At 34.9% G+C, this 67519-nt stretch overlaps 4 protein-coding genes across 4 annotated transcripts; 2 read left to right on the top strand and 2 right to left on the bottom strand.

Moving 5' to 3' along the window:
• Positions 1 to 14458: 14458 nt before the first annotated feature.
• On the bottom strand, positions 14459 to 17016 carry LOC114397268. The gene is made up of 2 exons (XM_028359355.1): positions 16038 to 17016; positions 14459 to 14559 (listed from the first exon to the last, which is right to left on the bottom strand). The coding sequence occupies exons 1-2, from the start codon at positions 17014 to 17016 to the stop codon at positions 14459 to 14461; spliced, it is 1080 nt and encodes a 359-aa protein (XP_028215156.1).
• A 1614-nt stretch (positions 17017 to 18630) lies between these two features.
• Positions 18631 to 21800, bottom strand: LOC114396009 (laccase-17-like). The gene is made up of 6 exons (XM_028357903.1): positions 21634 to 21800; positions 21330 to 21481; positions 20976 to 21220; positions 20743 to 20871; positions 19621 to 20595; positions 18631 to 18949 (listed from the first exon to the last, which is right to left on the bottom strand). Exons 1-6 carry the CDS (start codon positions 21742 to 21744, stop codon positions 18819 to 18821), a joined length of 1743 nt encoding a protein of 580 aa, XP_028213704.1. The 5' UTR covers positions 21745 to 21800; the 3' UTR covers positions 18631 to 18818.
• Positions 21801 to 26024: 4224 nt separating this feature from the next.
• On the top strand, positions 26025 to 27383 carry LOC114397267. The gene is made up of 2 exons (XM_028359354.1): positions 26025 to 26276; positions 26355 to 27383. Exons 1-2 carry the CDS (start codon positions 26025 to 26027, stop codon positions 27381 to 27383), a joined length of 1281 nt encoding a protein of 426 aa, XP_028215155.1.
• Positions 27384 to 65459: 38076 nt separating this feature from the next.
• On the top strand, positions 65460 to 67394 carry LOC114395933 (embryo-specific protein ATS3A-like). The gene is made up of 2 exons (XM_028357802.1): positions 65460 to 65597; positions 66731 to 67394. The coding sequence occupies exons 1-2, from the start codon at positions 65493 to 65495 to the stop codon at positions 67190 to 67192; spliced, it is 567 nt and encodes a 188-aa protein (XP_028213603.1). The 5' UTR covers positions 65460 to 65492; the 3' UTR covers positions 67193 to 67394.
• Positions 67395 to 67519: the final 125 nt, after the last annotated feature.

Genomic DNA, 67519 nt, shown 5'->3' with positions numbered 1-67519 from the left:
GTCCTTTGAATCTTTTGGCAAGAGGAAGATGGAATGAAGAAAAAGAATAGCACAAGTTTTTGGCCAATGAACTTTTCTTGAATAAAGAAAGTATTGAACAAAAACTCTTAGAAGAATGCTTTGAATGAATGAAAGAAATCTGAAAGTTCTCTCTTCAAAATTCGTGCCATGGTCACATATTTATAGTCATTTGATGACTCTTGAAAAAACAAGTTAAAAGTTGTGACTCTTGGCAATTTCTTCAAAACTAGTCACTTTTTAAAAGTTGTGACTCTTTTGAAAACTAGTCACTTTAAAAGTTGTGACTCTTTTGAAAACTAGTCTCTTAAAGGTTGTGACTTTTGAAAAAATCTTCAGAAACAAGTCACTTTAAGAATTGTGACTTTTGGTAATTTATTTTTCAAAATAAGTCACTGGTAATTGGTTACCATCATAGTGTAATCGATTACACATCAACAGATGTGACTCTTCATGTTTAAATTTGAAAATCAAAATGTTTAGGAACACTGATAATCGATTACAAGTATTGTGTAATCGATTACACAAGTTTGAAATGATTTGAAAATGTTTTATCACAAGTTGTGACTCTTGAAATTTGAAATCTAATGTTTTAAAACATTGGTAATCGATTACATGCTTATGGTAATCGATTATAGCTTTGCAAATCAGTTTGAAAAGAATGTTGGCTACTGGTAATCGATTACTCTCTTTTGGTAATCGATTACCAAAGAGTAAAACTCTTGGTAAAAGATTTTTCTTTGAAAAATTCTCTTGAACAAAATTGTGTTATTCAATATTTTGAAAAACTCTTTTAATATTTATCTTAATTGAGTCTTCTCTTGAATCTTTACTTTAATCTTGATTCTTGATTGAACGATTCTTTGATTTTTGAAATTTGTTTGACTCTTGATTCTTGACTTGAGTCTTTGGCATCATCAAAATAAACTTGGAAAGCTTTGCTTCCACAACTCTAAACATGGACCGGGTAGGACGGTACAGTTGGTTGGTTGCACTCTCTCCAAAACTCTCTTTCTACTATTCGTCTCCTTCTATAAATAACGGCTTCTGAGCTACTACTCATTTGTTCCCTTTTCTTTCACTCCATTTTGCCATTCTCTTCGCGCACCATTTTTGGGTGAAATCGTCGATGAGTCACAGTCGTTTCCGTCGAGAAGTCTCTCTCACCATTGTCGTTGTCATCCTCCTTCAGCTTCTCCCCTCGTTTTACATTTCAGCACTGTTTATTACCCTTTCTTCTTCTCAGATTTGTCTCTTTTTCTGTGCAACGATGAATTACGCTTATTCTTGTGTCGCAGCTGAATTTCACTCTTATGCGTGATTTGTTTATTTTGTCTTATTTGAATCGTCTGATAATGCTGATTTTCCCCCGTGGATCTTGATGTGTTACATCTTAAATGAAGCTTTTCATGCTAGTTTTGCTTAAAAACATGTCAGTGATAAGTTGACCATTGGATTATCTTTAAGTTTATAATATGTCATTGTTGTAACTTATTTCTCTTTTTTTTTAATTTCAGTTTTTTAAATAATAAAAAATATTTAAAAAAATTTGTTTCCTAGTCACACCGGTATTTTGCGATTTCTAGATTTGCCGTTTCTCGTCTTTGTCCCCGTACCCATATATGTCCCCGTCCCCATTTTGGTGCATTCTAGGGTTTTCCCTTGTGGCAACAATGATACAACAATGGTTCTTATAGCCAAAAATGAACATTCAGTGTCCATGAAGGATTATAGACCCATTGCATTATGCAATGTGATCTATAAAATTTTGTCCAAAACTCTTGCTATAATCTCAGAGGAACAATCAGCTTTTATTGCCAGGAGATCCATCATGGATAACGTTTTGATAGCTTTGAAGATCACTCATTATCTGAAATGCAAGCAGAGTGATAGAAGAGGAGAGCTAGCACTAAAGGTGGATATTAATAAAGCCTATGATCGAGTGGATTGGGGTTACTTGGAGGCAGTAATGAGGAAGATGGGCTTCAATGATTCCTAGATTAAATGGATGATGCAATGTATCAATTCTGTTCAATACTCAGTAAAGGTGAATTAGGACCTAGTGGGCCCTATCACTCTAGGGAGAGGATTATGCCAAGGAGATCCATTATCTCCATATCAATATCTTCTCTGCTTTGAAGGTGTAAGTGCCCTCATTAGGCTGGCGCAAATGCTTAAGACACTTCACGGTATTTCTATTCGTCGAGGTGCCCTGCAATTTCCCATCTACTTTTATAAGATGATTGTTATCTTTTTTGTAGGGCCATCATAGATGAGGTGAAGGAGCCTCAAAATGTACTACAGGTTTATGAGATGGCATCGGGTCAATCCATCAATTTTGGTAAATCTGAAACTTTCTATAGTGCCAATACGGATGAACCAAGGAGGAAGATGATGCCAGATATTATAGGTGTGCCCGTGAGGATAGGAGGAGGTAAATATTTGGGCATGTCGTCTTTGATTGGAAGGAGTAGAAAAGCTAAATTTTTTGAGGGAGAGGATTTGGAAGAAAATCAACTCACTATCAGGTAAATTTTTATCCAAAGTTTGATGTAAAATTATGGTTCATTCTATTCTTCAGACCATGCCTACATACGTGATGAGTGCATATCTTTTACCCCAATCCTCAATAGATGAGATTCATTGAAGGCTCAATTCATATTGTTGGGGGTCAAATTGTGAAGGCATGAAGTGGATCAAATGGGAGAAGTTGACAGTACGTAAAGAAGATGGAGGCTTAAATTTTCGCAATCTTCTAGGATTTAATCTAGCTATGCTTGGGAAACAAGGGTGGAAATTTATTTCTCACCCCAATGCTATGGTTTCGAGGTTTTTCAAAGCTAAATACTTTCGGACAATGGTTTTCTTGAACTCCAACACTGGTCATAGTCCAAGCTTTATTTGGCGTAGCATTTATTGTTCTTGGGGGCTGATTAAAGATGGATTGAGGTGGCAAATTGGTGATGGTTCTCGGATTAACATGTGGCAACATCAATGGTTAAAGGGAATAAATAACAACAGTATAGGAGATGCTCCTCACCTCTCAATTTCCCAACTCAATGTCAAAGATCTGGTTGTCCCAAATACTCGAGCTTGGGATATTAATTTCACAACAGCATTGGTGCCACAACAAGCTACTGACAAGATAATGCAAATCCTGTTGTTAGAGGAGATGGAGGATGATTCCAGGATTTGGAGACACACAAAGGATGGATGTTATAGCGTGAAGAGTTGATATCAGCTCATATGGTAACGATGCTCAGTTTAAGGTTGCAAGGGATTGGCTTTCTATATGGAATATAAATATTCCACACAAAATACAATCTTTTCTTTGGCGTGCTTGCAGAGAATGCCTACCCATCAAAATTTAGCTCCAATCAAGAGGTATTCATCGTCCTGCTATATGTCTCTTTTGTGACCAAGCTTTCGAAAATTCGTTTCATTATTTTTTTACATGTCATGGAAGTCAAATGGTATGGGAAAAAGGTGGACTATGGTCTTTGATATCTCCTTTATTACTGTCTGTTGAATATTTTGTGGAGTTGATATTCAAAATATGTGAAACATGGAGTTCTAATAATGTTAAGATGCTAGTGATGCTGATGTGGAGTTTATGGAGGCGTAGAAATGTCAAATTGTGGGATTCTATAGAGGAGACAAGTGAAGCAGTACAGATGCGTGCTAATGTTGTAATCCAGGATTGGAAGCTAGCCGAAAGCTTTCACCAAAGATACTAGATCAAAGTCCTTAACTCGGGCTATGAAACAAGTTGTATGAAACCTGCTACAAGCTAGGTCTGTAAAATGCAATACTGATGTTGCATGTTTTAATGAAGAAAATAAAACGGGCTATAGAGGTTGTATGCGGAATGAAAAGGGAGAGTTTATCTAAGCATTCACTGGCTAGAAGTATCCCACTATGGAGGTTGTATCATTGTGTTTTCGTAATTTGTTGTTTAAGTGATTTAATTAAATTGTAAAAGTAATTAAATTTATATTTGAGTGCCTAAATTAATTAATGGTTGATATGATGGTGCTTTACATATATTTGTACGTGTTTAATGAGTTTTTGGTGAGTTTGAGCTTGAAGGAAGATAGGCTTGTGATGGTTAGTGAAAGGGGTGTGAGTTTAACAGATACTTAGGTGTAGGAAAGAAAAACCTTTTCAGTCCTATATCTCCCTAAAATCTTCATTTGTGATGAAACTCTCTCTCTCTCTCTCAACACACTTGTCTTCACAATTTTTTGTTCTCCAAGAAATCACCATTAGAGAACTTTAAACTTGGTGTTGAGCAGAAAGAGAGTTCCTTTCTCCTCCCTTTAGTGGTTTTTGAATGATCCTAGGTGAGATAATCTCCTCATCTTCCTCTCTTTGAGTTCATTTTTTGTTTTCCCTAGAGCAACCATGAACTTTCATGGAAAGGGGTTTTAAGGGGTTCTAATTCTATTTTTGGTTCGTTTAATTTTGGGGTTGAGTTGATGTTGGTATAGTTTGGTTATTGTGGGATTCAAGGAAAGTTCTTCACTTGGACCCACAACTCACTTTGTTTTTCCTTTCTTCAACGAGTCATCATCTTAGATTTATGTAGGCAAGGAAAGCTTTATCCTTTTCTAGGCTTAGGTTGTTGTGCAGAAAGAGAGTTCCTTTCTCCTCCCTTTAGTGGTTTTTGAATGATCCTATGTGAGATAATCTCCTCATCTTCCTCTCTTTGAGTTCATTTTTTGTTTTCCCTAGAGCAACCATAAACTTTCATGGAAAGGGGTTTTAAGGGGTTCTAATTCTATTTTTGGTTGGCTTTGGGGTTGAGTTGATGTTGGTATAGTTTGGTTGTTGTGGGATTGAAGGAAAGTTCCTCACTTGGACCCACAACTCACTTTGTTTTTCCTTTCTTCAACGAGTCATCATCTTAGATTTATGTAGGCAAGGAAAGCTTTATCTTTTTCTAGGCTTAGGTTGTTCTGAATTGGTTTCAAGGTTGCTAGAAAATGAACCATGTTAAAAAAATGGAAGTTGAGCATTTGAGGTTTTAAGTTTTAAAATTTGGGTTGTTATTTATTTGATGAATATTGATTAAAAGTTCCTTTTTGTAAATTCTTTTGATGTTTTTTATGTATTTTGAATTGATGGGAAAAAGTTGGAGTTTGTTTTTGAATGATTTGGAAGCCATGAGAAACAATTCTTTAGAAATTATGAAATTTTGCAGAATTCGCATCCAATGACTATTTTCGCCTCAAGTGTCCAATGTCGCGTCTAGTGACCATTTTCGCGTCCAACATCCAGTGTCATGTCTAGTGACTATTTTCACATCCAGTGTTGCCTCTAATGATCAGTTTAAGTCCAGTGATCAGTTTTGAGTGAAGTGATCATTTTGAGTCCAATGATCAGTTTTGAGTCAAGTGATCATTTTGAGTTTGATTATCAGTTTTGAGTCAAATGATCATTTTGAGTTCGATGATTAGTTTTGAGTCAAGTGATCATTTTGAGTTCAATGACCATTTTGAGTTCGATGATTAGTTTTGAGTCTGATTATTAGTTTTGAGTTCAATGACTATTTTTTATGTGGATGTGATTAATGTTTGTTTTCCTTGTATGAATTAACTATTTTGAGATCTTAATGAATTTATGATGATATGAGATGTGGTTAAGATGATGTTATTTTATATTAGAGTTGACTTTATGTTGAAATCATGAGATTCACATTCATGTGAGTTTTTGGTGAGTTGTTTACAAAAATTCAAGATGTTAAAATGTCTTGCTATACTCATTGAACTATATGTGGGTTCATAAGTGTGATGAACATATGGATGGTGATTCTATGATGTTATAATCTCTTATGATGTTGAGATTAGTGAATGAATTTGTGATGACATATGATATTAATTTGAATGATCATAACATACATGCATTAATGAATGACATTGCATGTGAGTAGGCACTTAAGTATGGGGGTGCTAAGAAGGTCTTCTACCTAGTGTTGGAGGTTGTCTTGGTAGCTAACACCAAATGGGCTTATATAGACTAGATGAATAGGCAAATCCCTAGATAAGTTAAGAAGGTCTTTGCAAGCCTTACCAAGGTAAGCCACTACCCATGCTCATCCATTTTCGATGAAATCACACTTCTTTTGCAGGGTTAATTAAAGTCTCCCCGAATGATTAAATCATAAACTGCAACTATGTTAAAGGATGTACTTGGGTTAATCGCTCAAAAGATTGAAATTTTCTGGGAGTAAATAGTCAACATGATATAATATGATAATTAGACGTGTGCATTGATAATTGTGACTTAAGAATGATGTGTTACTTGTGGAATTGTATTAGTACATGACTATTGAAAAAATGGAGGATTTTTATATCTATTTTTAACATCTTGATCTTATATTTCTTTATATGTTATTTCCTTTTAAAATGAGCTTATTCTTGCATTTTTTGTTGAACTATGATAATCGTGTCATTTGATATGGGAGCAAATTATGATGTAGCCTCTTAGGAGCATATCACTCGTGATTAATGTAGACTTGGTGGTGGACTTAGGGACGAGATCCGACCCTTCATCATTTATTTATGTTTTTCTTAGTGGGAACCACCTTAGGGTTTATATATCTTCATGGATCTATGTTGTATTTATTTCCTAAATGAGACTCTTGAGTTTTGTTAGGAGATTTGTTTATAATGTTTTGATGATATAATGCCTTGGAGCATATGCACCTCTATGTTTTATGACTTGAGGACTATTTATGGTGATGTTTATATGACATGCTTGTATGCATGTAAAAAAAGTATATGTATTATCATTAATTAAACTAATTAAAGAATTTTAAAGGGACTAAAAATAAATCTTTTATGTTAAAGTCTTAGTGTTTCACGTAATGACATTTGGAGTTGTTGCATAGGTTCAAGAGGGGGAAGCTTATGCTATTTTGAAGCCTATGCAATTTTCGAAACAGACAATAAATGCTTGTTGGACCAAGTCCCAGGTACTAAGAATAATTTCATTGAGGGTGGTGTCCTTGTTAATCATATTAGGGACATGCTTAGTAAGTATCTAGGCTTCAATCTCAAGTTTCCGAGTAGGAAAGCAAATTTCGTGGCTCATACTTTAGCTCATAATTCATTACAGAATCCTAGAAAATGTTATTTCCATTTCATTCCCAATTGTATTTACAATATTGTTTTATTGGAAATGAGTTGATTCTCTTTTGTAAAAAAAAAACATTTTGAAATAACTTAAATTAAGATAAAATGTGTATTTTATTTACCCTAATAAACATTGTAATTAAAATATGATAACATAGTATCTTAACTCGAAATTCTTTAAGCATGCTTGATGTGAAAATTGAAACATTTAATTTAGGAGAGTATTGAACATATTATCTTTTAATGTTTGCTCTCAAAAAATTTAACATAATCATCTCATGTAGCTGGTTTTCATGTGTTTTCCTTTATAATGTTTTAATTTTTGCAAATATGTTTGCATCAATAAATGGAAAGATATGTATAGATTGAAAGATTTTATGATGCCTTATGTCTTTGAGTTGAAGTATCAACATGTGAACTTTATCATTAGGAGTTGTATTCTCTTCAATTGGATTCAAATCATTGATAACTGCAATCACATCTAGAAAAGTATAGTAATATAATTATACAAATAAAAATTAACCAAATTTAAATACTTAATAATATTATATTAGATACTAACTTGTTAAAACATCTTTGTGAAAATGATTTTGTAAATGTTCAAAATTTACAAATTCAAAAATATGGCGAGAAATTTTGTTATCGATCACATATTTCTTCCCGAGTAAAACATTGAATTCATAACATTGAATAATTTTTTCAACAACATATTTCTCTTTATTCTTTAATACCATAAATTTCTTAATGGTGCATGTTTTTTCTTCTTACAATTTTTGTTTCAACTTACGTGCAACAGTTCTTCTATAGTAGCTGTACATAATTACTCTAAAACAGACATTAAAAAAATTAGCATATATAAAAAAATATATTACATGATTGCAATGTAACAAAAGAGTAAAATAAAATTTCAAACCTATTCATCAATTAACACTATATCAATTAACACCTATGTGGTAAGAATTTTGTTTTTTCAAAGCAGTTGTTTCAATATAATTATTTTGAATGTTAATTAAAGAATTTAAAAAAGCCGTAGCCTTACTTCATGACCAATTTGTGTTTTTTTCTTTTTAAGACATTCAATTTCCATAAATATTTTTCTAATTATTTTGTTAGTCTCACTTTGTGCTGTTTTAGCCTAAATGGTTAACAACTGGTAAGTTTATTTTTAGTTTTTTTAGGGAACTATTTGATTATATTAAAAACTAATCATGAAAGATATTATTTCATAACTTTTTATTTAAATCTCGAGTGCTAAATAACATATAATTTTTAATCATAATAATTTCAAGTAGCAACATTTTATTTATTAAATTAATATTTTAGAATAGAAATTAAATAATAAAGTATTATATATTCTTTATTATTATTATTATTATTTAAAAAATGTAAGAATTTTGTCTAAAAATTAAAAATAATTAATGTTTTTGACATGTTAAAGCATTTAAAATTTATTCAAATCTTTAATACTAAAACTATTAATTTTAATCAAATAATATTAAGCAGTAAAGTTTTATTTATTATATATTTTTAAAAATAATATTTAGTATAGAATTAAGTAATAAATTATTATTATTATTATTATTATTATTATTATTATTATTATTATTATTATTATTATTAAATCAAATGTTGACAAATTAGAATTTTGATCTAATGGCCGACAAAGTTTCAAGTTTTCTCTACATGTAGGATATCAAATATACAATTGAGAAATTAGAATAGAATTTCGATCCAATGACAAAACTTCACATTTTCTTTACATATACGATATAAAATAAACAATTGTTGGCAAATTAGAACTTATATTCAATGGCTGATAAGGCGTCAAATTTCTTTTACATATAATATATCAAATCAATTGTTCTTGATAAATTAGATATTCAGTCTAACGGCTCACTAAAGTTCAAGCTTCCTTTATATATAGATTAATTATAAAAAATTATTTAAATATTTATCCCATATATGAGTATACTAAATTTTTTAATTTATTTTTTCAAATCTTAAATACTATAATAGTATGATTATTATTATTATTACCAAAATTAAAATAATAATTTATATTATATATATATATATATATATATATATATACTTTTTAGTTAAAGAAGGTAGTGGTGGTAGTTTTTTGTAAGGAAAGTGGCAGGAGTTACATCTTGAAGATTCATGAAGGAAATAGAAACAATTATATATATTAAAGGGTAATTTAGAAATAAGAAATCTGTGAACCAAAGAGGATAATTGTCTTTATATATATATATATATATATATATATATATATATATATATATAATTTCTTATATATATAATTTAAAATATTTTACAAATTTTTTTTATTCTAAAATCGAATAGAAAAAAGAAAATTTTTCTTTTCACTAACCTCTAGTAAAAAAAATGAATAGGTAAGCTATCTTTTGATTATTTTAATTTTCTTATAGAACGAATCGGAAGACATTATGAATTTTTTTTAAATAGAAATAAGTAAGAGTATAAGTATGCAAATGAATCTGTCTTGATTCTTTTTTTTTATACTTAATGAAATTACTTAATGAATTAATGAATTTTAAAAAAAAATAAAAATAAAGGCACATAGTGCCTCTTTTTCAACTAGTATATGTATAAGTAAACTTCACTTAAACTTTTGAGAGCTGTCAAATTAAAATATTAACTTCATAATATTTGTTGATCTAATTTAATTATGTAATCTTCATTTCAATATTTTTGAGTCATCGGATTAAAATTTAATGATAGTTGTTGTTATGGTTCAACATGATCTGACGTTAGTTGAGGATTATTAATTTTTTTAACTTAATCTTTTATATATTTTTTATAAAAGATAATTAGGATTGAATGTCTTTAAATTTACTATTTTATTAAATAAAAATAGAGAAAACTACTAAAATAAGAGATAATTTAGTTACTTCAAAATAATAACATTGGTTCTCACTTCTCCATTGGTATTGCATGTTCTCCTATTCTTCTCATAACAACAATAATAATAGTAATGATATACAATCTTAATTATACTAAATGAGAGTGTTCAATTTATGATACCATAAGTAAATTAATTCAAATCTTCAATAATATCATATAATTAAAATTAATATCTTCAATATCATAAAGCAATTATTTTAAAATAATTAACAATCACATCTATTTAATAAAAAAATACACTATTCCAACAAATTTAAAATAAATTTTAATTTTGATAATAAATGTATTTAAAAATTACAACATATTAACATTATATCAACAATAAATAAAATAAACAATTTTTTAATAATTATATAGTATTCTATAATCATATTTATTAATTTTAGATTCTTTTTTAATTCATACTTTTCTTATAAGAAAAATAGACTTTAACATGAAAAATAAATGTTTGACCTTGCTTTGTCTGGATCAAAGTTATATGTTCACAAAGCCTATTCCAAGAAGCAAGTTCATGCATTATTTGGATCTAGTTAATGTAGATTGCGGGAAATGAATTGAGTTACTTGTAATTTAAAAATATTATTGAACCAAGGTGGAAATTATTGATTGTTGGATGATGCGCGATAGAGATAGAGTGGACGATGACATTGGTCGTCAGGTCTAATACTCTTGTCTTCCATATTGGTTATTCAATCTTCTATAATTTGGTGGAGCGTCTAGTCACATAAAAGGAAGTGTTCAATCTGGTGCATGTTTCATTAACATAGGTTGTGTTGTGATAAACATCAAATTTACTGGATTTTTATATGCATTATGTGATGTTTATTTGATATTTTACTTAACTTTAAGCCTTGTTTTGAATCAAATTAGCTTTACATTTATTTTTTTTACTTTTCCTTAGGTAGAATTTTATGTTTTAGTTATTTTTAATGATTTTTTTTTATAGTTTTTCAACAAAAATAGGTCATTCTGGCAAGAGCTCTAGAGGCCCAAAATCAGCATAAAGTTTAGAAAGGAGAAAATGCAAAAATTGAAGATAAAAGTTAGGAAAATCAAGAACAAAATATTTTTCAAGATAAATCAGCTAAAGAAGAAGATATTCTTGTGATTACCTCTTTAATTAAACTCAGCTACAATTCTATAAATAGGAGGCTGGACATTCATTATAACGATGTAGAAGTCTCGAACAGTTCTTAGAATTATATTTTAGACTTCCACCTATTAGATGCCTCCATTATTCCATTAGACACTTTAGGTTTCATTGTATTATTTTTATGAGCACAATTCCTTCCACCTAGGAGAGGAAATGATGAATCTTGTTTTACTTTAATTCTATCAATTCAATATTTCATCTTGAGTTCTTTATTTGCTTTCGTACTTAATATTTTTATTTGATTGATCATCTTATAAATGAATTCAAAATTTGATTTGCGCTTTGACAAACCTTGTTAAAACCCGAACATGAATCAAGTATTTAATTGAGATTATCTCTAGGGATAGAATAATCTTGGTTAAGCCTCGTTAATTCTCGACCATTAATGGTGATTGCTTGTGTCGGTATGTCTAAGAGATTGAGTATCAGACAAATAGTTTAGAATCTATGACCATACGGGAGTGGGAATAGAATATATCCTTGAATTGGGGATGACCAAGAGAGATGAGTAGAGAATTGTGAAGTTACAATGGATTGAGGAAATTCCAAGTTCAAACCTAGACATTCATTCATCATAATCGATGTCATCATCTAAGTCTAGTATTTTTATCTTTACTTAATTATTTTATTGTCATTTAATTTTTATTGTAATTTATTTTGTGCCAATCATAAAACAAAAATACAAAAACATAGTTTAGTTAAATAATTACACGAAATCCCTCATTTATTTCTTTGGGAGATGACCTAGATGATAGTTTAGTTGCTATATCATGAAATCCCTCCTTTATTTATGTTGTAACGGCTTTTGTTAGACTGTTAGTTGTTGTCTCATTTCCTTTTTAGGAACTTTGTATTCTAGGTTTAGAGAGCTTAAAAGTGCTTTGAATTTCTTTATTGTAAATTTTGTTATTCGCAATAAACTTAATAACTTTATGTAATATCTCTCTTCTTCCTCTATCATCTAAACTTCCATATCTGAGTAGAATTTCTTGAATCTTCATAACGTGTGTTGCACGGATTTATTTAAATTGTATACTATTATATTTCTATTTAATATTTTAAATAAAAAATAATTAACCTAACTAATTACTACTACTACTAATTTAATTAATAAAATTAATAAATTATTTAAGCTTTAAACAATTTTATAAACACCTTTTTGAAATAGAATGCTTGAGATTAAATTAGTAATTAAAATTATTATTATATACTTTACAACTATAATAATAATAATAATAATAATAATAATAATAATAATATTATTATTATTATTATTATTATTATTATTATTATTATTATTATTATTATTATCTTATTTGTATATTATTTATATATTAACTTCAAGGTCTCTTTACGTCGACGTCATGTTAAGAAAATAATGTTATAAGTTGAAGATATAAAGTAAAAGTCAAATTAGTTATTATTATTATTTTTTGTTGAAAATGAGAAGGTAAGCATGTATACATTATTTATTTGTAATATAGCAGAAAATAAAATATATATATATATATATATATATATATATATATACATATATATATATATATATATATATATATATATATGAAATAATTGAACAATAATAATAAAAACAAAAAATAACATAATAGTAAAATGAGAAATGATAAGAAGAAAAAAACTGCAAGAGTTACATGTGTAGAGAGAGTATTTAAAACAATAACAAAACACATAGATATTCATTTGTTAATTATGTGATGTTTGGTCCCCCAATCTTCACTTCCTATGTTTGGCCAAATTCATTGGATGATGAACTTTCATTTCTTATGAGTACAAACGTGTCACTATTGTAAGCTAATTAAGTAAGATATATTGAACAAATAAAAAGAAAAAAAAAATGTAAGAAACAACAATTGTTAATTGATCCCTAACAAGAAAATATTAATGAATTAAAGATTTCAATCTCCTTTCATGTATGTCAACGAAGCATGCAGAAAGAAAAATGTGTGATTTTTACCAAATAAAAGTAATAGCAAAAAAATAAAATAAATATTAAATACTAATATAGTAAAGAGTATTAAGAAATCATATAGATAATAATACTCAAGAATTGATTAGAAAAAGAAGAAACTATGGAGAGAGAGTGATTAAAATAATACCTTTGAAACTCTAGCATAAAAAAATATTATTCAACTCTTCTTTTACATGTTACATACTTATTGTAATTGTTTGATGTAAATCTTTATGAAATTTATTAGTTTGATCAACCTTTGATGTCTTATATGTACAAAAGTGTCACTGTTAGTTAAGTAACTTTTTGAGTGAGATTCTCGGTATCTCACATGACAATAGTAAAATGAGAGAGAAAGAAAATTTAAGCCAAGAAAAAAAAGTGAGTAAATGAAAAGTTAAAAAAATGAAAAAATACACATGCTAATTGACTTCTAAATTTCATGAAAAAAATATAAAATACATAAGAGAATAAAATTGCACATCTAAATTGTTTCCAATAATTTTTCAATCTGACGGTTCTTGAATATTTTGTATCATATTATTTATTAACCACTATTATGAAATTAAAATCTTCATCTGACGGCTGACAAATGAGTAAGTATGTTTGACATTTGTTGAATCAACGATTGTGATCAAATTAGAATTTCAATTTAACACCCACAAATGTTGAAGTATACTAAACATTTATTGAATTCAGTTGTTGTCAAATTAAAATTTTGATCCAACGATTCACAAAAATTCAAACTTCCTTGAGATATATATAGATAAATATAGATTTGACCCCCTTTAGAATCAAACCTGGCTCCGTCCCTGGTTGTTGCTATGTTTAGTTTCACATATCATCATGAAATGGTTATACCACCACATATAAACAAATATTCCGTTTGTGGTCTTCCATTATGAGGAGCTGAAAATAAACATTTAGATCTAACTTTGAAACATTTGAATTGAATAAAACAAGCCCATGTTCGTAGTACCCCTAACTAAGATAATGAAGTATGTGTTTCATTCCATTCCAATATCTTTGTGTAAGTGAAGAAATATATGTTGCTAATAAATTAGCAAAAATGATACATGGGTAATGTATAATTAGCTTTAGCACTTAATACCTTTGTGAGATCAGTTATACAAGGGCCCACGAAGAATGACAAAAAGGCTATTTGAAGGAGAGAGAAAAATGGGAAAAAGATAAAAACAAAACACCAACACCATATTCAGAAAGTTATGGCCGCAAGTTTTTAGTGAATAATTAACACTTTGGAAGATCAGCTGGTGGTGGAAGCAGCTTCCGATTTGGAAGTTCTCCATCCAACACAATCCACGCCATTTTCCAGAATATGGGGTCTATTCCTTGGGAGGATGTGTTGCGAAGATATAAGTGAGAGCAGTTATACAAAGCCAATCAAGTGGTGGATTTATTGACCAAGCATAGTTCAAATATGCCTACTGATTTTCATGCATTTGATGTTCCTCCTAATGTTCCTCCTAATTTTATTTGTAATTTCCTGAGGACAGATATTGCTCGTTTTGCTTTTCCTAGAGACTTCTAGTCCTCATATTCAATCACCAAACAAAAATAGAACTTAAATTCAACACTGATGATTTTTTTTTTTTGTTTTGTGGAGGAAATTATAAAAAACGGAGGAGAGAAGAGAGACAATACATTTGCGGAGGAAATAAAATTATTCTATTCTAATTCAAATTGTTCTCAGCAGCGATACAATAAATAGCAAAAGATAAACTAATTAGATAACAAGATATTAGCAAAATATAATATTAAAACTAACTTGCTCCTTAAAGATAGAAATCACTTATTGACTAGGCTAATTCATTAAAACTGCCTTACTCCTAAAATATAGGAAATCAACTTATTTACTGAGTCCTATTTTAAAAACTAAAAAATAAAATATTATGCAGTTACAAAAGTATATCTTCAACACTCCTCCTTGCTTTTGGAACTGCAAACTCCAATTCTTTGAGTTCAAGTTTGTTGATAGGTAGTGACTTTGTAAATATGTCACCCAGTTGATCTTTAGACTTGCAGTAAATTAAGTTCACTTCTTCACTTTGTTGCATCTTTATCAAATAATAAACCTTGATGTTGAAATGTTTAGTCTTCCCATGACACACGGGATTGTTTGCAATAGTAATGACTACTTGATTGTCAACAAAAATTCTAGTTTTGTTCTTTTGAGAAAATAGAATGTTTGACCTTGTTGAAGTGAGATACATTAGACATCCAATCAAGCTCCCATAATATCCATCATCAATGTTATCAACACCTTCTTCTTTGTTAAACTTCTCCTTTTGATTCATTGGTGTGCTAATAGATTTGCATTCCTCCATTTGAAACTTCTTCAAATTTTCTTTTGCATATTTCCTTTTTTTCATGTTTAGCATTATTTCAAGATGACAATGACCAAGTCTCTTGTGCCAGAGTTTTGTGGGTGTGACTTGAGTGAAATAGGTGTTATGCTCCTCCTCTGCTGGATCAAATGAGAAGCTTTTACCTTTCATTTTAACCCTTAGAACTTCCCGGCCAAAATTGTCATAGATAAAGCAATGTTGATGTTCAAAGGACACTTTAAATCCCTTTTTAATCAATTGACCTACACTTAGCAAGTTTTGTTCAATATTAGGTACATAAAGAACATCTGATATTAATTTGATACCTGAACACGTTGAAATTGTAACAGTTCTTTTTCCTTTTACTAGAATATAGCCACCATTCCCAATTCTGACATTTGAGACATTAGTTGGCTTCAAATCCTTGAATAGAGTCTTATCATATGTCATGTGATTCGTACAACCACTATCAATAAACCAACTTTCACTTGATTCACTATTCAAGAAGCATGTGGCCACAAACAGTTGGTCCTCCTCTTCTTGATTAGCAATTTGAGCTCCCTCATCATAGTGATTTTTGTTGGGGCAGATCACCGCTTCATGTCCTATCTTGTTGCACTTGTTACATTTTGCATCTGGTCTCCTCCAACATCTGAAAGGTGCATGACCTTTTTTGCCACAATGCTGACAAGGTGGATAATTTTTCTTTTTATCCTTACCTTTGTTTTGGTTGTTTGTACAATTTTCATTGCTTGTTGGTTGATTCTTCTTGAAAAAATCCTTTCTGCTTTCATCAACTTCATGATGTTTGGCGGGCAAAGCACCTTCGACAACACGATCTTGCCTCATCAACCTTCGTTGCTCTTGAGCTTGCAGGGCATGTAGCACTTCTGCCAATGTGATTTTCGACAGATCCTTTGTGTTCTCCAATGAAGCTATATATGCTTCATACCTCTCTGGCACCGTTACCAAAATTTTCTCTACAATTCTTGAATCAGCAAAATCACTTCCCAACAACTTTATCTTGTTGGCAATACCCAACAATTTGTTTGAGTATTCTTTGATTGTCTCTGACTCTTCCATCCTTTGAAGCTCAAATTCCCTCCTTAAATTCAGCACTTGCATGCTTCGTATTCTATCATCTCCAGCGTATTCCTCTTTTAGATAATCCCAAATTGCTTTGGGTGATTTAAGAGTCATGATTCTGATGAATAACATTTGTGAAACACCAGTGAACAAACTTGATCTCGCCTTTGCCTTCTTCATCTTTCTTTCCTTGTGAATTTTAATTTGGGTCATGGTGGGATTTTTAGACAGCGGATATATTTCATAATCCTCTTCCACAGCATCCCACAAATCCAAAGACTCCATGTAGGATTGCATTTTCACTTCCCAAAGATCATAATTCTCTCTATCAAAGATTAGAAGAGTTATGTGGGAAAAACTTGTTTCACCTTCCATGGTACAGGTCTCGTAAGAATAAGGCTCTGATACCAATTGTTGGTTTTGTAGAGGAAATTATAAAAAACGGAGGAGAGAAGAGAGACAATACGTTTGCGGAGGAAATAGAATTATTCTATTCTAATTCAAATTGTTCTCAGCAGCGATACAATAAATAGCAAAAGATAAACTAATTAGAAAACAAGATATTAGCAAAATAGAATATTAAAACTAACTTGTTCCTTAAAGATAGGAATCACTTATTGACTAGGCTAATTCATTAAAACTGTCTCACTCCTAAAATATAGGAAACCAACTTATTTACTAAGTCCTATTTTAAAAACTAAAAAATAAAATATTATGCAATAACAAAAGTATATCTTCAACATTTTTTTTATGTTGGAATGTAAATTAAAATAGTTATTATATTAATATTACAAATGAAAAAACTACTATGTAGTACCTGGCAGCGAAGGACTTTTTTCTATATATTAAAACAAAGAGCACCATAAAATATTACACACCCCGCATAGTACACTTAATAATGTTTAAAAAACTGCAAATTTCTTCATGTGCAATCTTGGAATTAAACATTCTAGCTTCTTGGCTGCACTTGTAAGTCTTGGTATTGCATAGTTTGTCTGATAACAAGACCTTGGAATTGGAAAGGTTGTTTACAAGTCTTGAATACCACAGCATGGTTTCAAGTCAGAAAATTCTTTTGATTATTATTAACTTTAATTTTCTTATATTGATGGTAATCACATATGTTATAGCTCTTCGCATGATCTAATTTTATTTGTTGAAAAGTTGCATAAGATTTTGATCAACCAAATACTTCATAATTGTCATTTACATTGTCTTGCAAATAATAGCTTTCATATGCGAGAGAATGAATGGTTAATCTCAGTCTTTAAATATATTAAAATAGAAGACTCAAATACCCATATATATAAGGTTATTTAATTATATATAAGTTTCTTTAATTATTTCTAATGTATGATTTATATTATCATTGATTATTTTTATGTTAATATTTTAATTGTATTTAAAAAAAATACTTTATAGTTAATATTAAGGTTTAAATAAATTTTGATCTCTTATTCATAATTTAGGTTTTAATTTAATCTCTTACATTTAAAATATTTACTTTGGTCCATTAATTATTTCTCTTAGAGATAGGACACTAATCAGAGGTAAAAATTCTAGTTGGTTTTGTGTGACTGCATAGTGATTGTAAGGGTGGGATATTCTTTGTCTCTTTTTGAATGATGAAAATTGTTTTGCTGATAAAAAAAAGTATTTTTGTTAGACCGAATTGGTCATTCGACTAATTTAATCAACATGAATTTGTTACACTAATTTAGTCATCATGATGACATATGAGAAACCGTGAGAGATATCACATTAATTAAAATTGATATCATTAGGGTAAAAAAATTTAAGAGCCCATTTGGTCTAATAAAAGCATTGTAAGAGACCAAATTAAAACCTAAATAATAGATAATGAATTAAAATTCTATTTTAATCTAATATTAAAAATGAAATATTATATAGTTAGAGAGAGGAGAGAGAATAATGTTCAAATACTTCGGATAATTAAAATCATGGTTTCCTCATTGAAATGAAAGAATATTACAATATTAAGAACAAATCAGTTATTGTTGACACACCTTAAATATTACTTTCCACACTTTCACCTCATCTCCCAAAGGAAAAAATGAAACTAATGTCAGTTAGCCCATGAAGAATGCCAAAAAGGGCCATTTGAAGGAGAGAGAAAAAATGGGAAAAAGATAAAAACGAAAACACCAACACCATATTTAACACTTTGGAAGATCAGCTGGAGGTGGAAGCAGCTTCTGATTTGGAAGTTCTCCATCCAACACAATCCACGCCATTTTCAGACCCCAGCTGGTGTGCACTTCAAGGTGACAATGCATGAACCATACCCCTGCATACATAATTTGCAGTAAACTCCCAAGGTTCAAATTAAATAAGCAAAACAATGAAAATTTAAGTCCCTATTATGTCCAATGGCAATGTCTTTTATTGTGCATGTGCATGATTCTATGTTGTTTTAATTTAAAAGTACATTATTTGTAGTGTCTAAATGAGTTTCCCTAGCCACATTATTGCTAATTACTCACTAGATACAACTACAGACAAAGTTATCACACCTCAATCTTATTCTCATAAACAAGGGTTTGGTTTTGGAAAAACTCTTTTCCTATCCCTTGTTTTTTTTTTTATTATTATGAAAAGTTTAGATGAGTTAAATTCTGGTGGTTTACTAAGATCAAGTATCAAAACTCAATGAGCACTTATACAAGTACTTACGTATTACTCATTAACAAAGTCCTTACATCAACCGCGAAAATCAAATCCATGTCCTTAAGGGATATGCGTTCGTTCCTTAATTACCAACTAAATCAGCCTTGTTGGTTTCTTTTAACTAGTTTAATGTTTAACAAAGATCTAAGGCTTTTACAACTTTGTCTATATTAGCCAAAGTATCTTTTTGTTTATTTATATTTTTACGTGAATGACAAATTAAGGAACCGTTTCATTAACTATAAGCCTATAACACTGCAAAACGATATCAAAAAGGTAATCAATACTTACCTGGATTATCAGCAAGGAATCTGATAGCAACCCATCCACCAGATGGGACACCAACTGTGTTCCTTTCAACAGGATCAACAAGATTGAAGTTTGCAGGGTCCTTCTTTGGATCAAAGTTACCAAAACCTTGACCAACAACAAAGAAGTTAAAGCCATGCAAATGGAGAGGGTGACTTTCAGCACCAAGAATGCTGGTGTCCTGCATCACTAGTTCTACACTTGTGTTGAAGGGAAGAACCACAACCTTTGTCCCATTGCTCACCATGGTATTGTTTGGTGGAGTGCCTGTATAGTTAAATGGAACCAATGGACTAATAGGAAAGTAAGGGGAGTAAACTCCATTGGATTGACCAAAGAAGTGGGCTTGAAGAAGTGCAGTGGTTGGTTGTATAAAAGAGACATTGTTCACTGATGCTGCAAATTTTGTTGCATTGGTGGGTCCTTGACAAGTTTGATTTTGAGGGCAGGGAGTTGTGCCAAGGCCCACTGTGAAGAAAAAGTGCTTATCAACTTTCTGGGGTACATTGGCAGGAAACTGAGCACTTGCTAAGCTATGAAGCTTGTTGGCGAAGTTTGTTGCGAAAGAAGTGTCATTAAGGGCAGGGAGGATGGGCTTGAAGAGTGAAAGCTTCTTGACTGAAGTTGTTGAGTGAACAAAATGTGGTGGAACTTCATATTCAAGGATAGCAGCCACAGTTGAGTTGTCAAAAGTACCCTGGCCAGTCGCATATGGTCTAGCACTCATGAAGAATGTGGCATTAGGATAGTGAGATTTGGTTTTGAGAAGACCATTGGAGGTTTGTCCAGGGGCAATGAGAATAGTGTCAGTGTCAAATGGCTTAACATAAATTGCATCTACATCAACCACTGTGAGGGTGTGATTTGCAATGCTGAAGAAGAGTTCGTCATTGAGTGCAGCATTGATCAAACGGAGAAGGTATGTCTTCCCTGGCTTGACCTTTAACTTGAATGTATCTGCAAAAGAACAATATTTTCATATATATTCATAACATATCCAATTTTAATTCATAAGCTTATGGTCTTAGGTCTTAACCACTAGTAATCATATAAAACGAAGTATTATTCGGTTACTATATTTTTATTAGCACATGACATATATACCTTTAGCGGAACAGTTATACAATGGCCCTGGAAGACCATTAATAGTGTAGGCATCAGACACATTTGGTCCTCCACCTGTTTGCAATGCCTGTGTTATGACTGCCTCAGGATCTGTATTCCACCATTCTCCTGAAATATGTTGTTATATGCATGTCAAAGATAGGTTATTCCTAAGTACATTAAGGTAAATATAGGAACACTATGGTATGATGTCACAGTCACTTTCTTATTACCAAAGATGATGGGAACTTCCTTGTAAGGTTTGGTAAAGGGATATGGAGCTCCTTGCTTGGGAAGAATGATGATAGGACCATAGAGAGTTGATCTTAACCATGAAATGTGGGCATGCCAAAAGAGAGTGCCTCTCTGGCCAAAAATGGTGTAATTGTAGACATAACTTTGGCCTGTTTGAATGGGGCACTGAGTCACATAGGCAGGTCCATCAGCCCAACCTGATCGAAGCTGTCGAATGCCATGCCTATTTGGAGGGTAACCAATTTAAACACATGAAAATAAGTTCAACTCACAAATTATGAATAATATGTTCAATTTCTTTTAAACTAGGAATTTTAAACAAATTAATTTACCAATGAATGGAGATGTTGTTCTGAACATGGTTAGTCACTTTGATAAGAAGACGGTCACCCTCCCTAGCCACAATGTGTGGCCCAGGAAACTGGCCATTCACTGTGACCACGCTCTTTGTGTGGCATAGTCGTGATACATTTTGGTATTTTATCTACATCAGAAAGCCAAAGCCATTATATGAAACAATGCAAACAGACATGGTAAATTATACTAAAAGAATGTGCAATAGAAACGTTTTTTTTTCTCCTTTTCAAATAAGTAAGCTGGCTTAGGTGAAGATATCAAGTCCATTTTGAGATTTACATCAAAATGGTAGTGCCGGGTAATGCCCCCTAGTGCAAGCTGGGGTATGATGATCATTGAGAAGAGAAGCATTGCTGGCAATGCAAATGATTGAATAGGAGCCGGACCCATATTTCTTTGTTCTAGAGAGTGCAAGACAGAAAATATATTCTTTAAACACTGTTTGTTTGGAGGCTGAACTGTGGATACAACAGAGTTCATTGATTTGTAATTTATAGAGGAATGATACCATGTGGTTGTTGCAATATGTAAAGTCTCCATAAGATCTTCAGGTGTTTTTTTTTCTCATTTTTTAATGAGATCAGTTGTTAGAACAACTCTGGAGTGGTGTCCAAGATAATTTCACTTGATCCTTGGACCTCCTTCTTGTACAAGTCAAACCTTTTTAGAGTTTTGCCTAATTTAATGCTGTTCTTGGTAAAACTCATTTGCAATATATTTGACACAGTTTTTGGTGCATTAAAAATGACACATCAGAAAGAGTCATGTCAAAGGTTGTTCAAGTAAAAAGGAACTTGTTTGTAAATTTAGTATGATAGAAAAAGTGAAAAGTGAAATAAGTAAAACTCATTGCACATCAAAGAAAAGGTTATACACTTTTCAATTTATCATTCATTTCTTAAGTTCTGTTTACTCTCGCATGTTTTCTTGAATTGATCAAAGGGTATATCCTTATATCCCTTATCTGATATCTCCAAATCGATTTGATTGGACTCTTTTTACCACAAGTTTAGATTGGTCTGAAACCCCAAAGCCACTGCCAATGAAGGTTCATTATCAGCAGAACAAACTCAAGAAATTTTGGTCAGATGTATCTCTCATAACCGATGTTCTTGGAACCAAAGTAATTGAGAAGGGGATTCTATCAAGTTGTCACTGTAGAATAGTTGTTTGCCATATTCTTGAACATTACCACAAACTGCATGACAGATAACATGCATGTCGATCTGTTTACGCTGGAATTTGGTAAACAACCGCTAGTCTAAGTTAATTGCTTGCGAGACCAACTAGTGAATCTCAGGAGCATGCCATTTGTGTGTTTGCTTTAGATGTAAAGCTTTGAATGTACATCATTGTAACAAACCTTTATTGGTTCTGAGGCTTGCAGAAAGCAAAATTATTCGAAAGAAATCGAAATGCTGGAAGTAAATCGGCAAGGGAAAAGTAAATTGTAGAATGTAAAGGAGCAGTGAGTTCATTCGACCGAATGAACCATTTAAAAGACAGGAATTATATAAAATGAAACGTAAATTGCATTCGAAATGTAAAGTTTACAGGAACTTTAAAATGGTTCACAAACATACATTCTCCTTGCGTACTCGTTTCTCTCTGCGCTGGGTACTTTGAGTATCTAAGGATTTTGTAGAAATGATTTGCGACCCTGAAATCTGACTAAAAAACTGCTATATATAGACTTTCAAAAAATAAACTGCCCTAACGGTCGAACACTATCCTAATGCCAAGTGTCCTGCTACGTACACCTTGCATGCACATAACTGCTCCTTAGAACGGTTATCCACATTGCTCGAAGTCGAGCTGATTTTGTGAAGTTTTGTCAAAAATTGCGCTAAGTTCAGAAATCTTGCTGCCTCGACTTCGACTCGACCATATGCCAGCTTGATTCGCCCAATGATTCGAAGCCCTCGATTCGAACAGTATCTAACAAAATTCGAATTTAGAGCATATTTTTAGCTCATCAAAAATATGGGCTAACAAATTGCCCCCAAAAAATGTCTGCTTCGATTCGAGATCGAAGGAAGATGAGAAGTTGACATTTTTTCTCTTCTTCTACCAGTTTCCCTGAAACGGCGACACGATGGCACGTTTAATGGTAACCGTCGCCTCGATCTCCCACTACCCATCATTGATTCCACTTTTCTAGGCAGAGTGGGACACGTGTCACGCTGGGGAGTTAAAAGGGAAATCTGATGTGATTGATTTCTGACCCTTGATTCTTATTATATTATTTTCCCTCTTTTAAAGTAAAACTCCATAAATAGCGCCAAAAACCTCAGAGAAACCCCTTCAGCTTCTTTGCTTCCGAAACCCCGAAACCTTTCTTCTTCTTTGCTTCTGAAACCCTTCTTCTTCTTTGCTTCATATTTCCGGCGAAACCATCTTACTTTCAGATCTTCCTATTAACTTGTTACTCCTTTCATCATCAACCTCACCGTATCTCTGAGCTTTGCCGTTGTTCTTCGTGAATCCAAGCCTTTACTCACTGATTCCATCAGCTACTAAACCTTTCACGAGAAAATCATCCCTTTTCAGATTTACAATGTCGCAAGGACAAGCAGTTCCGTTTGCTGGGAAATGGCACCGTTTTACAGTCAGGAATGACGGAGAGAAGGTGGTCCCAGAACCACATGGTGACGCCGAACAAACAGAAACCTGGGAATCAGAGGTGATGATCCCTTTTGCAGTGGAAAGGACAGTTTACGCTTTCGGTGGACCTCTGCCAGACCAAGAGTCACTTTCGAGTTCAATGAACAAGGTATTTCCCTGCTACCCAACTTGCGAACCTAGGATTTTTGATAGTGAGCCTTACAACTTCAATTGTTTAAGTAAACCCCACAAACTCTTTCGATCCGCCCCGTCAATAGCCCATAAGGATTACCTACCCTGGCTTGATCGAGTCGAACAAGCGTATGAGGATTTCTGGAAGACATATGGCATATTTGACTTGATACAATTCTCTCGATATGGTCCTGAATATCGACCAGAAATGCTGATAGCAGCTATGCACTTTTTCGAGTCTTCTACCAACACCTTTCAATTTAAATGTGGTATGATGACCCCCACTCTCTTAGATGTAGCCGCCCTCACAGGCCTTAGGCCTAGCGGAGAAACTTATGACCCCACCAATTCTAGTGACAATATCAAACTAGTATATAAGGAAAACACCTTTTCCAAATATATAGCTGAACATAAAGGACCCGTCGAAGAGGAGGTTTCTGATGAAGAGCACGTAGCCTTCTTAACTCTGTGGCTATCTCACTATGTTTTTTGCACGAAATCCTTGCAAGTAGCCAAAAGATTTATTCCAATGGCATTACAAATTCATGAAGGTCAGAACTTTGGATTTGGACGCCTCTTATTAGCAGTGCTATACGAATCGCTTGGTGAGGCATGTGATGATCTGAACAAATCGAAGGATGGGTCTTCCTTCTTAGTGTCCGGGCCTATGTGGCTTCTCCAATTGTGGCTTAATGCCACTTTCGAACAAGAAATGGGATTAATAATCCCACAAGATTATGCTGAAGAAGTTGCGAATCGCTCGATCGAAGGCCAGAGAGCACTTCGATTAACACCCAAGACCTTCGATCAAAACCCACAAAAGCTGTTCCTAAAGTACATGAGGATTTTTCTGAGCTTTGACAAGTTTCTTCCCCAACATGCTCCATTCATTAGTCGAGAGGTTGGCCCGGCCTGGTTCACTGACTATTTTCCTGCTGTCGATCCGGACAATGAAGAAGAAGTGAACGAAATATGGTCATTTTACTTGAATCCACAGATCCTGTCTTGTCGTACAGGTGTTCAATCGAACTATTTAGGCCTGGTTGGATACCAGCCTAATTTGGTTTCGAGACAATTTGGCCTCTCGCAAATCCGTCCTAAAAGCTTGTTCGAAGATCCTCGAGACGTCATAAGAGGGGCCAATCTTTCAGAAAAGACTTTCAAGAAGTTTTTGAAGATTTCTCTTGATGAAAACTATAACCTGCATCCTTTTGAATTCAACCATTCCCACTTCTGCACCATGGGGTTTGTTACCTGGTGGGAGAAATATTATTCGACCCGCTCAGTTGGAGACACTACTATCATGATTTCCAGACTTGAGAGTGGTTTTATCCAACCAACGGTCGAGAATATCCGCTCAAACCTTCAAGCTCGAGGTATTAAATTACTTTTGACTTTCTAAATTGATATGTACTTTTGCCTTTTCTAATATTCTTATTTTTAGGCAAAACAATCATGACAAAGAAAAGCACCGAAACGTCTCGAGCTGATGTGAGACCCAAGAAACCCACTGGGGTGAAGATCCAAGAAGGGAAACAAGAAGAGAAGGTAACTCTTCTGAACTTATCTTTTACTCTTAACGTCTTTGCCTCATATTTCTTTATTTTTTCAGAGTCAAAAGAAAGATGATAGCACTGAGACTACCACGACCTCAAAACGCTCGAAGCGTGTGGTCATCGAATTAGACGAAGAAAAAGATGCAAGTTTTATTTCTAATGTCAATATTATAACTCTCTTTCAAGTCTATATTCTGACATTTCTTTACCCTCATAACACAGGAAGAAGAGGAAAGACCTCTTATAAGAAAAAGAAAATCACCTGCGACTTCGACCAAATCTGCTGACCAAACAGAGGCAGGCAATTCCCAGGCTCAAATGCCTAAGAAGAAAAAGAAAGTGAAGCAGGTCGAGCCTGAACCTTCTGTGACTGTCGAGGGTGGCGAGCCAGCCAGGAAGAAAAAGAAAAAAACTAAGTCTTCAAAAGAACAAAGTGACAATCAACCTGTTGACGTCCAACCACCTTCGACTGATGTTGACGGCACTGAAGCAGAGACTACTCCCTCTATTGCTGAGATGGGCAACCCTGTCGAGCAACCGGACTTACCACAAGAACAACCTACCGTCGAGGTATCATTCTTAATGTGATTTTAATCATAGCTTACACGAAACTATTTGTTAACCTTTTTCCATGATTATTCGAATCAGGTACAACAAAATGTTTCTGTAGAAGAAATACCCTCACATGCTCGAACATCTTCCGCTCCTGAGACGGATGCAGTGAATGTTGAGGAACAGGGTGAAGGTCAGGGCATTGGACCCAGCAGTCCTCATGGATCGAGTCAGAAAAGTTCATCCGAAGAAAACTTTTCCGATGAAGAGGCCATAGAAGAGGCTGCAGCTGGAGGTTCGGACATTTTCCCGGCGTCTTCGACATCTAAGCTTTCCGCTAGCATAGGGATCGCAGAGGATACATTCATTCAAATGCAAGACGAAGACCCTGCTGCAGCCCTTCGACTCCTGCTGAACACCAGTCAAACCAACACCTCAAGTGAAAAGATTCCTGGTGCTTCGTCCTCCTCTGATGCTGACATAACCTCTTCAGTACGCCAAGATTGCCTGCTCTTGAAGTTATCAATGGAATACGCACGGGAAGACGTACTTAAATCCATTGAAGAGAACCCCTCTGCTGCTTTTGGACACCTGAATTTTTTGAAGAAATTGCACAACCCCCTTACCTCTGATGAGATTCTAGGCAAAGTTATCCAAATCGAGGCCATCATCGACCAGTTTGCAAGTACCGTGCAGAAAAAACGCGAAAATAGCGCCAGACTGGATGCCCAGAAACAGGCACATATCCTTCTGCTCGAGAAAGCCCGAGCTGCTCAACATGAAGTCGAACGTCTCACCAAAGAGGCGAAAGAAGGATCTTCTGAGATCAAAGCCTATGATGATAACATCTCCTCCTGGGAGGCAACTATTACAAATTTGCTGTCTCAGGTCGATGATCTAAGGCAGAAAATTGTAACAGAGCAGGCCAAACGCAAAGAACTCCAGGAGAAAGCCGCTGATTCGATTCAGAAGCTGGTTGCTGAAAAAGGGAGGGAAGGCCTGAAGGCCTTTAGCACATCTCAAGCTGTAGCAGATGAGGCGAGAGTTATGGAGAGTGCTGACCAGGTCTTAACTAAAGAGATGGCCACCTTGAAGAAACTATATGAGGACTTGGTCATGCATTAGTAGAACTTATAATTTCTTTATTTCGAATTCTGTATTTCGATTCTACTTTTTATGTAATATTGACAAATGCCCTTTTGTGGCAATTTACTGTTATCGCCATTTTTATGTTTCCAGTATTTTTCTTATTCTATGCTTATTTTAACTTCGAGCAGTGTTGGTTTATATTTTTTCAAATACTTACCATTTATGCTCAAAGTACGTTTCTGAGGGGTTAGCTCCTCTAACTTATAAGCACCATTCGAATAGATCTGAATTATTTTGAACGGTCCTTCCCAATTTGGGGACCATTTGCCCAAGGCTCGATCCTTACTATCCATGGGCAGGATAACCTTCCAAACTAAATCTCCAATATTAAAAGTTTTTGACTTCACTTTCTTATTATAAGCTTTAGCAACTCTTTCTTTTTGTTTAGTCAAAACTTCTAATGCTCTTAATCTCTCCTCATCTAAATCAACCAACTCATCTGACATCATTTTCCAATAATGGTCGATTGGAATATCCATTTGTTTTTGTACCCTGGCTGATTGCAAATGTATTTCGACCGGAAGTACAGCATCATGCCCATAAGTCAGTCGAAATGGGGTAGTATTAGTTGATTCCTTAGGAGAATTTCTACATGCCCATAGAACTTGATCTAACGTTTTATTCCAATTTCTTGGCTTTTGGGCAATGTGTTTTTTAATCAAGTTAATTACAATCTTATTGGCTGCTTCGACCTGACCATTTGCTTGCGCGTAATATGGTGTTGAGGTTAATAATCGAAAGCCAGTTTTTTGGGCAAATTCTTGCATTTTTCGTCCAGTAAAAACTGAACCTTGATCAGTGGTAATTGTTTCGGGAATACCAAACCTATAAATAATATAATTTTGAATGAAACTAATTACTGCTTCCTGATCAACATTTGGCAAAGGGACTGCTTCGATCCATTTTGTAAAGTAATCGACACCAACTATGATATAACGCTGGTTCTTAGAAGAAGCAGGCTTGATTTCACCAATTAAGTCCAAAGCCCATCCTCTGAAAGGCCAAGGTTTGATTATGGAGTGTAACTCACTAGCAGGTACATGCTGTATCCCTGCATGCTTTTGGCATTCTTGACAGCCTTTAGCAAATTCTATACAGTCTTTTAACATCGAAGGCCAATACAAACCTTGTCGAAATAAAAGCCATTTCATTTTATGGCCTGCTTGATGTGACCCACAAGCCCCACTGTGAACATGGGAAACTGCCAAGTATGCTTCTGATTCACTCAGACATTTCAGCAATACTCCTTCTGCAGTTTTTTTAAACAAATCATTTCCCACAATCACGTAATTTAAAGCCCTATATTTGATCTTTCGAGCCACATTGCCTATTGGATTTTCCAAATATTCGATAATGGACTTTCTCCAATCATTATCTAACATATTGTCAATGGCCAAAATTTGAATTTTTTCCTGGAGATCATTCATGCTTCCATCTTCATTATTTTGTGGTATACTTGCCCCCACAAGTTTTGGCATTGGCAATTTAGTGCTTAATGGCTCTGGTAACACCAGTTTATCTTTTATTTCGATCAACTGAGTTAACTTTTCCTTCGACATTTTGTACCCTGAAGCTATTTGGGCTAAATCATTTGCTTCTTGGTTTTCTTGTCGAGGTATATGCTCAATGTTAATGTAATCGAAATGATTCAGAAGAGAACTTGCTATAACAAAATATTTTGCTAAGTGTTCATTAACACATTTGTATTCTTGTGTTAATTGCCTCAACACTAATTCTGAATCACCTCTTATGTTAACATTTCTTGCCCCCAGGCTAATTAAAATTTCAAGGCCTGTGATTAGAGCCTCATACTCAGCCTCATTATTAGAACAAAGCCCTTTGATTTTATATTTGAATTTAGTTGGAACTTTATTGGGGGATATTATTAAAACTCCAATTCCAGTTCCATGTTTGTGTTTCGAACCATCGAAATACAAAATCCAAGGCTCTGTATCGACATAGTCTTGCGGCATTTCGACCACTGAGTGATCTACAATAAAATCTGCCACAATTTGACCCTTAACAGATTTCAAAGGCTTGTACGTTAAAGAATATTCTGTTAATGCTAAAGCCCATTTTCCAATTCTACTGTGTAGAATAGGTTTTGACAACATGTGCTTAATAATATCATAATGAGAATACACATAAACATCAACAGGCTTTATATATTGCTTAAGTTTTGCACAAGAGAAATACAGACAAAGACAAAGTTTTTCTATGGCAGTATATCTAGTTTCTGCATCATTTAGTACACGACTAAGATAATAAATTGCATGTTCTATGCCATCATCATCTTCCTGAGCCAACATGCTACCAATGGTCTTGTCAGACGCAGCAATATACAACTTCATGGACTTGTTTCGACTAGGAGGCATTAACACGGGAGGCTTGATCAGATATTCTTTAATTTCATCGAAAGCCTTTTGATGCTCTTCATTCCATTTGAATGGTTCATCTTTCTTGAGTCGAAGTAATGGCGAAAAAATTTGAGCTTTGCCACTTAGATTCGAAATGAATCGCCTCAAGAAGTTGATTTTTCCTAGCAAAGACTGAAGCTGTTTTTTGGTCGAAGGAGGCTTCGTCTCAAGAATAGCCTTTGTCTTATTTTGATTTATCTCAATGCCTTTTTTATGCACCACAAAACCAAGGAAATCTCCTGCACGCACACAAAAAGCACACTTTAATGGATTCATTTTTAATCCATGTTTCCTCATTCGTTCGAAAGATTGCCTAAGGTAATCCAAATGGCTATCTTCTGAAGAGGATTTGATGATTATATCATCAATATAAACTTGCATAAATGTGTCAATAAAATCATGAAACATGGAATTCATGGCCCTTTGATAAGTGGCCCCAGCATTTTTCAACCCAAAGGGCATAACCACCCATTCATAAGTGCCTAAAGCACCAGGGCATCGAAAAGCTGTTTTTGACACATCATTTTCAGCAATAAATATTTGGTTATAACCAGAATAACCATCTAACATGCTTAAAAATTCGAAGCCAGCTGCCGAATCTACCAACATTTCTGCTACTGGCATAGCATATTCATCTTTAGGTGTAGCATTATTTAAATCCCTAAAATCTATGCATACTCTAAGAGTTCCATTCTTTTTAATGACAGGGACTATATTTGCTAACCATTCGACATACCTGGCAGATCTGATGAATTTACACCTCAGCAGCCTTTCGATCTCTTCCTTAATTTTGGACATGATTTCTGGTGCAAATCTTCTTGGTAGTTGTTTTACTGGTCTTTTTCCCTCCTTAATCGGTAATTTCATTTCGACCATTTCTCTGCTTAACCCAGGCATTTCGTGGTAATCCCAAGCAAAACAATCTTTAAATTCTCTAAGAAGAGGCACCAACTTTTCTTTTAGACTTGAGGTGATATTGGCACTAATATATGTTGGCCTTTTCATCGAGCCATCTCCAATGTCGATTTCCTCCAAAGGATCTTGAGCCTGCATCTTTGGCACCTCACTTACGGGATTTTTCTCGAAACCCAGCGGCTCATCGTCATAAATGCAATCCATTCTTCGATCCTTTGTTTCTTTGTTTTCATGATCTTCGATCTTGGCTTCAACTGCCATATTTTGTTGAAATTCAGCCTCAAAGGCCGTATTTAGTCTATTCTCGGCCATATAAGCCGTAATTCTGGCCCATGCAGTGGCCTCAGTCATATTAATCTTCATATATATTCCACCCAGTTGGTGGAATGACTCCATCTTCAGAGGGAACAACATCAATTTCCTCCCTCTCCCATATAAACCCATAGGTAGGATGGAGTTTGACAGAGTGGATAACATTGTCACTTGATTCGACAACAGCCTCCTTGTCACCACAAGGTGCTATGTTAGCCAACTTTTTGTCAAAGGTTTGTGCAGTAACACTATCGACCTCTGACTTATAGAAGCTTTGATCCGCCTCTATATTTTCAACAATCCCATCCTCCCTCCAGATAATGAGTTTCTGGTGAAGGGTAGATGGCACAGCCCCAACTCCATGAATCCACTCCCTTCCCAATAGCAAGTTAAAATTAGCCTTAGACTGTATCACCAGGAAAAGAGTTGGTCGAACTATACTGCCTACAGCAACATCTACTTGAATGGCTCCCAAAGAATAGCCAGTTTTACCCTCATAATTCGAAAGCACAATGTTGTGGGCAGATAGATCAGTGTCATGTTTCCCGATCTTGTAGAGCATAGATCGAGGCATTAAGTTGACAGCCGCTCCTCCATCAATGAGCACTTTGTTGATTCCAACATTCTCAACTTTTGCCCTGATGAAAAGAGGTTTGAGATGACTTTTCATCTGAAAATCTGGCTTTTCGAAATAAGCTAATTGCTCTTCCACACAGCCATTGTTCATAACATAGTAACATACTAGCTTTGGGTCAGCCATATCAAAATGATCGAACTCACTTTCGATCTCAGTAACTTCAGATTGGACATCATATTCAGATGGCAAGATAGATACCACACAGATGACATCAAAATCTGGTTCAGAATCCAGTAGATCCTCATCCTCCATCTTATCTTCTTCCACTGGAGGCAGGAGTCTCTCCTTTGCTGGCCTCCTAGACACTTCTTTATACTGGCCCGTTTGCAGATTCTGTTGGGCCAATTTCTTCTGACGCTGAAACCTACGCCATTGGGTCCTCGTCATAGGATTCTTTCCTCTGTAATTGTTCCTATAAGAGTACTTATTAGCCTCTTGTGGGCCAACTTGCTTCGTTCCACTCGAACCACCTACTTCCATGATCCCTTTGTTGAACCTTATGAGTCCCTGGTGCATCCATTTTTCGACCGGAACTGAACCAGGAGGAGCGAAAGTGTTCCTTCGACCAGACTTCTGATTAGTATTCGACTGCACCATAACTCTTTTACCTTTATCGAAACGTTGGTTCTGCTTTGCCCCCTTGTTAACAACTTGATATTTCTTGAGGCCCTCAGTAGCCTCCCTATCACATATTGCACTGCAGCGAGGGCAGAGCATTACAATCTTGTTTTCGAGTTTGCATCTGTTCAAGAAATCAATTAAATCCTCCTCAGCCTGAGGATACACAACCTTCATTTGTTCGTTGTAATCCTCTTCAGATATGTCCTGAACTTGCACATGGGACAACTCCATTGTTTCGACCATCATTATTTCTTGGGGTTCCGCATAGAGAGTTTCAGCAGCTTTGGATGTTTCAGCATTTGCCTGAACAATCTTTGGTTTCTCACCAAATTTGAGCCTCCCTTCGTCGAGAGCCTTTTGAACCAAATCCCTGAAAAGAACACAACGTGAGGTTTTATGGCCAAGGAAATTATGAAATTTACAATAACCCCTTTTCTTCTGTTGTTCGATTGGGGGTACTTTCAAGCCCTTAGGAACAACAATCTGGCCATCTGTGACTAATAAATCAAATATTTCATCACATTTAGTTATGTCAAATGTATAAGTTTTAGACACAAATTTATCATTTTTAGGTTCAACAGGGTTTTTTCCATTGGAAGGTCTAAGGAGTTTACAAACATAAGGAGGTCCAGGTTTTAATTCTGCTAAATCAACCTCAGTGTCTTCGATATCTTCATAAATAATATCGAACTCCTGGTCACTGTCATTGGTTTCGACATATGCAACCTTTTCCTTCTTGTGGAATTTAGAATTTCTAGCCTTTTCAGCCTTCAATCGTTCGAGTTGTCGAACTCTATCAGCCAATTGAGCCATATCCCTTAAATACTGGGTATCTAATTTCTTTCTAATCGAATAGTCTAAGCCACCAGCAGCCATTTCGACTAATTCATGTTCAGGGACTTGGGTGAAACACCTTGCCTTTAAGAGTCTGAATCTGTTCAAATAATCATCAATTGATTCAGGTGCCTTGCGTCGAACGCTGGCTAACTCTTTAAGGCTGATCTTAGACTGTCCCATATAAAATTGCTCATGGAAAATCCTTTCCAATTGGTTCCAATTATGTATGGAATGAGGAGGAAGGGTTGTAAACCATGTAAAAGCATTTTTAGTCAAGGAATTAGGGAAAAATTTCATTCTTAAATTTTCATTATTAGCCAAATCCCCTGCCTCGACAAATATCTAGCAATGTGTTCGACAGTGGACTCATTTGTCTCTCCTGCAAACTTAGTAAACTTAGGGATTTTCACACCCCTTGGTAATTCTGTCTGTAACACATACTCAGATAATGGAGACACAAAATTAGGCCTGTGTAAGCCTAAGTTCAAACCATTCTGCACCAAAATCGTTTCGACCATTTGGGCAAGGTTATTCTGCCTATCGAAACGGTTTTGTTGAATATTCCCTATTACTTCATCAGCATTTTGGTTTCTATTTACCAATACTATACCAGGGTTTGGTTCGACCTGTTGGACTGGTGGCTCTATGCGTGCCACTGGTTGTGGTGCTTGAGCCATTTGCATCCCTGGGTTGTTAGGCATCTGTATCTCTTGGACAGGCGCCTGTATTTGGATCTGTCGAATTGGTGGTTGCTGTATGGGTGGTGCCCCAAAAAAGTCAGCAATTCGACTTATTTGATTTGTTAACATTTGGTAACTGTCATTTGTATTTTGAATTAAGGGGTTAATAACAGTTCCTATTTGTTGTGTTAACATGTTAACCATATCATGGTTACTTTCATCCATTTGTTGTCTAAGTGACAAAACGGATGTATTGGTTAAATGTTGAGGAATTACCCTACCTTGATTGCCCGCTACAGATCCTGATGGAGAAGACATATTAAGATTCTCTATATTTGGTTGAGAGTTTTGCAACCCTGCCATCAAAGACGTAGGCATGCCATACAGAGGGTTTTGAGGCGGTCGAAAGGGACTTCCACTGGGATTCCCTAAACTAGGGTTATTCCATGGGGCAAAAGCAGACGCTGACGTGGTCGAACTTGCCAACGTCATGTTGGTCATGGGAGAAGTTACCCCTGTCTGATTCATAACCGTCGAAGCGGTCGAACTTATCGTGCCAACAGTTTGGTCAGGAATTCCTCCTATGCCAGAATTTATATTGGCATTACTGACAGATGTCTGCGTTGATTGCCCCTCCATATTTGGAAGGTCATTGTTTCGATTACTTGGGGGTGGTCTAGCCATCCTTGTACGAGTTTTGAATTCTGTTAAGTGTGGAACAGATTTCCCACTTCTTAAATGCATACAAAATCAAAACAATTAAGAATGCAATAAACCAACTGCACTAAACAAAAATTTTAATAATAATTTAAAACCAAAAACACACAATTGACCGGTCCCACTGGGCGTGCCAATTTGTTTACGCTGGAATTTGGTAAACAACCGCTAGTCTAAGTTAATTGCTTGCGAGACCAACTAGTGAATCTCAGGAGCATGCCATTTGTGTGTTTGCTTTAGATGTAAAGCTTTGAATGTACATCATTGTAACAAACCTTTATTGGTTCTGAGGCTTGCAGAAAGCAAAATTATTCGAAAGAAATCGAAATGCTGGAAGTAAATCGGCAAGGGAAAAGTAAATTGCAGAATGTAAAGGAGCAGTGAGTTCATTCGACCGAATGAACCATTTAAAAGACAGAAATTATATAAAATGAAACGTAAATTGCATTCGAAATGTAAAGTTTACAGGAACTTTAAAATGGTTCACAAACATACATTCTCCTTGCGTACTCGTTTCTCTCTGCGCTGGTACTTTGAGTATCTAAGGATTTTGTAGAAATGATTTGCGACCCTGAAATCTGACTAAAAAACTGCTATATATAGACTTTCGAAAAATAAACTGCCCTAACAGTCGAACACTATCCTAATGCCAAGTGTCCTGCTACGTACACCTTGCATGCACATAACTGCTCCTTAGAACGGTTATCCACATTGCTCGAAGTCGAACTGATTTTGTGAAGTTTTGTCAAAAATTGCGCTAAGTTCAGAAATCTTGCTGCCTCGACTTCGACTCGACCATATGCCAGCTTGATTCGCCCAGTGATTCGAAGCCCTCGATTCGAACAGTATCTAACAAAATTCGAATTTAGAGCATATTTTTAGCTCATCAAAAATATGGGCTAACACGATCATAGCAAGGAAACCTTAATGAACTTATTTCCTTTTCATGAAAGCATGCTATGCTGTAAGCACCATCCTGAAGGAGCAAATATATTCCAGTGCATCATAATCTTAGAAAAAAAAATGATACAACTAAACGGTAGGTGTAAGATAAGGTACATGTTTTTAGATGTAGAAACTAATAACACTGTTAAAACGATACAATTAAGCAAATTGAACATTTATAAGTTGCATTAACAGCTGTCTTTATCATGCAACCTCTCTCCTTCTCTCGGAAGCATACGTACATTGGGACAAGTGGTTCTGTTTACATGATTCATTAAATTAAGCATTCCTTGGTCGTCAAATTAATGTATTTTCATCATTTTTAATATCTCTGCATGTACAGTTTAGTAGAAGATATATACTACTGTTCTATCAGTGGATTATCACATAAATTGCTTTAATTTTTAGTTTTTGCCAAGGAAAGTATAATTGATAATGTACGGCACCGCATTCTCCTAGATTATTGTGCCGAATAACTTGGTTGTGATGTACTTGTCCACATAAAGTAGACATTTTAGTATTATCATTAGAAATGAAATGTTCATATATATGCCAGCGGTCAAGTGTATACTATATTACAATGTAAAGGTTACCCAATTGATAAGCAACATACATTAAGATAATTTTCGCTCCCGATATAATAATCTTATTAATAGATAATTTATAAGTATATCTATAAATGGTCGTTGATTCATTTATCCTGATTCCAATGAGTCTTTCGGATCTAATTCACTAGACAAAAAATATTTCAATGTATTGTTATTTGTTGGAATCTTGCGGTGAATTGAAAACAAGGCAACATCCAACATTGGGTAGGAAAAATTGACACTGCAAATACATTAAGATACGTCTTGATGAATTTATACATTTTATAAACTTTAGAAGCGAGTTAGTAAATAGTAATATCTTAGTTATAATTCGCTGTGGCTTGCACAATAAGATAGAATATATCTTCGCTGTAGCAAGTAAAACATCTCCTATGCATCATACTTTAGAATATTTATAAGGATAAATAGTATAGAGTGTTGTCAAATTCATCTCTCAAAACTGAAAATTCAAATTTTAAGTTTTAAAAGTGTAACAAATTCATTCATCTATTAACTTTTATTGGTTACCGTTAATGAAATAACTTACGTAATACAAAGGGACGACAATATCACACAAATGATTATCAACATAATCATTTTTTATTGATTCTCCAAAATTGAATCATATGAACGGATTTGTTATGTAAAGTTTTGATTTTTAACTATTGGACTCATTTTTTTAATAAAAACTCAAGAATATTCAATAAAAAAATCAATTTTATCTTACTTAATGGAGAGTTGTTATCCAATTTTAGAATTTTAATCCATAAAAAGTATATGATCGATTCTGATAATTAGCCAGATCAACCAGCCCAAATGATTTTGATAACTATTTGAAGAAAATACAAAAAGGAGCTTCTTCACACAGGCAAATTCGTGCATAAAAAGACAAACATCAATGAGACGAACAATTCATGTGCAATGAGACAGGAGAAAAACGATACAAAACATTAAAGTTCATTCCATTAATACTCTGCCATAGAAGAAACTTGAAATTACGACATAGTATCATGGTTCGAGATTTCCTTGGACGGCTCTTTAACAGCACGGGAAAACCCAAAGGATTCTCTCACCATCTCGCTGCTCTAAGTCTACTAAGTACTAACAACTCCATCAAAAACAAATGAAATATAAAACTCATATAATAACATTCACTCACTAATCATTCCAAGGTATACTAAACACATACGCCGCACGTTTCACGAGTTTATAAATAATTAAAGAAATATTTAAATAAAGTATTTATTTGATAAACTAAATTTAAAAATATAATTATCAATGATAGTTTATATATAATTGTTTGTCAAAGGAAATAAAAAAAATTACATATAAATTAAGATATTTTTGTTTATCAATATATTTATAAGGGAATATTCTAAATTGAAGGTTAATCATTCGACTAAAGTTAATTAACATGAAGATAAAAGTAAGTGTTATATATAAATTTTATAAGAGCAATATAAGAATAAAGTGAAATGACATAATAAAGTAGTCAAAGAAATATATTAACGAAGAAAAATATCCATTATAATGGTAAAAAACATAAAAATGATGCGAATAAAACCAAAAATTATTTATTTAAATAGACTCTTTGTATTTATTTCCTTTTGCCGGTCACATGTCGTTGAATTTTGTTTTCTTTGGTGTGCTCCTTTTTAAACTTTGAAGTAAGATTGACTCTTCATTAGAGGATGTCAGAAGCAGTTTATTTATTCGACTTTTTCCTTAATGGACTTTCTTGTTAGGAATAATTCAAAGTTTTAAAAAGCTGTAAACTGGTAGTTATAAGGTTGGTTAAGTTTGCTTTCTTATAACCAACAAGTAGTTACTATTAACCTGCTATATAAGCAAGGTTCCTCCTGTAATCAATTGAGAAGTGAATAAGCAATTCAATTCATTTTTCTGTAAAAGTGTAATAGTTAACATGGTATCTAGAGCTTATACGAACCTGACCTGTGGAGATTAGGATATAACGCTGGTCTTAGAAGAAGCAGGCTTGATTTCACCAATTAAGTCCAAAGCCCATCCTCTGAAAGGCCAAGGTTTGATTATGGAGTGTAACACTAGCAGGTACATGTGTATCCCTGCATGCTTTTGGCATTCTTGACAGCCTTTAGCAATTCTATACAGTTTTTTAACATCGAAGGCCATACAAACCTTGTCGAAATAAAAGCATTTCATTTAATGGCCTGCTTGATGTGACCACAAGCCCCACTGTGAACATGGGAAACCTGCAAGTATGCTTCTGATTCACTCAGACATTTCAGCAATACTCCTTCTGGCAGTTTTTTAAAACAAATCATTTCCCACAATCACGTAATTTAAAAGCCCTATATTTGATCTTTCGAGCCACATTGCCTATTGGATTTTCCAAATATTCGATAATGGACTTTCTCCACATCATTATCTAACATATTGTCAATGGCCAAAATTTGAATTTTTTCCCTGGAGATCATTCATGCTTCATCTTCATTATTTTTTGTGGTATCTTGCCCCCACAAGTTTTGCATTGGCAATTTAGTGCTTAATGGCTCTGGTAACACCAGTTTTATCTTTTATTTCGATCAACTGAGTTAACTTTTCCTTCGACATTTTGTACCCTGAAGCTATTTGGGCTAAATCATTTGCTTCTTGGTTTCTTGTCGAGGTATAATGCTCAATGTTAATGTAATCGAAATGATTCAGAAGAGAACTTGCTATAACAAATATTTTGCTAAGTGTTCATTAACACATTTGTATTCTTTGTTAATTGCCTCAACACTAATTCTGAATCACCTCTTATGTTAACATTTCTTGCCCCAGGCTAATTAAAATTTCAAGGCCTGTCGATTAGAGCCTCATATCAGCCCTCATTATTAGAGAACAAAGCCCTTTGATTTTATATTTGAATTTAGTTGGAACTTTATTGGGGATATTATTAAAACTCCAATTCCAGTTCCATGTTTGTGTTTCGAACCATCGAAATACAAAATCCAAGGCTCTGTATCGACATAGTCTTGCGGCATTCGACCACTGAGTGATCTACAAAAAATCTGCCACAATTTGACCCTTAACAGATTTCAAAGGCTTGTACGTTAAAGAATATTCTGTTAATGCTAAGCCCATTTTCCAATTCTACTGTGTAGAATAGGTTTTGACAACATGTGCTTAATAATATCATAATGAGAATACACATAAACATCAACAGGCTTTAATATATTGCTTAAGTTTTGCACAAGAGAAATCAGACAAAGACAAAGTTTTTCTATGGCAGTATATCTAGTTTCTGCATCATTTAGTACAACCGACTAAGATAATAAATTGCATGTTCTAATGCCATCATCATCTTCCTGAGCCAACATGCTACCGATGGTCTTGTCAGACGCAGCAATATACAACTTCATGGACTTGTTTCGACTAGGAGGCATTAACAACGGGAGGCTTGATCAGATATTCTTTAATTTCATCGAAAGCCTTTTGATGCTCTTCATTCCATTTGAATGGTTCATCTTTCTTGAGTCGAAGTAATGGCGAAAAAATTTGAGCTTTGCCACTTAGATTCGAATGAATCGCCTAAGAAGTTGATTTTTCCTAGCAAAGACTGAAGCTGTTTTTTGGTCGAAGGAGGCTTCGTCTCAAGAATAGCCTTTGTCTTATTTTGATTTATCTCAATGCCTTTTTTATGCACCACAAAACCAAGGAAATCTCCTGCACGCACACAAAAGCACACTTTTAATGGATTCATTTTTAATCCATGTTTCCTCATTCGTTCGAAAGATTGCCTAAGGTATCCAAATGGCTATCTTCCTGAAGAGGATTTGATGATTATATCATCAATATAAACTTGCATAAATGTGTCAATAAAATCATGAAACATGGAATTCATGGCCTCTTGATAAGTGGCCCCAGCATTTTCAACCCAAAGGGCATAACCACCCATTATAAGTGCCTAAAGCACCAGGGCATCGAAAAGCTGTTTTTGACACTTCATTTTCAGCAATAAATATTTGGTTATAACCAGAATAACCATCTAACATGCTTTAAAAATTCGAAGCCAGCTGCCGAATCTACCAAACATTTCTGCTACTGGCATAGCATATTCATCTTTAGGTGTAGCATTATTTAAATCCCTAAAATCTATGCATACTCTAAGCAGTTCCATTCTTTTTAATGACAGGGACTATATTTTGCTAACCATTCGACATACCTGGCAGATCTGATGAATTTAACACCTCAGCAGCCTTTCGATCTCTTCCTTAATTTTGGACATGATTTCTGGTGCAAATCTTCTTGGTAGTTGTTTTTACTGGTCTTTTTCCCTCCTTAATCGGTAATTTTATTTCGACCATTTCTGCTTAACCCAGGCATTTCGTGGTAATCCTCCAAGCAAAACAATCTTTAAATTCTCTAAGAAGAGGCACCAACTTTTCTTTTAGACTTGAGGTGATATTGGCACTAATATATGTTTGGCCTTTTCATCGAGCCATCTCCAATGTCGATTTCCTCCAAAGGATCTTGAGCCTGCATCTTTGGCACCTCACTTACGGGATTTTTCTCGAAACCCAGCGGCTCATCGTCATAAATGCAATCCATTCTTCTGAATCCTTTGTTTCTTTGTTTTCATGATCTTCGATCTGGCTTCAATCTGCATATTTTGTTGAAATTCAGCCTCAAAGGCCGTATTTAGTCTATTTCCCGGCCATATAAGCCGTAATTCTGGCCCATGCAGTGGCCTCAGTCATATTAATCTTCATAATATATTTCCACCCAGTTGGTGGAATGACCATTCTTCAGAGGGAACAACATCAATTTCCTCCCTCTCCCATATAAACCATAGGTAGGATGGAGTTTGACAGAGTGGATAACATTGTCATTGATATCCGACAACAGCCTCCTTGTCACCACAAGGTGCTATGTTAGCCAACTTTTTGTCAAAGGTTTGTGCAGTAACACTATCGACCTCTGACTTATAGAAGCTTTGATCCGCCTCTATATTTTCACAATCCCATCCTCCTCCAGATAATGAGTTTTCTGGTGAAGGGTAGATGGCACAGCCCCAACTCCATGAATCCACTCCTTCCCAATAGCAAGTTAAAATTAGCCTTAGACTGTATCACCAGAAAAGAGTTGGTCGAACTATACTGCCTACAGCAACATCTATCTTGAATGGCTCCCAAAGAATAGCCAGTTTTACCCTCATAATTCGAAAGCACAATGTTGTGGGCAGATAGATCAGTGTCATGTTTCCCGATCTTGTAGAGCATAGATCGAGGCATTAGTTGACAGCCGCTCCTCCATCAATGAGCACTTTGTTGATTCCAACATTCTCAACTTTTGCCCCTGATGAAAGAGGTTTGAGAATGACTTTTCATCTGAAAATCTGGCTTTTCGAAATAAGCTAATTGCTCTCACACAGCCATTGTTCATAACATAGTAACATACTAGCTTTGGGTCAGCCATATCAAAATGATCGAACTCACTTTCGATCTCAGTAACTTCAGATTGGACATCATATTCAGATGGCAAGATAGATACCACACAGATGACATCAAAATCTGGTTCAGAATCCAGTAGATCCTCATCCTCCATCTTATCTTCTCTTCCACTGGAGCGCAGGAGTCTCTCCTTTGCTGGCCTCCTAGACACTTCTTTATAACTGGCCGTTTGCAGATTCTGTTGGGCCAATTTCTTCTGACGCTGAAACCTACGGCCATTGGGTCCTCGTCATAAGATTTCTTTCCTCTGTAATTGTTCCTATAGAGTACTTATTAGCCTCTTGTGGGCCAACTTGCTTCGTTCCACTCGAACCACCTACTTCCATGATCCCTTTGTTGAACTTATGAGTCCTGGTGCATCCATTTTTCCGACCGGAACTGAACCAGGAGAGCGAAAGTGTTCCTTCGACAGACTTCTGATTAGTATTCGACTGCACCATAACTCTTTTACCTTTATCGAAACGTTGGTTCTGCTTTGCCCCCTTGTTAAAAACTTGATATTTCTTGAGGCCCTCAGTAGCCTCCTATCACATATTGCACTGCAAGCGAGGGCAGAGCATTACAATCTTGTTTTCGAGTTTGCATCTGTTCAAGAAATCAATTAAATCCTCCTCAGCCTGAGGATACACAACCTTCATTTTGTTCGTTGTAATCTCTCAGATATGTCCTGAACTTGCACATGGACAACTCCATTGTTTCGACCATCATTATTTCTTGGGGTTCCGCATAGAGAAGTTTCAGCAGCTTTGGATGTTTCAGATTTGCCTGAACAATCTTTGGTTTCTCACCAAATTTGAGCCTCCTTCGTCGAGAGCCTTTTGAACCAAATCCCTGAAAAGAACACAACGTGAGGTTTTATGCCAAAGGAAATTATGAAATTTACAATAACCCTTTTTCTTCTGTTGTTCGATTGGGGGTACTTTCAAGCCTTAGGAACAACAATCTGGCCATCTGTGACTAATAAATCAAATATTTCATCACATTTAGTTATGTCAAATGTATAAGTTTTAGACACAAATTTATCATTTTTAGGTTCAACAGGGTTTTTTTCCATTGGAAGGTCTAAGGAGTTTACAAACATAAGGAGGTCCAGGTTTTAATTCTGCTAAATCAACCTCAGTGTCTTCGATATCTTCAATAAATAATATCGAACTCCTGGTCACTGTCATTGGTTTCGACATATGCACCTTTCTTCTTGTGGAATTTAGAATTTTCTAGCCTTTTCAGCCTTCAATCGTTCGAGTTGTCGAACTCTATCAGCCAATTGAGCCATATCCCTTAAATACTGGGTATCTAATTTCTTTCTAATCGAATAGTCTAAGCCACCAGCAGCCATTTCGACTAATTCATGTTTCAGGGACTTGGGTGAAACACCTTGCCTTTAAGAGTCTGAATCTGTTCAAATAATCATCAATTTGATTCAGGTGCCTTGCGTCGAACGCTGGCTAACTCTTTAAGGCTGATCTTAGACTGTCCATATAAAATTGCTCATGGAAAATCCTTTCCAATTGGTTCCAATTATGTATGGAATGAGGAGGAAGGGTTGTAAACCATGTAAAAGCATTTTTAGTCAAGGAATTAGGGAAAAATTTCATTCTTAAATTTTCATTATTAGCCAAATCCCCTGCCTCGACCAAATATCTAGCAATGTGTTTCGACAGTGGACTCATTTGTCTCTCCTGCAAACTTAGAAACTTAGGGATTTTCACACCCCTTGGTAATTCTGTCTGTAACACATACTCAGATAATGGAGACAACAAAATTAGGCTGTGTAAGCCTAAGTTCAAACCATTCTTGCACCAAATCGTTTCGACCATTTGGGCAAGGTTATTCTGCCTATCGAAACGGTTTTGTTGAATATTCCTATTACTTCATCAGCATTTTGGTTTCTATTTACCAATACTAATACCAGGGTTTGGTTCGACCTGTTGGACTGGTGGCTCTATGCGTGCCACTGTGTTGTGGTGCTTGAGCCATTTGCATCCCTGGGTTTTGTTAGGGCATCTGTATCTCTGGACAGGGCGCCTGTATTTGGATCTGTCGAATTGGTGTTGCTGTATGGGTGGTGCCCCAAAAAGTCAGCAATTCGACTTATTTGATTTGTTAACATTTGGTAATGTCATTTGTATTTTGAATTAAGGGGTTAATAACAGTTCCTATTTTGTTGTGTTACATGTTAACCATATCATGGTTACTTTCATCATTTGTTGTCTAAGTGACAAAACGATGTATTGGTTAAATGTTGAGGAATTACCCTACCTTGATTGCCCGCTACAGATCCTGAGGAGAAGACATATTAAGATTTCTATATTTGGTTGAGAGTTTTGCAACCCTGCCATCAAAGACGTAGGCATGCCATACAGAGGGTTTTGAGGCGGTCGAAAGGGACTTCCACTGGGATTCCCTAAACTAGGGTTATTCCATGGGCAAAAGCAGACGCTGACGTGGTCGAACTTGCCAACGTCATGTTGGTCATGGGGAGAAGTTTACCCCTGTCTGATTCATAACCGTCGAAGCGGTCGAACTTATCGTGCCAACAGTTTGGTCAGGAATTCCTCCTATGGCAGAATTTATATTTGGCATTACTAGACAGATGTCTGCGTTGATTGCCCTCCATATTTGGAAGGTCATTGTTTCGATTACTTGGGGGTGGTCTAGCCATCCTTGTACGAGTTTTGAATTCTGTTAAGTGTGGAACAGATTTCCACTTCTTAAATGCATACAAAATCAAAACAATTAAGATGCAATAAACCAACTGCACTAAACAAAATTTTTAATAATAATTTAAAACCAAAAACACACAATTGACCGGTCCCACTGGGCGTGGCCAATTTGTTTACGCTGGAATTTGGTAACAACCGCTAGTCTAAGTTAATTGCTTGCGAGACCAACTAGTGAATCTCAGGAGCATTGCCATTTGTGTGTTTGCTTTAGATGTAAAGCTTTGAATGTACATCATTGTAACAAACCTTTATTGGTTCTGAGGCTTGCAGAAAGCAAAATTATTCGAAAGAAATCGAAATGCTGGAAAGTAAATCGGCAAGGGAAAAGTAAATTGCAGAATGTAAAGGAGCAGTGAGTTCATTCGACCGAATGAACCATTTAAAAAGACAGAAATTATATAAATGAAACGTAAATTGCATTCGAAATGTAAAGTTTACAGGAACTTTAAAATGTTTCACAAACATACATTCTCCTTGCGTACTCGTTTCTCTCTGCGCTGGGTACTTTGAGTATCTAAGGATTTTGTAGAAATGATTTGCGACCCTGAAATCTGACTAAAAAACTGCTATATATAGACTTTCGAAAAATAAACTGCCCTAACAGTCGAACACTATCCTAATGCCAAGTGTCCTGCTACGTACACCTTGCATGCACATAACTGCTCCTTAGAACGGTTATCCACATTGCTCGAAGTCGAACTGATTTTGTGAAGTTTTGTCAAAAATTGCGCTAAGTTCAGAAATCTTGCTGCCTCGACTTCGACTCGACCATATGCCAGCTTGATTCGCCCAGTGATTCGAAGCCCTCGATTCGAACAGTATCTAACAAAATTCGAATTTAGAGCATATTTTTTAGCTCATCAAAAATATGGGCTAACACGATCATAGCAAGAAACCTTAATGAACTTATTTCCTTTTCATGAAAGCATGCTATGCTGTAAGCACCATCCTGAAGGAGCAAATATATTCCAGTGAAGATGCAAGTTTTATTTCTAATGTCAATATTTATAACTCTCTTTCAAGTCTATATTCTGACATTTCTTTACCCTCATAACACAGGAAGAAGAGGAAAGACCTCTTATAGAAAAAGAAAATCACCTGCGACTTCGACCAAATCTGCTGACCAACAGAGGCAGGCAATTCCAGGCTCAAATGCCTAAGAAGAAAAAGAAAGTGAAGCAGGTCGAGCCTGAACCTTCTGTGACTGTCGAGGGTGGCGAGCCAGCCAGGAAGAAAAAGAAAAAAACTAAAGTCTTCAAAAGAACAAAGTGACAATCAACCTGTTGACGTCCAACCACCTTCGACCTGATGTTGACGGCACTGAAGCAGAGACTACTCCCTCTATTGCTGAGATGGGCAACCTGTCGAGCAACCGGACTTACCACAAGAACAACCTACCGTCGAGGTATCATTCTTAATGTGATTTTAATCATAGCTTACACGAAACTATTTGTTAACCTTTTTCCATGATTATTCGAATCAGGTACAACAAAATGTTTCTGTAGAAGAAATACCCTCACATGCTCGAACATCTTCCGCTCCTGAGACGGATGCAGTGAATGTTGAGGAACAGGGTGAAGGTCAGGGCATTGGACCCAGCAGTCCTCATGGATCGAGTCAGAAAAGTTCATCCGAAGAAAACTTTTCCGATGAAGAGGCCATAGAAGAGGCTGCAGCTGGAGGTTCGGACATTTTCCCGGCGTCTTCGACATCTAAGCTTTCCGCTAGCATAGGGATCGCAGAGGATACATTCATTCAAATGCAAGACGAAGACCCTGCTGCAGCCCTTCGACTCCTGCTGAACACCAGTCAAACCAACACCTCAAGTGAAAAGATTCCTGGTGCTTCGTCCTCCTCTGATGCTGACATAACCTCTTCAGTACGCCAAGATTGCCTGCTCTTGAAGTTATCAATGGAATACGCACGGGAAGACGTACTTAAATCCATTGAAGAGAACCCCTCTGCTGCTTTTGGACACCTGAATTTTTTTGAAGAAATTGCACAACCCCCTTACCTCTGATGAGATTCTAGGCAAAGTTATCCAAATCGAGGCCCATCATCGACCAGTTTGCAAGTACCGTGCAGAAAAAACGCGAAAATAGCGCCAGACTGGATGCCCAGAAACAGGCCACATTCCTTCTGCTCGAGAAAGCCCGAGCTGCTCAACATGAAGTCGAACGTCTCACCAAAGAGGCGAAAGAAGGATCTTCTGAGATCAAAGCTATGATGATAACATCTCCTCCTGGGAGGCAACTATTACAAATTTGCTGTCTCAGGTCGATGATCTAAGGCAGAAAATTGTAACAGAGCAGGCCAAACGCAAGAACTCCAGGAGAAAGCCGCTGATTCGATTCAGAAGCTGGTTGCTGAAAAAGGGAGGGAAGGCCTGAAGGCCTTTAGCACATCTCAAGCTGTAGCAGATGAGGCGAGAGTTATGGAGAGTGCTGACCAGGTCTTAACTAAAGAGATGGCCACCTTGAAGAAACTATATGAGGACTTGGTCATGCATTAGTAGAACTTATAATTTCTTTATTTCGAATTCTGTATTTCGATTCTACTTTTTATGTAATATTGACAAATGCCCTTTTGTGGCAATTTAACTGTTATCGCCATTTTTATGTTTCCAGTATTTTTCTTATTCTATGCTTATTTTAACTTCGAGCAGTGTTGGTTTATATTTTTTCAAATACTTACCATTTATGCTCAAAGTACGTTTCTGAGGGGTTAGCTCCTCTAACTTATAAGCACCATTCGAATAGATCTGAATTATTTTGAACGGTCCTTCCCAATTTGGGGACCATTTGCCCAAGGCTCGATCCTTACTATCCATGGGCAGGATAACCTTCCAAACTAAATCTCCAATATTAAAAGTTTTTGACTTCACTTTCTTATTATAAGCTTTAGCAACTCTTTCTTTTTGTTTAGTCAAAACTTCTAATGCTCTTAATCTCTCCTCATCTAAATCAACCACTCATTCTGACATCATTTTCCAATAATGGTCGATTGGAATATCCATTTGTTTTTGTACCCTGGCTGATTGCAAATGTATTTCGACCGGAAGTACAGCATCATGCCCATAAGTCAGTCGAAATGGGGTAGTATTAGTTGATTCCTTAGGAGAATTTCTACATGCCCATAGAACTTGATCTAACGTTTTATTCCAATTTCTTGGCTTTTGGGCAATGTGTTTTTTAATCAAGTTAATTACAATCTTATTGGCTGCTTCGACCTGACCATTTGCTTGCGCGTAATATGGTGTTGAGGTTAATAATCGAAAGCCAGTTTTTTGGGCAAATTCTTGCATTTTTCGTCCAGTAAAAACTGAACCTTGATCAGTGGTAATTGTTTCGGGAATACCAAACCTATAAATAATATAATTTTGAATGAAACTAATTACTGCTTCCTGATCAACATTTGGCAAAGGGACTGCTTCGATCCATTTTGTAAAGTAATCGACACCAACTATGATATAACGCTGGTTCTTAGAAGAAGCAGGCTTGATTTCACCAATTAAGTCCAAAGCCCATCCTCTGAAAGGCCAAGGTTTGATTATGGAGTGTAACTCACTAGCAGGTACATGCTGTATCCCTGCATGCTTTTGGCATTCTTGACAGCCTTTAGCAAATTCTATACAGTCTTTTAACATCGAAGGCCAATACAAACCTTGTCGAAATAAAAGCCATTTCATTTTATGGCCTGCTTGATGTGACCCACAAGCCCCACTGTGAACATGGGAAACTGCCAAGTATGCTTCTGATTCACTCAGACATTTCAGCAATACTCCTTCTGCAGTTTTTTTAAACAAATCATTTCCCACAATCACGTAATTTAAAGCCCTATATTTGATCTTTCGAGCCACATTGCCTATTGGATTTTCCAAATATTCGATAATGGACTTTCTCCAATCATTATCTAACATATTGTCAATGGCCAAAATTTGAATTTTTTCCTGGAGATCATTCATGCTTCCATCTTCATTATTTTGTGGTATACTTGCCCCCACAAGTTTTGGCATTGGCAATTTAGTGCTTAATGGCTCTGGTAACACCAGTTTATCTTTTATTTCGATCAACTGAGTTAACTTTTCCTTCGACATTTTGTACCCTGAAGCTATTTGGGCTAAATCATTTGCTTCTTGGTTTTCTTGTCGAGGTATATGCTCAATGTTAATGTAATCGAAATGATTCAGAAGAGAACTTGCTATAACAAAATATTTTGCTAAGTGTTCATTAACACATTTGTATTCTTGTGTTAATTGCCTCAACACTAATTCTGAATCACCTCTTATGTTAACATTTCTTGCCCCCAGGCTAATTAAAATTTCAAGGCCTGTGATTAGAGCCTCATACTCAGCCTCATTATTAGAACAAAGCCCTTTGATTTTATATTTGAATTTAGTTGGAACTTTATTGGGGGATATTATTAAAACTCCAATTCCAGTTCCATGTTTGTGTTTCGAACCATCGAAATACAAAATCCAAGGCTCTGTATCGACATAGTCTTGCGGCATTTCGACCACTGAGTGATCTACAATAAAATCTGCCACAATTTGACCCTTAACAGATTTCAAAGGCTTGTACGTTAAAGAATATTCTGTTAATGCTAAAGCCCATTTTCCAATTCTACTGTGTAGAATAGGTTTTGACAACATGTGCTTAATAATATCATAATGAGAATACACATAAACATCAACAGGCTTTATATATTGCTTAAGTTTTGCACAAGAGAAATACAGACAAAGACAAAGTTTTTCTATGGCAGTATATCTAGTTTCTGCATCATTTAGTACACGACTAAGATAATAAATTGCATGTTCTATGCCATCATCATCTTCCTGAGCCAACATGCTACCAATGGTCTTGTCAGACGCAGCAATATACAACTTCATGGACTTGTTTCGACTAGGAGGCATTAACACGGGAGGCTTGATCAGATATTCTTTAATTTCATCGAAAGCCTTTTGATGCTCTTCATTCCATTTGAATGGTTCATCTTTCTTGAGTCGAAGTAATGGCGAAAAAATTTGAGCTTTGCCACTTAGATTCGAAATGAATCGCCTCAAGAAGTTGATTTTTCCTAGCAAAGACTGAAGCTGTTTTTTGGTCGAAGGAGGCTTCGTCTCAAGAATAGCCTTTGTCTTATTTTGATTTATCTCAATGCCTTTTTTATGCACCACAAAACCAAGGAAATCTCCTGCACGCACACAAAAAGCACACTTTAATGGATTCATTTTTAATCCATGTTTCCTCATTCGTTCGAAAGATTGCCTAAGGTAATCCAAATGGCTATCTTCTGAAGAGGATTTGATGATTATATCATCAATATAAACTTGCATAAATGTGTCAATAAAATCATGAAACATGGAATTCATGGCCCTTTGATAAGTGGCCCCAGCATTTTTCAACCCAAAGGGCATAACCACCCATTCATAAGTGCCTAAAGCACCAGGGCATCGAAAAGCTGTTTTTGACACATCATTTTCAGCAATAAATATTTGGTTATAACCAGAATAACCATCTAACATGCTTAAAAATTCGAAGCCAGCTGCCGAATCTACCAACATTTCTGCTACTGGCATAGCATATTCATCTTTAGGTGTAGCATTATTTAAATCCCTAAAATCTATGCATACTCTAAGAGTTCCATTCTTTTTAATGACAGGGACTATATTTGCTAACCATTCGACATACCTGGCAGATCTGATGAATTTACACCTCAGCAGCCTTTCGATCTCTTCCTTAATTTTGGACATGATTTCTGGTGCAAATCTTCTTGGTAGTTGTTTTACTGGTCTTTTTCCCTCCTTAATCGGTAATTTCATTTCGACCATTTCTCTGCTTAACCCAGGCATTTCGTGGTAATCCCAAGCAAAACAATCTTTAAATTCTCTAAGAAGAGGCACCAACTTTTCTTTTAGACTTGAGGTGATATTGGCACTAATATATGTTGGCCTTTTCATCGAGCCATCTCCAATGTCGATTTCCTCCAAAGGATCTTGAGCCTGCATCTTTGGCACCTCACTTACGGGATTTTTCTCGAAACCCAGCGGCTCATCGTCATAAATGCAATCCATTCTTCGATCCTTTGTTTCTTTGTTTTCATGATCTTCGATCTTGGCTTCAACTGCCATATTTTGTTGAAATTCAGCCTCAAAGGCCGTATTTAGTCTATTCTCGGCCATATAAGCCGTAATTCTGGCCCATGCAGTGGCCTCAGTCATATTAATCTTCATATATATTCCACCCAGTTGGTGGAATGACTCCATCTTCAGAGGGAACAACATCAATTTCCTCCCTCTCCCATATAAACCCATAGGTAGGATGGAGTTTGACAGAGTGGATAACATTGTCACTTGATTCGACAACAGCCTCCTTGTCACCACAAGGTGCTATGTTAGCCAACTTTTTGTCAAAGGTTTGTGCAGTAACACTATCGACCTCTGACTTATAGAAGCTTTGATCCGCCTCTATATTTTCAACAATCCCATCCTCCCTCCAGATAATGAGTTTCTGGTGAAGGGTAGATGGCACAGCCCCAACTCCATGAATCCACTCCCTTCCCAATAGCAAGTTAAAATTAGCCTTAGACTGTATCACCAGGAAAAGAGTTGGTCGAACTATACTGCCTACAGCAACATCTACTTGAATGGCTCCCAAAGAATAGCCAGTTTTACCCTCATAATTCGAAAGCACAATGTTGTGGGCAGATAGATCAGTGTCATGTTTCCCGATCTTGTAGAGCATAGATCGAGGCATTAAGTTGACAGCCGCTCCTCCATCAATGAGCACTTTGTTGATTCCAACATTCTCAACTTTTGCCCTGATGAAAAGAGGTTTGAGATGACTTTTCATCTGAAAATCTGGCTTTTCGAAATAAGCTAATTGCTCTTCCACACAGCCATTGTTCATAACATAGTAACATACTAGCTTTGGGTCAGCCATATCAAAATGATCGAACTCACTTTCGATCTCAGTAACTTCAGATTGGACATCATATTCAGATGGCAAGATAGATACCACACAGATGACATCAAAATCTGGTTCAGAATCCAGTAGATCCTCATCCTCCATCTTATCTTCTTCCACTGGAGGCAGGAGTCTCTCCTTTGCTGGCCTCCTAGACACTTCTTTATACTGGCCCGTTTGCAGATTCTGTTGGGCCAATTTCTTCTGACGCTGAAACCTACGCCATTGGGTCCTCGTCATAGGATTCTTTCCTCTGTAATTGTTCCTATAAGAGTACTTATTAGCCTCTTGTGGGCCAACTTGCTTCGTTCCACTCGAACCACCTACTTCCATGATCCCTTTGTTGAACCTTATGAGTCCCTGGTGCATCCATTTTTCGACCGGAACTGAACCAGGAGGAGCGAAAGTGTTCCTTCGACCAGACTTCTGATTAGTATTCGACTGCACCATAACTCTTTTACCTTTATCGAAACGTTGGTTCTGCTTTGCCCCCTTGTTAACAACTTGATATTTCTTGAGGCCCTCAGTAGCCTCCCTATCACATATTGCACTGCAGCGAGGGCAGAGCATTACAATCTTGTTTTCGAGTTTGCATCTGTTCAAGAAATCAATTAAATCCTCCTCAGCCTGAGGATACACAACCTTCATTTGTTCGTTGTAATCCTCTTCAGATATGTCCTGAACTTGCACATGGGACAACTCCATTGTTTCGACCATCATTATTTCTTGGGGTTCCGCATAGAGAGTTTCAGCAGCTTTGGATGTTTCAGCATTTGCCTGAACAATCTTTGGTTTCTCACCAAATTTGAGCCTCCCTTCGTCGAGAGCCTTTTGAACCAAATCCCTGAAAAGAACACAACGTGAGGTTTTATGGCCAAGGAAATTATGAAATTTACAATAACCCCTTTTCTTCTGTTGTTCGATTGGGGGTACTTTCAAGCCCTTAGGAACAACAATCTGGCCATCTGTGACTAATAAATCAAATATTTCATCACATTTAGTTATGTCAAATGTATAAGTTTTAGACACAAATTTATCATTTTTAGGTTCAACAGGGTTTTTTCCATTGGAAGGTCTAAGGAGTTTACAAACATAAGGAGGTCCAGGTTTTAATTCTGCTAAATCAACCTCAGTGTCTTCGATATCTTCATAAATAATATCGAACTCCTGGTCACTGTCATTGGTTTCGACATATGCAACCTTTTCCTTCTTGTGGAATTTAGAATTTCTAGCCTTTTCAGCCTTCAATCGTTCGAGTTGTCGAACTCTATCAGCCAATTGAGCCATATCCCTTAAATACTGGGTATCTAATTTCTTTCTAATCGAATAGTCTAAGCCACCAGCAGCCATTTCGACTAATTCATGTTCAGGGACTTGGGTGAAACACCTTGCCTTTAAGAGTCTGAATCTGTTCAAATAATCATCAATTGATTCAGGTGCCTTGCGTCGAACGCTGGCTAACTCTTTAAGGCTGATCTTAGACTGTCCCATATAAAATTGCTCATGGAAAATCCTTTCCAATTGGTTCCAATTATGTATGGAATGAGGAGGAAGGGTTGTAAACCATGTAAAAGCATTTTTAGTCAAGGAATTAGGGAAAAATTTCATTCTTAAATTTTCATTATTAGCCAAATCCCCTGCCTCGACCAAATATCTAGCAATGTGTTCGACAGTGGACTCATTTGTCTCTCCTGCAAACTTAGTAAACTTAGGGATTTTCACACCCCTTGGTAATTCTGTCTGTAACACATACTCAGATAATGGAGACACAAAATTAGGCCTGTGTAAGCCTAAGTTCAAACCATTCTGCACCAAAATCGTTTCGACCATTTGGGCAAGGTTATTCTGCCTATCGAAACGGTTTTGTTGAATATTCCCTATTACTTCATCAGCATTTTGGTTTCTATTTACCAATACTATACCAGGGTTTGGTTCGACCTGTTGGACTGGTGGCTCTATGCGTGCCACTGGTTGTGGTGCTTGAGCCATTTGCATCCCTGGGTTGTTAGGCATCTGTATCTCTTGGACAGGCGCCTGTATTTGGATCTGTCGAATTGGTGGTTGCTGTATGGGTGGTGCCCCAAAAAAGTCAGCAATTCGACTTATTTGATTTGTTAACATTTGGTAACTGTCATTTGTATTTTGAATTAAGGGGTTAATAACAGTTCCTATTTGTTGTGTTAACATGTTAACCATATCATGGTTACTTTCATCCATTTGTTGTCTAAGTGACAAAACGGATGTATTGGTTAAATGTTGAGGAATTACCCTACCTTGATTGCCCGCTACAGATCCTGATGGAGAAGACATATTAAGATTCTCTATATTTGGTTGAGAGTTTTGCAACCCTGCCATCAAAGACGTAGGCATGCCATACAGAGGGTTTTGAGGCGGTCGAAAGGGACTTCCACTGGGATTCCCTAAACTAGGGTTATTCCATGGGGCAAAAGCAGACGCTGACGTGGTCGAACTTGCCAACGTCATGTTGGTCATGGGAGAAGTTACCCCTGTCTGATTCATAACCGTCGAAGCGGTCGAACTTATCGTGCCAACAGTTTGGTCAGGAATTCCTCCTATGCCAGAATTTATATTGGCATTACTGACAGATGTCTGCGTTGATTGCCCCTCCATATTTGGAAGGTCATTGTTTCGATTACTTGGGGGTGGTCTAGCCATCCTTGTACGAGTTTTGAATTCTGTTAAGTGTGGAACAGATTTCCCACTTCTTAAATGCATACAAAATCAAAACAATTAAGAATGCAATAAACCAACTGCACTAAACAAAAATTTTAATAATAATTTAAAACCAAAAACACACAATTGACCGGTCCCACTGGGCGTGCCAATTTGTTTACGCTGGAATTTGGTAAACAACCGCTAGTCTAAGTTAATTGCTTGCGAGACCAACTAGTGAATCTCAGGAGCATGCCATTTGTGTGTTTGCTTTAGATGTAAAGCTTTGAATGTACATCATTGTAACAAACCTTTATTGGTTCTGAGGCTTGCAGAAAGCAAAATTATTCGAAAGAAATCGAAATGCTGGAAGTAAATCGGCAAGGGAAAAGTAAATTGCAGAATGTAAAGGAGCAGTGAGTTCATTCGACCGAATGAACCATTTAAAAGACAGAAATTATATAAAATGAAACGTAAATTGCATTCGAAATGTAAAGTTTACAGGAACTTTAAAATGGTTCACAAACATACATTCTCCTTGCGTACTCGTTTCTCTCTGCGCTGGGTACTTTGAGTATCTAAGGATTTTGTAGAAATGATTTGCGACCCTGAAATCTGACTAAAAAACTGCTATATATAGACTTTCGAAAAATAAACTGCCCTAACAGTCGAACACTATCCTAATGCCAAGTGTCCTGCTACGTACACCTTGCATGCACATAACTGCTCCTTAGAACGGTTATCCACATTGCTCGAAGTCGAACTGATTTTGTGAAGTTTTGTCAAAAATTGCGCTAAGTTCAGAAATCTTGCTGCCTCGACTTCGACTCGACCATATGCCAGCTTGATTCGCCCAGTGATTCGAAGCCCTCGATTCGAACAGTATCTAACAAAATTCGAATTTAGAGCATATTTTTAGCTCATCAAAAATATGGGCTAACACGATCATAGCAAGGAAACCTTAATGAACTTATTTCCTTTTCATGAAAGCATGCTATGCTGTAAGCACCATCCTGAAGGAGCAAATATATTCCAGTGCATCATAATCTTAGAAAAAAAAATGATACAACTAAACGGTAGGTGTAAGATAAGGTACATGTTTTTAGATGTAGAAACTAATAACACTGTTAAAACGATACAATTAAGCAAATTGAACATTTATAAGTTGCATTAACAGCTGTCTTTATCATGCAACCTCTCTCCTTCTCTCGGAAGCATACGTACATTGGGACAAGTGGTTCTGTTTACATGATTCATTAAATTAAGCATTCCTTGGTCGTCAAATTAATGTATTTTCATCATTTTTAATATCTCTGCATGTACAGTTTAGTAGAAGATATATACTACTGTTCTATCAGTGGATTATCACATAAATTGCTTTAATTTTTAGTTTTTGCCAAGGAAAGTATAATTGATAATGTACGGCACCGCATTCTCCTAGATTATTGTGCCGAATAACTTGGTTGTGATGTACTTGTCCACATAAAGTAGACATTTTAGTATTATCATTAGAAATGAAATGTTCATATATATGCCAGCGGTCAAGTGTATACTATATTACAATGTAAAGGTTACCCAATTGATAAGCAACATACATTAAGATAATTTTCGCTCCCGATATAATAATCTTATTAATAGATAATTTATAAGTATATCTATAAATGGTCGTTGATTCATTTATCCTGATTCCAATGAGTCTTTCGGATCTAATTCACTAGACAAAAAATATTTCAATGTATTGTTATTTGTTGGAATCTTGCGGTGAATTGAAAACAAGGCAACATCCAACATTGGGTAGGAAAAATTGACACTGCAAATACATTAAGATACGTCTTGATGAATTTATACATTTTATAAACTTTAGAAGCGAGTTAGTAAATAGTAATATCTTAGTTATAATTCGCTGTGGCTTGCACAATAAGATAGAATATATCTTCGCTGTAGCAAGTAAAACATCTCCTATGCATCATACTTTAGAATATTTATAAGGATAAATAGTATAGAGTGTTGTCAAATTCATCTCTCAAAACTGAAAATTCAAATTTTAAGTTTTAAAAGTGTAACAAATTCATTCATCTATTAACTTTTATTGGTTACCGTTAATGAAATAACTTACGTAATACAAAGGGACGACAATATCACACAAATGATTATCAACATAATCATTTTTTATTGATTCTCCAAAATTGAATCATATGAACGGATTTGTTATGTAAAGTTTTGATTTTTTAACTATTGGACTCATTTTTTTAATAAAAACTCAAGAATATTCAATAAAAAAATCAATTTTATCTTACTTAATGGAGAGTTGTTATCCAATTTTAGAATTTTAATCCATAAAAAGTATATGATCGATTCTGATAATTAGCCAGATCAACCAGCCAAATGATTTTGATAACTATTTGAAGAAAATACAAAAAGGAGCTTCTTCACACAGGCAAATTCGTGCATAAAAAGACAAACATCAATGAGACGAACAATTCATGTGCAATGAGACAGGAGAAAAAACGATACAAAACATTAAAGTTCATTCCATTAATACTCTGCCATAGAAGAAACTTGAAATTACGACATAGTATCATGGTTCGAGATTTCCTTGGACGGCTCTTTAACAGCACGGGAAAACCCAAAGGATTCTCTCACCATCTCGCTGCTCTAAGTCTACTAAGTACTAACAACTCCATCAAAAACAAATGAAATATAAAACTCATATAATAACATTCACTCACTAATCATTCCAAGGTATACTAAACACATACGCCGCACGTTTCACGAGTTTATAAATAATTAAAGAAATATTTAAATAAAGTATTTATTTGATAAACTAAATTTAAAAATATAATTATCAATGATAGTTTATATATAATTGTTTGTCAAAGGAAATAAAAAAAATTACATATAAATTAAGATATTTTTGTTTATCAATATATTTATAAGGGAATATTCTAAAATTGAAGGTTAATCATTCGACTAAAGTTAATTAACATGAAGATAAAAGTAAGTGTTATATATAAATTTTATAAGAGCAATATAAGAATAAAGTGAAATGACATAATAAAGTAGTCAAAGAAATATATTTAACGAAAGAAAAATAGTCAATTATAATGGTAAAAAACATAAAAATGATGCGAATAAAACACCAAAAATTATTTATTTAAATAGACTCTTTGTATTTATTTCCTTTTGCCGGTCACATGTCGTTGAATTTTGTTTTCTTTGGTGTGCTCCTTTTTAAACTTTGAAGTAAGATTGACTCTTCATTAGAGGATGTCAGAGCAGTTTATTTATTCGACTTTTTCCTTAATGGACTTTCTTGTTAGGAATAATTCAAAGTTTTAAAAAGCTGTAAACTGGTAGTTATAAGGTTGGTTAAGTTTGCTTTCTTATAACCAACAAGTAGTTACTATTAACCTGCTATATAAGCAAGGTTCCTCCTGTAATCAATTGAGAAGTGAATAAGCAATTCAATTCATTTTTCTGTAAAAGTGTAATAGTTAACATGGTATCTAGAGCTTATACGAACCTGACCTGTGAAGATTAGAAAGAGGGAGAGCAAGCTTCTGTTGACACCAAAAAAACTGAGGGAAACCCTTCTTCTTGAGATTCTTTTTGTGAGAACTGTGATTTGTGAGTGATTCTTCATTGTTTTCACCATCATATCTGTGATTGTGGTGGCTGAGTGGGGTTCTTGATAGTCAAGAACGCGGGTAGAGGAACCTCTGAGATAGCAGTTGTGTATAGGAAAGTGAAGGAGGATCAAGGTGCAACATGGCTGGCTCAAACAGTATCATTCAAGGATCTTTACCGGTTTTCGATGGAAAACTGTTTGATGATTGGAAGGTCAAGATGCTGGCAATCTTTGGCTTCCAAGATGTATTTGAAGTGGTGACATTTGGGTTTGAAGATCCTGGAAGGAAAGCCACTGAAGAACAGCAATTGGATTTCAAACAGAAGCAAAAACTTGACTGCAAAGCTCAATTTCTCATCTACCAATGTGTGAACTCAAAGATTTTCAACAAGATCTCGAAGGCCTCTACCTCTAAGGAAGCATGGGAGATTCTGATGAAAACATATGGTGATGGAGAAAAGAACAAGAAAGTGAAGCTACAGACTTTGAGAAGGCAATATGAATTACTATGCATGGAAGAGAAAGAATCAATTTCAGATTACTTTGATAGGATTCAAGAACTGGTTAATGCCATGAGGTTGTGTAACGACAAGATCCCCGATGAACTAGTGGTAGACAAGATCTTGAGAACATTGCCACCACGATTTGATCATGTGGCTGTTGCAATTGAAGAGTCAAGGAACTTAGATGACATGGAGATTGAAGAATTGCAGCACTCCCTAGAGGCACATGAAATGAGGATCAATGAGAGAAGATCCAATCAAGAACAGGCACTTCAAGCAAGATCCAACTACAAAGGAAAAGGGAAAGGACCATGGAAGGGAAATAAGCCATGCAGTAATCAGAAACACCAAGATCAAGGATATAATGCAGGCAGTGAATTCTTTAAAGGAAAGAAAAGTGATCAATCACAGAAGAAAAATGATAGCTCCAATGGCAGCAAGGAATGGAAGTTTGATAAGAGGAAAGTGAGATGCCACAACTGTCAAAAACTTGGTCACTATGCACGAGACTGTTGGCAAGGAGAAGGTGCTAAAAATAAGCCAAAGAATCAGGCAAATCTGGCACAGGATGAAGGATCAGATTCTGAAGCTGTAATGCTCATGGCAACCACAAGTAAGGAATCCTCCATTGACACCTCTTGGTACTTGGATTCTGGATGTTCCACTCACATGACAGGGAAGAAGGAATGGTTCATCAGTTTGGATGACTCATCAAAGAGCAAAGTCCGATTTGCAGATGATAGTAGTCTCACTGCAGAAGGCATTGGCAGAGTGGCTTTCAGAGACACAAATGGAAAAGAAACAGTCATTGAGGAGGTTCTATATGTGCCTGGCCTAAAAACAAATCTGTTGAGTCTTGGGCAACTACTGCAAAAGGGATTTGTTATGACAATGGAAGACAATTGCCTCAAGGTATTTGATAGAAATCAAAAGCTGGTTATCCAAGCAAATCTGTCCCAGAACAGGACATTTAGGATTGGGATGAATATTCTGAAGCATCAATGCTTTGCAACCTCTAAAAATAAGGAGGAATGGTTGTGGCACCTCAGGTTTGGTCATCTCAACTTCAAGGATCTACACCTACTTACTAGCCACAAGATGGTTGAAGGATTACCCCATATTGTAGTCCCTAATGAGGTGTGCAGAGAGTGCATTGAATGCAAGCAAACCAGAGGAAACTTCAGCAAGTTTGTTCCTACCAAAGCAACTGAGAAGCTAGGGGTCATCCATTCTGATGTGTGTGGTCCTATACAAACAAAAACTCCTGGAGGCAGCAGGTATTTCATCTCTTTCATTGATGACTTAACTAGGAAAGTTTGGATTTATTTGATTAAAAGGAAGCATGAAGTCCTAGATGTCTTTAAGAAATTCAAATGCTTAGTTGAAAAGCAAAGTGGAAAAATGATTAAGGTACTAAGAACTGATGGTGGGGGTGAGTATGTGTCAAAAGAGTTCAAGGAATTTTGTGAAAGTGAGAGGCTAATTCATGAGGTCACACCACCTTACACACCTCAACACAATGGCACAGCTGAGAGGAGGAACAGAACATTGCTAAACATGGTGAGATGCATGCTTAAGAGCAAAAACCTACCATGTTTCTTGTGGGGAGAAGCTGTATCAACTGCTGCATACATATTAAATAGATCTCCCACTAAGAGATTGATAGATACTTCACCAGAGGAAGCATGGATTGGAGCCAAACCGAGTGTTGCACACCTGAGGATCTTTGGGTCAATATGCTACAAGCATGTTCCTGATCAACTTAGAAGAAAGCTTGATGATAAGGGCATGCCACATATCCTAATTGGTTATCACTCAACTGGAGGCTACAAGCTGTATAATCCAGAAAGTGGTCAAGTATCCATCAGCAGGGATGTTATTTGTGATGAAACTAGAAGCTGGAATTGGAATTCAATTTCTAGTGAAAGTCAGTCCAGGATATTGTTAGAAGAAGAAACACCTCCAACTGCACCAACTACTAACCAAGTTCCTAGTGTAAGGAAATCATCAAGGACAAGTCAGCTACCAATAACTTTGAGGGACTATGAGCTGTTTCAAGATTCAAAAGTCAACTTAGAAGGAGAATTGGTCCATTTTGCACTCATAGCAGAAGCTGAACCTATCGAATTTGACAAAGTAGTGACTAATAAAATGTGGGTGAGGGCTATGAAGGAGGAGATTGACTCTATAGAAAAAAATCAGACCTGGGAATTGGTGGATCCTCCTTCAAACAAGAAGCCTATAGCACTAAAATGGGTTTATAAAGTGAAGGTTAACCCAAAGGGGGAAGTGGTGAAACACAAGGCCAGACTTGTAGCAAAAGGTTTTCTGCAAAAGGCTGGAATTGATTATGGTGAAGTCTATGCACCAGTGGCTAGGATTGAAACTGTCATATTTGTTGTAGCCATTGCAACTAATGCTAACTGGTCCCTGCACCAACTAGATGTTAAATCTGCTTTCCTAAATGGTCCATTAGATGAAGAAGTTTATGTGCTTCAGCCACAAGGGTTTGTAGTGAAGGGTTCAGAAAACAAAGTGTACAAGCTGAAGAAAGCATTGTATGGCCTAAAACAGGCTCCAAGAGCTTGGAATAGGAGAATCAATAGCTTCCTGTCACAGATTGGCTTCAAGAAATGCACCTCAGAACATGGATTGTATGTGAGATGTCTACAGGACAGCAAATCAGAGACATTGATTGTATGTCTATATGTTGATGACCTCTTGATTACTGGAAGCAGTGAGGAAGAGATTACTGCATTCAAAAATCAAATGATGAATGAATTTGAGATGAGTGATCTTGGACTTCTCTCATATTTCCTTGGAATGGAGTTTAGAATGACTCAATATGGTACAGTGATGCATCAGTCCAAATATGCACAAGACCTACTGAAGAAATTTAATATGCAGCAGAGCAATCCAGCAAGAACACCAGCAGAGGTTGGCCTTGTGTTAGAGAAGGAAACTGATGAAGAACCAGTTGACCCCACTCACTACAGGAAAATAGTTGGGTGCTTGAGGTACCTATGCAATACAAGGCCTGATTTAAACTTCAGTGTTGGGCTAATCAGCAGATTTATGCAAGAACCAAGGCAGTCTCACTTGCTAGCTGCTAAGAGGTTATGAGGTATATTCAAGGGACAACCAATTTTGGAATTCTATTTCCTAAAGGTGGAGCTGACATAGGACCAGAATTGACTGGATACTCTGATTCTGATTGGTATGGGGATAAAAATGATAGGAAAAGCACTACAGGATACATTTTCTTTTATGGAGGAGCACCAATCTCTTGGTCCTCCACCAAGGAACCAGTGGTAGCACTATCATCCTGTGAAGCAGAGTATATTGCAGCCTCAGAAGCTGCATGCCAAGTTGTGTGGTTGGATGCCCTGATTAAGGAGTTGCAACTGGAAAAATCAGGAAAGGTGAAGCTGTTGGTAGACAATAAATCTGCCATTGATTTAGCAAAGCATCCAGCTTCCCATGGAAGAAGTAAACACATAGAAACAAAGTTTCACTTCCTAAGAGAGCAAGTCAATAATGAAAAGCTGAAGATTGAGCATTGCAGAACTGAAGTTCAGCTTGCAGACATACTCACTAAGGCTTTGAAGCTAGAAAGATTTAGATGTTTAAGAGATTCCATTGGAGTTGTTTGTGTAAATGCAACTTTGAATTAAGGAGGAATGTTAGGAATAATTCAAAGTTTTAAAAAGCTGTCAACTGGTAGTTATAAGGTTGGTTAAGTTTGCTTTCTTATAACCAACAAGTAGTTACTATTAACCTGCTATATAAGCAAGGTTCCTCCTGTAATCAATTGAGAAGTGAATAAGCAATTCAATTCATTTTTCTGTAAAAGTGTAATAGTTAACATTTCTGAGATTGAATAAACTTCATTTGATGATGAAGATGTATCTTTTGACTTATTGGATGCTTGTAACTTTGAGCTTTTACTTATGACGTTATTTTTTTTACATTTTTCTTTAATGGACTTTCTTCTTCTTTGATGATGAAGATGCATTTTTTGACTTCTTGGATAGTTGTAGCTTTGGACTTTGACTTGTGGTAGTTTGTTTATTCGCCTTTTTCTTAATTAACTTTATGAGATTTGATAAACTTAATTCTTCGTTAGATGATGAAGATGCACCTTTTGACATGTTGGATGTTTATAGCTTTGGGCTTTGACTTATAATTAGTTCTTCACCTGACTCATCTGATGATATTTTGTTGTGGTGAAGTGGGCTCCTTTTTTTAATAAAGATATTAATTAGTGGATGAAATTATTAATATTTTGTACAAGAAGTAAAAATGAAAATAAATTATTAATATGGTTACATGTTTAATTTCTTTGAAGAGAGAATCATGCTGAATGATATTTTTTGGGATAAAATTCATTGTGACCGTATAGGTTTGAAGTCCTGCAAGTTGTGAGGTGTGAGCATGATTTCAAAAATAAAAGTGTGTTTGCAAAGGGTACACCATATTGGGGATATGTTAGCCTTATTTGCATTTTGGGTGTGAAGGAATTCATATGTTGTTGTGTTTAGAATTTGTTACGCATCTCGATCGAACAATGTTACTGTCGTTACACTGGTGTCATCAGATACCTTCAATTGTATCTTGAACCTAAATTTTTTTTTAAAAAAATTAATATTTATTTATATATGTTATAAAAAACAATTCATTACATACAAAACATTAAACCTTGTCGTTGGGTACTTGGATGATTGTTTGCATTCTCTACATGTGTATTGATTTCCCTCTTTTGTAACTTTCTTTTGGCATCTCTCACATGCAACTTAATTCCAACCAAACGTATGTTGCATGAAGTGTGAGCACATTATCCTATTATTTTATATATGTTAAAACTAAGAAAAAAATAAAGTGTTATTGAATGTTATAAATATGAAAGTCATGGTAAGTTAGCATAGGTGTGATTCTCATACCCATTTTATGGACATTATATATTTTTTAATTTCTCTTGTCAAGATCAATGTTGACTTGGATAAGACGATTCTTTTATTTGATGTTGCTCTATTTTTTTTTACAAAGTAGTCATTTAGAATAAAATTTATAATTTTTTAACTACATCAATCAAAGAATTAGAATAAACTAACGATTTTGTTTGGTTAATGTTACAAAATGTGTATAATAAAATAAAATAAAAGAAGGAAGTTCATTTAACCCTATCTTGAACTTAGCAAAATCATGATTGTCTAGGTTGATATAGATCTTTGTATTTGAAGTTGAGTTGATTGAATACTCATCTGAAAAAATAATTATTAAAATATAATTTTTAGTGAATTAAAATTATTATAGTAAATAAAATTTAAAAAATTTTATTGTAAGCAAAAAGTATGATATAGACTTAATTGAATTAAAATTATTTATTTATTAAATAAGTTGAATTGAAAAGAATAATTAAGATAGTAAAGAAACATCTCAAATAAAAATAAATATCAAATTAAATAAACATGCTAATATAAAAATAAAGGGATAGGAAATTATGGATAAATTTTTATTTAAATGTTATTTAAAGATTATATATATATATATATATATATATATATATAAAACTTAATATAAAAATTAAATTTAGAAAAATAATTTCAATTTACATAGTGAAATGACATATAACAATCGCTTAATGTAAATATTAAGTATAATTTAACCATTCATTTATCTAGTTATCGATTTTTTTTTTTGCTTAATGATCTATAAATATACATATATATATATATATATATATATATATATATATATATATATATATATATATATATATAAGAGATAGAGTAGTAACATATATAAAGTCTAGAATATAATTTTTGTTAAGGATTTTAAATGTGTGAAAGTAATCAAACCTCTGAATTTCTTAACCATGATAGAAGTGATTGTAACTATCTTTAGCCTTCTTTTTGGATGTTGATTGCTTTTTCAAATTGAATGATATATAAAATGTAAAAGAAAATGGTTATAGAATGTAATATAGAACATTGAAGAATGAGGGTCATGAACATGAGAAGCATTTGAAGGTTAGTAAGCTTGAATTGAAATATTTTGATATAAGTTTTGTTATGTTGTGAATAACATTGAAGAAGGAAGAAGAAAAAGAGAACTGATAGACATAAAAGGAGAATGTTTTCCTTTCTCCAAATCATCATTGTTGACGTGGCATCGTAATAATGAGGAGCCCATCTTTTGTATATTATCCTTTGAATGTTCCTTACACGGGTTTGTATGCATTATTTGTTGAGACAATTCTTAAATTATCTATGGTGTATAAGTTTCTCTTTTGTAAAATATCATTGAATTTTGAAATCATATTCTCTCATATCGCTCCATGTAGTGGAGTTTCCTTTTGTAATATATTTAAAAGTGTAAATCCGATAAAATTTAAAAATATTAAATAAATTTAATCAATATAAAATTTGTTTAAATTAATTTAATGTAATTTTATTTTGCATTTTGTGATATAGAATATTGGAGATAGTAAATAAAATTATATTTATAATAGTTAAAGTTGATGTGAAATACTTTTTTTACAAACTAATGTAAAAAATAAATAAATTTCAACTTTGTTTAACCAACATATTTTTTTATAGATTAGTTTGAAAACTAATTTTAGATCATGAACTTTGTTGATGTGAAATATTTGTTTTTATTTATATTTATAGAGCAGAAAGTATATTAGAATTTAGAAATTACTAATATGAAAAAATTGAATGATATATAAAAAGAAAATAGTTATAAAATGTAATATAGAACGTTGAAGAGTGAGAGCACTGAACATGACAAGCATTTGGTGCTCACTAAGATTGAATTGAAATGTTTTTATATAAGTTTTGTTATGTTTTGAGTAACATTGAAAAAGGAAGAAGGAAAAGAGTAATGATAAACACAAAAGGAGAATGTTCTCTCAATTTTCCTAACATGACACGTAATAGTGAAAAACTCAGCTTTTATATATTATAAATAGATAAATAGATCTAATAGTACATACCAATTAAACTCAAATAATGTTATTTAAATTTGAGTTAAATTAAAAGCCCGAATGCTTCTTAGTTAAAACATAAAAGTGAAACAAGAGAACATACGGATAGAATATGAAATATTACAAGGGTTGCCCCCTAATCAAGTGACTAAAAATTGAGGGAATATAGCTTTAACCTTCCATAAGACAACGGCATGAACGGATTCGGATTAGTCAGAGATACTTTCCGTTAATCAACAAAAAATATAAGGTATGGTTAAGGTAAGGAAGCATAAGTAAAATTAAAGGAACCTTTTTCAATAAAATAATAAAACACATACATAGACTGCGACATTTAAAGATTTAGGAACATGCACTTTATGAATGGATCAAGCTAAGAATAAAATTAAATCCAGAATGTCTTGTCCTATATATTCCATGTTAAGACGAATACAAGTGCATTGTGCTTAATTGAAAGAGTGAAATGGGGATGCTGATGAAGAGCATTGGAAGGCAATTAATCTGCTGTTGTGTGCTTTTGCATGTTCTTGTCGCTAGAGGTGAGAGTCTAGAGGCACCAGAGTTTAAGGTACCTAATAATACTTTATAACTTTAATTAATTGGTTGTTATTTGGATATATATGGTCGTATATATGCAAACAGTCTAACAAAATGGAAGCAAGAGATTATATTAATTGATCATAACTAAACTCTTTTACAATTTTTTTTTCTTTGCTCAATGTTTCTATATATTATAAGTTTGAATTCTCATTCTTAAATTAGCATATTTTTGGAGCTATATTTTTATTTTATTTTTAAAACTATTTAATTTATTCTTATTTAATATAATAAAACATTCATTATTAATAATAAAATTATCTGTTATTTAATTAAATTTATTTATAGATACCCGACAATAACATAATTTGCTTGTTGTGTTTCATTTAAGAAGCATACATGAAAATTGAACAGATGAGACAAGACATGCCATATAGTAGCAAGATATTTGGCATATAACCAACACAGATAACGATCCTTTCTTAGACCACCAAGTTTTTGAAGATTATGAAATACTCTTTTCTTCCTCAATAAAGTAAGAAAAATCTTCTAACAAAAAAATTAAATAACTTTTTAGTCCCTTAAATTTCAAACACTTTTTAATTTTGATCTTCCAAATTCAATTAAAAATCTATTCTTTTCATCTGAAATGTGTAAAATACTTTTTCTAATTCCTCAACTTCACTTTGGGAACTAATTAATAATTTATTCGTTTTAGTCTCTCAAATTTATTTTAGATACTAAAAATAATATTATGTAAATTGGAAGGACTTAAAAATAAATTTTTAATTTAGAGACTAAAACTAAAAGTGTTTTAAATTTAAAGACTAAAAACATCTTTTAAGTGATTTTTTTTGTTATTACAAAAAATACAATATAGAAAAGGAACTTTTATAGTTTTCTTTTTTTCTTTGCAATAATAATAGTATTAATTAGTGATTACTTGTCTATGTGGGATTGGGTCAATTTCATTACAAATGATTTTTTTTCTAAAGAGTAATGATATTTAAATATTGGTATATATCAAATATTCTATCAGCCCTTATTATTTTTATTTCTTTTTTTATTATATCATATTTTACTTGCTTTTTTTTTCTCTAGATGTTAGATGTGTCTACTTATTATTTTCCACAATTTTCTAACAAACTTGTCTTTGCACATCAGAAAAACTGCACCTACGTGATCACCATAGAAACCACATGCACATGGGGAGCTGAGACATCAAACCTAGTGAGCCTAAGGTTTGGGGACACAAATTCAAATGCCATATTGGTGAGGCACCTAAACTCCAAGCACCTAAGGAAAGTTGATCCATTGGAGCCAGAGGTTCTTGATGACATGCCAAGGAAACCATTCCAAGCATGCATGGTGGACCAATTTGAGGTCACAGCACCATGTGTTAACTCCCCCATTTGTTACTTGTTCCTCAAGCTAATTGGAAACGATGATTGGAGACCAGGTTTTGCACAAATTCAGGTTCTTGAAGGCTCACATCTTAGCTCTGATTACTTCTATTTTAGAAGATTTGTGCCTAGACATGTGTGGCATGGTTCGGATGTGTGTGATAGTGAGGTTACGCCCTTTGGACTCAAGAAGAAGAGAAATGCCTATGTGAACATTCCATGAGTCTAGTAATGTATAAAAAAAAATTAATTTTATTTTTGATATTTCTTTTGAATAAGTAAAGAAAGAAATATCTGTTCTTCTTCTTGATATGTAAATTAGCTGAATACTGAATAGTGTCTTAAAAGTTACGGGATATGTAGTGTTGGACAATGTAAGTTACATATTAATAACGTAATATATAAATTAGACCGTGTAAAGGAAATGGTTTTTTGTTCATATCAATATTAATACCTTAAAATTCTTTAAAATATAATTCATCTTGTTGGTCAGCAATGGATGATTAGTTTACACGATATGATCTTTCAAAATATATATATATATATATAT

This window comes from Glycine soja, chromosome 18 (genome assembly GCF_004193775.1).
Source record: "Glycine soja cultivar W05 chromosome 18, ASM419377v2, whole genome shotgun sequence".
NCBI classification, from domain to species: domain Eukaryota; kingdom Viridiplantae; phylum Streptophyta; class Magnoliopsida; order Fabales; family Fabaceae; genus Glycine; species Glycine soja.
Note: the sequence above shows the minus strand (reverse complement) of the source record. Positions and strands in the feature narration are given on the sequence as shown.

Coding starts and splice junctions, on each gene's coding strand:
- LOC114396009 (XM_028357903.1), bottom strand. CDS start 21,744: ATGGGTCCGGCTCCTATTCAATCATTTGCATTGCCAGCAATGCTTCTC. Junction 21,221..21,329: donor AACAACATCTCCATTCATTG/GTAAATTAATTT, acceptor CCCTCCAAATAG/GCATGGCATTCGACAGCTTC. Junction 20,872..20,975: donor GGAAGTTCCCATCATCTTTG/GTAATAAGAAAG, acceptor AACATATTTCAG/GAGAATGGTGGAATACAGAT.
- LOC114397268 (XM_028359355.1), bottom strand. CDS start 17,016: ATGGAAGGTGAAACAAGTTTTTCCCACATAACTCTTCTAATCTTTGAT. Junction 14,560..16,037: donor GAATAGTGAATCAAGTGAAA/GTTGGTTTATTG, acceptor CATCCTCCCAAG/GAATAGACCCCATATTCTGG.
- LOC114397267 (XM_028359354.1), top strand. CDS start 26,025: ATGCCTAAGAAGAAAAAGAAAGTGAAGCAGGTCGAGCCTGAACCTTCT. Junction 26,277..26,354: donor AAGAACAACCTACCGTCGAG/GTATCATTCTTA, acceptor TATTCGAATCAG/GTACAACAAAATGTTTCTGT.
- LOC114395933 (XM_028357802.1), top strand. CDS start 65,493: ATGGGGATGCTGATGAAGAGCATTGGAAGGCAATTAATCTGCTGTTGT. Junction 65,598..66,730: donor TAGAGGCACCAGAGTTTAAG/GTACCTAATAAT, acceptor TTTGCACATCAG/AAAAACTGCACCTACGTGAT.